The 72,089-nt window shown below is 34.5% G+C and overlaps 1 protein-coding gene and 3 pseudogenes across 3 annotated transcripts; all 4 read left to right on the top strand.

Moving 5' to 3' along the window:
* Positions 1-14,263: 14,263 nt before the first annotated feature.
* LOC130973974 (protein DETOXIFICATION 16-like) lies at positions 14,264-16,036 on the top strand (annotated as a pseudogene).
* Positions 16,037-43,752: 27,716 nt separating this feature from the next.
* LOC130973727 (fluoride export protein 1-like) lies at positions 43,753-51,566 on the top strand. 3 transcript variants are annotated; one of them, XM_057898363.1, is made up of 3 exons: positions 43,753-44,019; positions 50,048-50,293; positions 50,765-51,566. In XM_057898363.1, the coding sequence occupies exons 2-3, from the start codon at positions 50,132-50,134 to the stop codon at positions 50,996-50,998; spliced, it is 396 nt and encodes a 131-aa protein (XP_057754346.1). In that variant the 5' UTR covers positions 43,753-44,019; positions 50,048-50,131; the 3' UTR covers positions 50,999-51,566. The 3 variants fall into 3 exon arrangements, 1 of the variants encoding a protein (XP_057754346.1); XR_009084257.1 differs by lacking the exon at positions 50,048-50,293; XR_009084256.1 differs by lacking the exons at positions 50,048-50,293; positions 50,765-51,566 and adding an exon at positions 44,642-45,550.
* A 557-nt stretch (positions 51,567-52,123) lies between these two features.
* Positions 52,124-57,729, top strand: LOC130973971 (uncharacterized; annotated as a pseudogene).
* Positions 57,730-69,042: 11,313 nt separating this feature from the next.
* LOC130977326 (small nucleolar RNA R71) lies at positions 69,043-69,132 on the top strand (annotated as a pseudogene).
* The last annotated feature ends 2,957 nt before the right edge of the window (positions 69,133-72,089 follow it).

Genomic DNA, 72,089 nt, shown 5'->3' with positions numbered 1-72,089 from the left:
TAAAAATTGCTAATAAATAATTTAAAAATTGTCTTATAATTTTAAAATTGACAATAATACATGACAATTATATTATATTTGTTTATATTAAAAATCATTGTTCTGAGAATCGGACCAAACTGACTGGTTCAACCGGATTAATCGAAAATCGGTCATTTAACCGATCCGATTAGGCTATAAAATCGTTCTGTAAAAAACCGGTAAAAAATGGTCAAACCGATAGTTAATCAGTGAATCGGACCGATTTTTTTATAAGACCGGTTCACTCCTCCAAGTCAAAACCGTGCCGTTTACCAAAAAAAAAAAACCAGCGCATAACATCTCCCACCCCACCCCTTTCTCTCTCTCACCCAGCGCATAACACCTCCCCCCACAATACCCTCACTCAGCAGAAGGTGAGAAAACCCTAATCTTCTCTTGGAATCGAAGAACAGCCACCACCCATAATTCTCTCTTCTCCTTGAAGAATAGCCACTTCCCACCATTCCACTTCAGAGCTAAAACTCATCGCCGAACCCTTCTCTCCCTCCTCTCTCTCTCTCTCTCGCCATCTCTGTCCGAGCTCTCTCTGTCGCTGCTCCTCGCCGTGGGTCGTTTCCGCTTCTCTGCTCCTCACCGTGGGCCGTGGGTCGCCGCTTTTCTGCTCCTCGCCGTGGGTCGTTGCTGCTTCTCCCCTCCTCCCCGTGCGTCGTTTCTGCTTCTCCCCTCCTCTTCGTTTCTGCTTCTCTGCTCCGCACTGTGTATCGCCATCGTTGCTTCTCTTCGCGTGGAGTTTCTAGTCTCTGCTACAACCCTCTCAGGTCTCAAGTCTCTTCTTCTCTGCTTCAAGCCTTCAACCCTCTCAGGTCCCAAGTTTCAGTCTCTAACTCTCCCTGATTCTATCTCCCTGACTCTATAACTTTGAAATTTAAAATTTATTCTGAACATGCATGTGATGTATTATTGATGATTCTGCTGGATTTTTGAGATATTAATGTTTTGAATTTTTATTTGAATTCAGTCCGTTGATCTTGAATTAATTCTACTGAGATTGATTTATAAATTCAATTGTATAATTTATTTATTCTGCTGAGATTGATTTTTAAATCCAATATTTTATATTTGTTTTGCTGAATTGTTGTTTTGCTGTTATTGATTCAAAATCAAAACAGTGCCACAATTCTGCATTGAAATTACTATATGGCTTCCTATGATTTGGTTGAGTATGATTCTTAGGTTGGGTACCTGTTTTGGATGTTCTGAAGAGTGACTTGATTGATTTACAGAAGTTCACATATGGGGGAGTTAATTTTTTTAAAAATTTTATATTTAATTAAACCGGTTGAACTCCGGTTGAACCAATAAACTATTAAACCAGTTACTTAACCGGTTCAATGACCGGTCCGGTTCTCGCAACCTTGGTTTTTATTTGTTGTGCATCTGTTATACTAAGTTACATATTTTTTAAACACATCTATATTTGGATAATCCCTCAACTACCTTTAGTTATTTCATTGTTAGATCACACATAATATGCTCAACAACCTGTATCTATGATAAAATAGTGTTGAAGTTTCTGGTGTTTTCATGATAGGTTGAATGGTTGATCTAAATAGAGCAGGGCACCTTTGCTTGAGATAGTTTTCGAGCCTTATATAAAAACCGGTATTGAAGTAGTAGAGCATGCAACAGAAATACAGAGATTGGTTCGGTATTTGGGAGTGATCAATGGCAATATGTAAGAAGGATCTCTTCGTTTTGATCTCTTTGTTACATTATTATACTCCTTGCAATTGAAATAAATTTTGTGATCTTAGCCATCGTGATTTTTTTTTAAATAAATTGGTTTGGGGGTGCAAAGTGGAGGAGCAACTTGGATCCGTTGATTTCAAAGTATAAACATGATGGTATTCTTCATTTACCATCTAATTAAGTTTTATTTATTTTAAAAGATGACAGTCTATATTTACATAGTCTTTTTATTCAAATTTTATGTTTTCTTAGAGTTTAAGGATAGACATGGGATGCACCCTATACATGTAGTCAACTTATATGTTAACCAAGCATTGAACATCAATTTATATAGTATTAATGATAATAGAGTTGAAGACTTAAATTCAGCCGAGTATGTTTTCTTATTTTAGTTCACTCTTTTTCTTTTAGGAAAACTTTCTCTATACTAACAGTTCGTGGGTGTCTTCAGTATCTAAATCTACTACCAGCAAAAGTACATAATTCAAGGTGTAAATTTCAATTCACTTCTTAATTATTTTACTAATGTCAATCTTAGTACATGTACTATCTAAATATCTTACTAGATATAGCAAATTTCTCTTCTCTATATAAGGATCTAATTAAATAAGAAGCTAATTTATTTTTTTATTTCAATGCAGTCCCCCAAACATATATCACCAACGTAGAAAGTGCAAATGTATGGACCACTCGCAAATTAACTTTTTCATACTAAGCATAATATGTATTTGTGTGGACTTGGCATTTATACATATATTTTTTCCCTCTAATTTTGGTTAACTTAATTATGACTTGATGCCTAAAAGATTGAAAGTCTCAATATTTATCCTTAAGCTTTTGAATATCACAAATTGTATTGCAGGGTCAGCAGGCAGTACACTAAAATTTTGGGATTTAGAATCCTTTGAACTGATTGGATCTACTAAACAAGAGGTTTCTCATTTAGTGTCGTGTGAGTCATGGTGTTAGCAATAGCAATTATCGGTGGGTTTGGATTGTGAAGTTTCTCTCTTTTAAATGTTCTTATTGTGCATTATTTTCTTTTTTCAGGTTCACCCCATGATGTACAAGCACACATATAGTAGAGGTCATGGTTCTCTATGAATTTTGGTAGATATTTTTGCTTAATGTTTCCTTTATGGTTCCTTTTTTATATGTTGATTTTACTAAAATTATTTGAGATCTGATTTCTAACAACCAGAACTTACTAACAATAGAAATGGGCACGTTACCAGACAGCAAAGCTGCAAAGGCTTCTCGATAGTGCAATATGAAGACAAGATCCATGGGTGTGAAGAATTCCACTAAGAAAACTATTAGAAGGAATCACAAATAAGTGGTAATTCGTTTTTCCAATTAATCTACTGATAGTTGTCATTTACTTATGGGGTTTTTCTTAGGCTTTAGTATGAGATTGGGTTCTATTTTGATGTGAAGTATTTCGAGCACATTGCTTGATAGTAAGTTTGATGATGTTGATAAGTTCCTTTCTGCATTCGCAAGAATTGATGAGAATGAACATTAAACCTATATCTACATTAATTTGAATAAACAAGTAAGTTTCCATAAGATTCCTTAGTGGTGTCACTTTGTGTATGTTCTATTATGTTGTCATTAATTATTCATTTTAATTATCCCTGTCTAAATATTTTATATCTAATTTGGTTAGTAACCATGGTACCAAGACTATAAATGTCCTCATGAAGGAACCGTAGATCATTCTAGATTATCAAGGGAAAAAAAAGAAGAAAAATTGCTTTCTTTAGTGTGCATGCAGAAAATCTTTTGATATCTCATTCATACATAAGCAAGATTCTACTTTTTAAAGAGGAAAAGTAAACAGAACGAAGAACAAATAAAACACAGAATTTAACAGTCTTTAGTTTCTTTTTCCTCACTTGAGAGCAGATGCATGAAACAGGACATAGTTGAACTTATCAATAAAATCAACAGATCCTCCATTACCATTCAGTTTATTAATAAGATTTGAAGAATCACCAATGGGGCCACTATTTTATTTGTGGGTGAGTTCGTTCTGGTTTGTTTCCTTTTTAGATTAATGGTATGTATCAATTGCTTCGCAACATTAGTATTTGATATTCTTCTTTCAGTGGTTATGTTTTAGTTCGATGAGGTTGATTTAACTGGCGCAAAGTTTAAATATTTATGGTTTGGAGTAAATATTTATAGTTTGTTGAGATGGTGAATTTGTCTCTTTGTCTTGAAAAATTTATATGTTTGGCAAATATATGCATTTAAACCATTTTTACAATTTTTCTTTCGAAAGTCTGTTCCTATAGAATTAAGATAGTTCTTTCTTAGACTTTTTCATTTATGAGAATCTATTGTTCTACATATTAAGAGTTTAGAGATCAACTATTTTGCATTGCGTGCATTGTGCATCCTGTTTTCTAGAAAAATAACTATTTATATTTCTTAAATGATTTAGGGCCATGAACTTCTCAAAAAACTTGCTTATGTGACTGATAAATTTGATAAGAAATTCCTCGAACAATTACGTGAGTAAGAAGATTCAGTACTTTGTTGTACTTAATGTTCTAGCTCTTTTTTTTCCTTTGTACTTAGTGTTCAATGCTTTTTTCTTTTTCATTTTCTATGATGTGCCTTCTTCTGCTTATTTGCTTTTCAAAGAGTTGGGTACTGATTTGCCTATATATTATGACTTATTTTTTTCTATTTGAGGGATATAATTTTGCTTTTAAAATGTTGGGTTGCCATTGTTTGATTGAGTTGTTTGTTTGTTACAGAGGATTCTGCACCACAATTCCTAATGATTTTAGATTCAGAAAAATTAAGCTCTCTTTTCCATACGTTTTTTTATCCACTTAGTCATTTATCAATTTATTCTATGGTTGAAATCATAATTGTGAATTTCTGACACCTGATAGTGGATTTTGTATACTTTATTCTCCAATTGATTTCCTTTTATATTAATGGTATGTATCAATTGCTTCACAACATTAGTATTTGGTATTCTTCTTTCAGTTGTTAAGTTTTAGTTGGATGAGGTGGATCTGGCTGGTGCAAAGTTTGAATATTTATGGTTTGGAGTGCATATTTTTTTTTTAAAAAAAATCATGAAGCTTTTTATTAATGTATATTCACGCTCAAATTACACAAACTATATCTTTTCCAGCTAATTTTTGTTGAGATCGTGAATTGTCTCTTATCTTAAAAAATTTATGTTTGACAAATATATGCATTTAAACCATTTTTTCAATTTTTCTTTTGAAAGCCTCTATTTCTATAGAATTAAGATAGTTGTTTCTTAGACTCTTCCATTTATGTGACCTATTATTCTACATAATGAAAATTTAAAGATCAACCATTTTGCATTGTGTGCAATGTGCATCCTGTTCTTTTAAAAAATAGCTATTCATATTTCTTAAATGATTGAGTTATGAAGTTTTCAAAAATGATCGAGTTATCAAGTTTTCAAAAAACTTGCTTATGTGATATATAATATTCTGTGCTCTTTTGAATGTCCATAATTGTATTTCTTTTATTATCATTATTATTTTGAATGTTGCTCTGTTAATGTAATTTATAATTATACATGACTTTTGTGGTATTATGTAGTATATGAGGTTGGTCATTGGTAACAGTGCCGTTGCAATGTTAGACGATCTTAATAGTAGGAAATGGCTCTTCCTCTGTGATGTGTGTTATTATTATTATTTATGGGATGATGACTATTAACAAATTTTAGGGTCAAACATATGGGTCTATAATTGTAGACAGCATGTTTTTACATACAGACAACTTTATGTAAAGTAGTCCCTTCCAAAAGTAAAAATCAAAATCAAAATTAAGGGTATTAGTTTAGAATAATTATTCAAGGCAAAAGATACAATCATAAATGTTGTTTGTAGACAAATTTAGTTGATTATGTATAATTTTAAAATTTATTTAATATGTAATTTTAGATATTTATATTTTTCTATAAATTTGTTACTTTTTTGTAGAAATTATTTTTGAATACTTATTCATTTTAGTTTACAATTTTCCTATCATGTATTTATGGTAATTAAACGATAATCTTAATCTTAATTTATATGTTTTTATAATTTTTTAAAAAATAAAATTAGATCATTTTATTCTTACGATCTAATTTAAAATATAACATTTATATTTAATTAGTTATTATAACAATAACTTAATATTAATTTTTGTGGAGAACTCTTTTAGGTAACCAACATTTAATTGCTCAATTTATTATTAATTAGTAATTTTAATTTCTTAAATTATTATTAATTAATAATTATTTATATTTTATTTTTTAAAGATATAAAATTAATAATTATTAATTACAATTATTTATATCTGTCTTAATTGACTAGAAATTATTTATCTATATTTTTTTGTAGATTATTTTTTTATACTATTAAAGATGTGAGATATGAATTAACGATATAATTTAAAAATGATAATGATAAAAAATGGCAAAAATAGCAATTTCTTTTATTTTTCTCTATTACGTATCATGTTTTTATTTATTTTTTATTATAGAGTTTAATTAACATATATTTTTAAAATACTTGTTAAATTTATAAATTAAAATTTTTTATTAAAAATATACAAAATTTAAATTTTTAATATATTTATTTTATAATCATTAAATTAAAGTATTTAAGACATATGTTAGTGTTTTGATGGTTATCTGAAACGTTGATTTGTTTTTAACGTGAAGTTTAGATTCCTTAGTTTAGCAAGGATTTTAAGCAGATTTTTAGTAGAGTAGAACGTAAGTTATACCTGGGTTTCAGTGTATTTATAATAGAGCTGTTAACCACTTTTGTTGGAGTCATTCTATTTTTTCTAATAGATAATTATTTCTTTTATTTTGGAAATCTATTAAGATCTTTCTTCCAGGTGGTGTAGTGAACCTTTTGTCTTGTTGGGAAATGGATCCTCTCCATTTTTTTCATTGGAGACAATAAAGTGTGATCTCTCATCTTTAATTCTATAAGTGAGACCAGAAATAAATAAGAGAGAGAACAATGAACGGTAAGATTAAACACTGGGTACCATCCATTTTTTTCCACTGGAGCGGATCCACTCCCATCTTGTTGAGTCTGATTTTTATTTATTGGACTAAAATATGAACAGTTAGTTAAAGTTAAAAACTTAAAATTCACGTATAATTGTCTTGATATGAAATTGATAATTAAAAATTATTAGATCATAATTTAATTAAATCTATCAAATTATTTAACGATTTTAAACTATCCATTTTATATAAGGATAATTACATATAAGTCTTTGTCATTAGCTAAACTCATTATAAACAATAATCTTCATTTTTTACTAAAAAAATACTTTGCAATATGATTTTAGTACTTACATTAGGTCCACATTTCATAACACTTTCCTTTTTTTTTCAGGAACAATTACTTAACAGAAATAATATAATTATTATTATATAGGTTTTTCATAAAGCCGAAAGAGAAAACATTTTGAAAAAGTTCCCTTTTTTTTCCTTGAAGAGCAAAAGAAAGCAAGCATTGTTTGCCCATTGGAATTTTTTTGCTGCATTTTTCAATATTTTCTTTTAATAATCTCTCACGGTCAAACTCATTGCCTTCAATCGTTTAACTCGTCACCTCCTTCTCTTTTTTTTGTTGTTGTATCACTTGTATGTAGTATTGTGTAATTTATTTATAAATAATCTTTTTGTGTTGTTGACAATTCTCTGTACTTAATTCATCATCTTCTTAATTAAGTATTTATTTGGCTCTGAGATCAAATAAATGTCAATTAAGTGCTTAGATTCACTCTTTTTTGTATGGGTACAAGACATGTCTTGAGATGATTCAAGATACCAGTTTATATCATGTTATAGATTGTATTGAAAATTTGAAATTGTTATATTTTTTGCTTATCTACTGGCCAATTTATTCCTTAGGATCGCTGATTGTGATTCTAACGAAAATTTTACATTTCACATTTTTTTTGAAAAATAAATACACCAGATTAAACATATCTAATCTAATGGCCCTATAAGTCTATGACTCCACTCACTAGCTTATCTCCCCCGGTCCGGCTAACTGTTTTAAACTCTTATTTTTATTTTATGATGACCTCTTTTATGCCTTCAATTGAAATTGAATTAGAAATCGGATATGTAAATCTCATCCTTTTTGCAGGATATAAATTGAAAATGAGTTACGCAAACATATAATAATTAATTTGGTAGATGATTTTTTTTGGGTACATAGCTTTTTTTTCTCTAATTAAAAATATTAAAATAAACTATTAAAATTGTCCTTAATTTTTAAAGAGCTCAACAAAAATAATTAGATCATTATTTAAAAAATACATTAAAAAATTAAACTAAAATTCGATCTCAATAATTTTTCATCTTTCTAAAGTATTTTTTTATTAACAAAAAAATTGTAAAAAAAAATTATTTGGTGTAATCACTGAATTTTAAGTATAAAATATGATTTTTTGAATCATATTTGTAAAAAACATATTAAAATAAATTTTACTTGTATAATTCTTTTTATCGTGGTTAAAATAAATTTTCTTTAATTAATAAATTTTATTAAATTTAATTTTTTATTCTTTTGACCCAATGATATTTGTAGAAAAACCAACAAAAACCATTTACAAACATACGCCATTTTTTCGTTGAATATTGATTTCTGATTTTTCAAGGAACTTCAGGAGATATTTCTGCTTTTTGGTTTCGTGTCGAGTTGAGAGACACTTTTGTTTTGTCTCGTACTAAATTGAAAGATATTTTTGTTTGTCTCTTGATAAACAGAAACAGAGAAAGGAGTAGGGAAGAAGAATTAACACCAGATATATCCTGGTTCAGTCATTAGGTGCAATGTGGCTTACATCCAGTCTCCATCACAACAATGATGTAATTTTATTATGTTATCACAACATTACAAATACCAATTTTTTCTTAGGAACTACCCAAATTCTACACCCAATCTGAATTTGACTAGGACTCAAAACTGCAAAGTGCTAACTCAACTTGCAAGGGAATCTCCACAGGATCATGGCATACAACAGAAAGATGTACAAAGAAATTCGGAGACATCTATAACTTTTTCTCTAATATTGATCACTGTCTTTTTCCTCTCACTGGTTTTTTCTTACAAACTTCACCATGTTTGCCTTTTACCATAAGACTCAGACAGATAATACTAAGAAAAAGAAAATAAAATGAACACCATTGAAGGAGAAGAACTTATAAAGCTTCAGGTAGCTATGAGAATTCTGTGCTTACTCTCCTTGATCTCAACCCTTGGCCGTTCACCCTTATTATAGAAGGGAAAGCTTCCAAGGTTGAAACCGGTTCAATCAAGCAACTTCTTCTCTAACCAAGAACAGCAGCGGTTCGGACAAGGAGAAGAGAGAGAAAAAACCAAAAATCAACATGCATGTATCTCTCTCAACCCTTTTCATCAAGCTCCTTCCATCTGAACCCTTGATCTTGTCTTTGGCTCCAAAAAAGAATTTGGAATCCTTGATGATCTTCTGACCCAGGACAGCTTCTTGCCTTCCATTTTTGCTTCTTCTTATGTGTAGCTCAGCGGCTATCTTCTTTTTTTGATGAACAAAAATAGAACTAAACTTCTTTACCTCAGATTTGCTTCTTCACCGAGGCAGATTGTTTCTTTTCTTGGCATCAAAATCTTGAGGCCATCTTCCAAAATCTTTCCTTCTGAAGTAAAGATCTTCCTTTCTTCTTCATAGCTTTTTTTCTGTAAGCTTTTTCTGATAACTTCTACAATCCTCTTCTCTGATGGATGTGACTGAAAGACAAGAGAGAAGAGAGAGAAGAGAGAAGCTTTCAATGCACAATAAACTCAATTTAATTTTGAGTTTCGATTACCAAGGAGTGCATTTAACCAAATTAAATTTTGAATTCCAATCACAAGGGGAGTAAGTAACTGAGGCTTGCTTTGAGAACCTTTGGGTTCCTTTCCTTGATCCTTCAATATTGGTCTATGGGCTTGTGATATGGGCCACTTTCATTTCAACATAAAGCCACTTATGTTTAAATTAATTTTTGCACAAAGCTTAAATTCAAATAACAAGTTGGGCTTATGTTACTTCTCGACCAATAGGAAATCTGCACAATAACAAATATATCAACCAAACAATTGAAAATAATTTAAGATTACATAAAATTAAAATTGATGAGACTAAAAATTAATGTATTATGTATAAATATATGCTAACATGCTTCTTAATTCATATTTTTGGTAATTATTAGTGTAAAAATAATTGAAATCAAATTAGTAAGAGATAAATTGCCAATAATAGTAATGTTTTATTTTTTTCTATTTATCTTTTTTTTTATTTGTCATAACTCTTTCACTTTATTAGTATTCTTAAAAACTAATTTTCTTTTTTATTATACAATTTCAATCTAAATATTGTGATTTCAATTATATATATATATATATATATATATATATATATATATATATTGGTGTCTAAACATGGAAAGAAACAAAGTAAACACTATCCTATATTCGAGCGGATGATTTGCTGGAGTTCAGCACAAGGCTCAGATCAAATAACATGATTAAAGTTACTCTTGGCACCATATCTAGCCATCCAATCCGCAGCTCTATTTGCTTCTCGGGACACCCACTCAACGTGAACAAGCCAAGGACGAGATAAAAGCTCCTGAATCTTGTGAACCAAATCTGTTACTTCAGATGAATACCCACTTGTAAGCTCATGCATGATGGGCATAATGTCAAGGCAATCCGTTTCACATATAATATCCCTCAAACCGAAATCCTAATCTAAAACCAGCCCCCTCCAAGCAGCAAATCATTCACATCTGATAATAGACCAGGGGGAATGCTTCCAGAGCAGCTCGAGATCCAATCTCCCTTAGAATCTCTAATAATACACCCAAATCCCGCTAAATTTGAATCTAGATACAAGCTTGCATCACAATTAACTTTAAAACTATTGCCTACCGGTGGTTCTCAACACAGGTAATTTCGGAGAGACCTAAAGGCATTGTTTCGATTCTTGTAAACCTGTAAGTCCTTGGCGGTAATTCTGGCCAAGGCAACAACCTTGTGGTCTGTCCAAGGGTTGTCAGTAATGAATATGTCATTGCACCTATGTTTCCATACCCACCAAAGTCCTGCACCAAAAGACGCCTCATTGTTAGCCAAGGCCTTCCGAAACCACCCTTCAAGAGCAGTACCCGCCGTCGAGTCCAGGATACTAGGATCCAACATATGCCAAATTGTCTTTGATCGTTCACAGTCTCTAAGGCAATGCTCCATAGTCTCCTGCGCCTTGTTACATCTCTTACACATATTTGAAGAAGCTAAATGCCGTTTGAATTGAAAGGTCTCAGTTGGTAGAGCATCATGTAAGCCAAGCCATATAGTAAATTTGAACTTCTCCGGAATGTTTGTATTCCACAACCAGTCCAGTTACTATTGGCATTCCAATTTAATGTTTTCTCTAATAACCATCCATAACCCTCCTTTGCACTATACTTTTTTGTTGCTGCAGGCCACCACTCCCACTGTGGCTCTAACTTAGTCGAACTAGGATATCTCAGACCACAAATAAACTGCTTAATCTCATGCGGAATAGGCGTAGTAATACTATCAACCTCTCAAGACACCCCTTTCCACAAGTCAGCCACTATGAAATCTGATTCAGAAATATGTACATAAGGAACAAAGTTGCAAAGCTTACCAAAAGACTATTATTGATATTTATACTTTTATAGGCACTAAAACACATAAAACTCTCGAACTTTAAATTCCGCACAAAAAATTCAACAAAATACTAAATAAAAATATTTCTACAAATATAATTGGGTCAAAAGAATAAAAAATTTTAAATATTATAAAATTCAATAATTACAAAAAATTTCTTATTTAACAATAATAAAAAAACATCCAAGTGAAATTCAAATTTTAAAATACCATATGTATATAAAATTTTGATTTAATTTGATAATATTTGAAAATTTTATTAAATTTTAATGATTATTTTTAATTATGTCAACGAGTAAGATTTTGAAGCCAATGAGCTATAATATTAAAATGGCATAGTCTCTTCGTGCTCATTTAGAGGTCAGTCTCAAATTCTCAATCCTATCATTGGTATAAAAAAAATATATTTTGAAAAAAAAATTATTTCAAATAGGGGATTAACCTAATGTCATCCACTCATCCTTAGCCACCATTTGTTACAACAACTTACAACACACTCTTCATAAGTTCTATCATCTGACACTGACTTGTTCTTCCTTATAAACTTCTTAACTCCACAACTTATGTAAGAATATATAAATTAGTCCTTCGAGGGAGAATACAAGAATAATATCCGTGTCTCTGTTGAGCCTAATGTATCCAAGCAAAATAAGTTAAGATCACTGACTAAAGAAGTAAAAAAGTAAATATGTCTGATAGAACCTTTAATTATGGTGAATATATAAAATTCAATAATTACAGAAAATTTTTTATTTAACAATAATAAAAAAAACATCCAAATGAAATTCAAATTTTAAAACACCATATGTATATATAATTTTATTTTAATTTAATTCGAGTCTCAATCCTATCTTTGATAAAAAAAAAAGAGAGAGAGTAGATTTTGAAAAAAAAACTATTTCAAAAAGGGGATTAATCTAATGTCATCCTTAGCCACCATTTTTTACGCCTCCATAACACTCAACTAAATATAAACCTAATCTACAATGTTACAACACACTCTTCATAAGTTCTATCATCTGAGACTAACTTGTTCTTCCTTATAAACTTCTTCATTCAACAACTTATGTAAGAATAAATAAATTAGTCCATGGAGGGAGAATACAAGAATAATATCGGTGTCTCTATTGAACCTAATGTATCCAAGAAAAATAAGTTAAGATCAGTGGTTAAAGAAGTGAGAAAGCAAATATGTCTGGCAGGACCTTTAATTATGGTGAACCTTCTTAATTTCGCCATTGAGCTTATTTCCGTAATGTTTGTGGGTCATGTCAGCGAGTTGGCTCTCTCCGACGTTTTCATGGCCACCTTCTTTTCTTCTGTCACTGGCATTGGTTTAGTGGTCAGTTCCTTTTATATCTCTTAACATTCTTTTTACGGTTTCACTAATCGGATTTTTCTCCTCTTCTTTTCCTTTATAATTTGAATTTATTAAAAAATATCAAATAAATATAATCCGAACTGAACCATCCCAATATTTTGTTCGGTGTTAGTTATGAAAATATTTCAACACCAAACCCGATTACTCCCCTCCATTGCATGGAAACTAGAAGCGATTACTAATTCATTGCCAACTGTTTCTATTGAATCGACTAACCTTGTGTTCAACTCTTTGTTGGTTTCATATAATGACAGATGGGAATGGCAAGTGGCTTGGATACCTTTTATGGCCAATTGTATGGAGCAGGACAGCATGACATGTTAGGCGTACACGTTCAGAAAGCCATGCTTAATAAAATTTCTTAATGGTGAGGCTAAAATATTTTAATTTTAATACAAAAATTTCTTAATTTTGCTATTGAAATTTTTTAAGATTCTGAATTTGATAACCGTTTTTATACTTAATAGTTGAATTTTTAATTAATAAAATTTAATTAATGCTTTCTTAAAATAATTGAATTGTCATTTATTTCATTTTGGTTTGTTTATTTCTTTGAAAAAAATTATATAAAATTAAAATTGCTGAGACTGAAAATTAATGTATTATGTTTAAATCTATGCTAATGTGCTTCTTAATTCATTTTTTTTGTAATTATCAGTGTAAAAACAATTGAAATCAAATTAGTAAGAGAAAATTTGCCAATAATAGTAATACTTTATTTTTTTATTTATCTTTTTTTTTTTAATTTTATTTGTCACAACTCTTTCACTTTATTAGTATTCTTAAAAACTAATTTTCTCTTTTATTATGCAATTTCAATTTAAATATTGTGATTTCATTTCAATATTATATTTAAAACAGACTATTATTGATATTTATACTTTTATAGGCACTAAAACATATAAAACTCTCGAACTTTAAATTCCATACAAAAAATTCAACAAAATACTAAATAAAAATATTTCTACAAATATAATTGGGTCAAAAGAATAAAATTTTTTAAATATTATAAAATTTAATAATTACAAAATTTTTTTTATTTAACAATAATAAAAAAAATCCAAATGAAATTGAAATTTTAAAACACAATATGTATATATAATTTTAATTTAATTCGAGTCTCAATCCTATCTTTGATAAAAAAAAAAAAGAGTAGATTTTGAAAAAAAATTATTTTAAATAGGGGATTAACCTAATGTCATCTTTAGCCACTATTTTTTATGCCTCCATAAAACTCAACTAAATATAAACATAATCTATTGTGTTACAACACACTCTTCATAAGTTCTATCATGTGAGACTAACTTGTTCTTCCTTATAAACTTAATTCCACAACTTATGCAAAAATAAGTTAAGATCAGTGGTTAAAGAAGTGAGAAAGCAAATATGTCTGGCAAGACCTTTAATTATGGTGAACCTTCTTAATTTCGCTATTGAGCTTATTTTCGTAATGTTTGTGGGTCATGTCAGCGAGTTGGCTCTCTCCGATGTTTCCATGGCCACCTCCTTTTCTTCTGTCACTGGCATTGGTTTAGTGGTCAGTTCCTTTTATATCTCTTAACACTCTTTTTACGGTTTCACTAATCGGATTTTTCTCCTCTTCTTTTCTTTTATAATTTAAATTTATTAAAAAATATCAAATAAATATAATCCGAACTGAACCATCCCAATATTTTGTTCGGTGTTAGTTATAAAAATATTTCAACACCAAACCCAATTACTCCCCTCCATGGCATGGAAACTAGAAGCGATTACTAATTCATTGCCAACTGTTTCTATTGAATCAACTAACCTTGTGTTCAACGCCTTGTTGGTTTCATATGATGACAAATGGGAATGGCAAGTGCCTTGGATACCTTTTGTGACCAATCATATAGACCAGGACAGCATGACATATTAGGCATACACGTTCAGAAAGCCATGCTTGTTCTTATCATCTTATGCGTACCATCTCTATTATTTGAGCAAACACAAAATCCATATTGATTTTATTTGACCAAGATCACGAAATCTCCACAAAAGTAGGAAGATATGCTCAGTTAATCATTCCATACCTTTTTGTCTCTAGTGTTCTTCAGTGTCAGACTAGATTTCTACATACACAGAACATTGGAGTTCCAATGATGCTCAGCTCTGGAGTAGCTACTGCACTGCATGCTGCTTTGTGTTGGGTGTTAATGTTAAAATATGACTTAGGGAGTAGAGGAGCTGCCATATCAAATTGTATATCGTATTGGGTGAATGTGTTGATACTTGCGATATATATTAAGTTTTTTCCAAAATGTTCACAAACTTGGACGTGTTTTCAGTTGAGGCATTCCATGACATTCCTTCTTTTTTGAAACTTGCTATTCCTTCTGCTGTTATGGTTTGGTAAGTTTCTACTAACTGTTGCTTTTCTCACCGTTATACTGTTTGAGATCCTCTACTAATGAGTTTTTGTTTGGTTCCCATTGTGTTGAGCAGCTTGGAACGGTGGCCGTTTGAATTGATGGTTCTCCTATCTGGTCGTCTTCCAAATCCAAAGTTGCAAACATCAGTGCTTTCTATTTGGTTAGTTCCACATTTGATGTAGTTCTCACAATTCTTAGCTACCAGCACTTTACATGTTATTGTGGATATTATTATTTGCACCTATATTAATTAATGTTGGAAATTACAGTGTGAATACAACATTAACTATTTAGATGATCCCGTTTGGATTAAGTGGAGCTATAAGGTAACTTAATTACTGCTACGTGCTTATGAATATTTAGAATTCTGTGACAACAAATGTCGAGATCAAAGTAACAATTGTAATTGCATAATTGTTTGTTTGTGTTACAGTACTCGTGTATCTAACGAACTTGAAGCTGGTAATCCTTGGCCTGCACGTTTAGTAGTGCGTGTAGTGGTAGTAGCAGCCATTATTGAGGGTATCCTGGTTGCAACACTGATGATAATGATACGCAACGTTTGGGGCCATGTTTACAGTAACAACGTACAAGTGGTTCGACAGGTGGGATTTATGCTGCCAATTCTTGCAGCATCCAATTTCTTGGACGGGCTGCAGGGTGTTGTCTCAGGAATTGTCCGAGGAAGCGGTTGGCAAAAAATGGGTGTTTTTATTAACTTAGGGTCATATTATGTAGTTGGAGTTCCGTCAGCTATTGTGTTAGCTTTCGCTTTGCACATTGAATAAATTAGATTTTCATAATTTATTCTAATTTATCACCAAACAGAATACAGAAACATAAAATTTTATGTCTTTGTCCATCAGTGTCTTCTCCTGTCTTATTTTCAGTGTCTTGTCCTATCCTGTTCTCAGAAACAAACGCAGCCTAGAGATTTTCAATGAAGTAGAGAGTATTGATCTCTGGTTGCGTTCGCCTCTTGCTCCATAGAGGTAATACACTACACTATTATATGTCTCTTTTAATTTTCTTTGAGATTAAGATTATAATGACAATCAGTGTAGACTGCACAATGTATAGAGCATTCATTCAAGTCTTGTGTGCTGTGTTTTGATTCTGTATATACACTAATACCATTACTAAACCAAACTCATCTTTTGGAAATTGATTCCTATGATTTAGTTTCTTTTCCTATGATTTAATAGCATGCTTATGGTACCTACTCGAACATAAAATTAATTTCTTTTATTAAAAAAAAACCGTAATCAAACATAACTCAGTTCTACGGTTGCTGAACTAAAACAACACAACTGATAATCATATACATGAAGCGAAGCCAAAAGAAGTAAGCATACATAAAACTCACATGCTTTTTTAGTGGAAAGTAATGAAATTAAATATTAGTGGAAAGTAATGAAATTAAAGCATGCATTGTTAGTTGTTCAATGTGATTATTAATAATTCTTTTTTGTTATAAACTTATAATTGAATTTTTGGTGGACAGAGGCTAGCTTTCTTGCTTACAGGCCATCATGTACTGCCGCAGCAATACTTGTGCTGCTAATGAAATTCCTAATTGGTCTCTTGTTAAGCCTGAGAATGCTGAATCATGGTACCAGGGACTAAGAAAAGTAAGCATGTACTATGCTAAATAATTAATAGATATACATATACAAGTTATCAATATTATAGATATCAGATCAGGTTCCAAAGCTGACAAACTCACAAAAGGTTTTAATAATGATTAGTTAGTTTTCTTCAACAAAAATTCTATTTACAACAAAAATCAGAACAAAGAAGCCGGAAATATGTATAAGATAAGTTAGTTTTCTTCAACTAAATAATGATTTTTCATATGATTGACAAATTAAATAAAACAAAATAAAAGCTCGATCATAGAAAAATAGGAACTGATATGCACTTGAATTGCCAAAGCCAATTACATAACCAGAATTCAAAAACTAAATGTTGTTCATTTGGTTCAACAAAATACAAAAGGTGGAACGGGGCGGCGTCAACATGATAGATTAAATCTGCAAACCCATATCTGGATTCAAGATTATTATCTCCAAACTCAATAGGTTATGATAACAAAACATCAAATTAGATTAAATTAAATATTGCATAAATTACATAACAAAAGATTATGATTATGCATAACCCTCTTTTACTGTTAGAAAAGGTGATTTGATTATTGGTGGAATCATGGTATCAAATTATGATTATACAAAGTGATCCTACAACCCCCTTTAATTGAAATTAGTGGCCAAATTACTATAGTTTAATCGTGCAGAAACACAGCATAATGCAGCAGTCAGAACAACAATTCTCCATTCAATGAAGCAGATAATTAGAACAACAATTCTCCATTCAATTCATACAAATTAATTAAGTCTTAACCAATCAAAAAGTGAACCACAGTGAAGAAGAGACTTACAGCAGGATCCATTGAAATAAAGAGTTCAATACTGAGAGAATTAAAATCTGCACATTTTCAATCCATTAAAATGAAGAAGTCAGAAGTATACTAATGAAGAATCAAAATAGAAAAAAATAACAAAATAGAAAAATCCCAGATAACAAATCTAACTAAGAAATCAGAACCAAGGGCAAGGAGGAGGCTTACCTCAATTGATGAGCTCCGGCAAGCCACCGACGAAAGAAGGAGAAACCGAAAAAGAGAGATACTCAGGCGAATCAAAGTGAAGATAGAATCGCGAATGGGAGGTCGAGGCAGAGAGACAGAGTTGCGAATCAAAGTGAAGACTCGAAGAGATAGAGGTCCGACGAACCACCGGCGAGCTCCAGCGAGAGGCGGAGGAGAAGAACTGTTAACGGCGGAGAACTGGAGAAGAGTGAAGTGGGTTTTTTCGAAGTCTCGAAGAGTGGATTTGAAATTAGGTTTTGATTTAAGTTTTAATTTTAATTTGGTTTTGGTTTTGGTTAACCGGTTAAAAATTGATTTTTTTAATTTGGTTTTGATTAACCAATTTTAAAAAATATAGATATAATTTTTAAAATTATTTTATTAAACTGGTTAACTAAAATGTGGTTATGATTTTTTAATTGGTTAATCACATTTTGGATTTTTTTTTAACATCCCTACTTTCTATTTACTTTGTATTTTTAATGCATATTTGCTTTATAAAATAGATGTCTTTTCTATTTTATTGAAACAATTATGCAGAGAAAGTTAAAAAGAGAATTTGTTTTTCATGGCTCTACTACACAAATGCTTTTGTAGAATCCGATGAAATAGAAATACTTGATAGAGAACAAACATGATTCCTAAAATTACATAAGGATATTCATTACTTACACCTTATGATTAACAAAAAAGGTATCTTGCATAATTTATGATTTAAAATCATCTACTCATTTAATTACATATAACTTATGTGCATTAAATTACTATAAAAACTTTAAAAGTAGATACAATCATAAAAGTTATCTTTTTATGTCATTTTAAGACATGATCTAAACATATTGTGCTAACCTTTGTTATTTTATATTTTTTTATAAATACTAGAAATAGATACTGTAATAGTGATGCATATTGGAGGTTGCCATTACAAAAGTGTGAGATGGAAAGTGATTGTTCTTTCAAACGTTACATGGAAATGCAACTGCTCTGCTCCATGAGAGCTAATACTCATTATCTGCCTCTCTTAATTTATGCTTTATGTATTTTGTCTCAATTTAATCTTATCCAAATACATATAGTGTATAAATTATGTGCTAATGTTACAAATATAACTATTTTAGCTGTTAGTTTAATATTAATGATTTTAGCATGTAAAATATAAAGTTGGAACATACTATTTTAATAATTGAATATTTTATCTCATGATTAACTAAAATTTTAAGTGTAATGTGTATTTGTTACTTAAATTTTGAACATTAAAGAGTATATAATTATCTCCATTAATTGCATACATAACTCATATTTTTTTAATAAATCAAACTAAATAATAAAATGGTAGATAAATATCAACATATCATAGATATACAAGTTTATGGAGTATGATATGTAAGGAATATTATTTTAAAAATGAAGCTAACTTTTTATTATATGGCCAAAATTAAAACTTATATCAAGAACAACAACAATTCACATTGAAGTTATTATAGATATTTTTTATACAATTACATTCATTTTAGTTTGTTATATAATATTTTAAATATTTCTTTTTATATTAAATTAATTTTGATACTACAATTTTAAGGCTTTTAAATAAATAAATACAAATTTTTTAATAAAATAATATAATATTTTTCTTTAAATAAAATTTGAAGCCATAACAATTTTTTAAGCAACATCTATATGTATGCAGGTCTATTTAAAAAAAATTATTTAGTTCTTGATCTTAAGAGAAATATATGCAAAAATGTAACGTTGTATCACATTATTACAAGTTGTTAGAGAAAATAATTTTATGATAGTGATCTTATTTTTGGAGAATAAGAGACTTTTTATTTTAATTTTTAAGTATAAATTGAATTGAAATTTAGTTCTTTAAAAATATTTTTTTTTATGTTGGTATTTGTATTTAGGTGCAGACTCTGGTGGCTTATTTTTTTCATGGCTAAGGTGACTAAGTGGGTCAAACCAAAAGAATGTTGGCATGTGGCTTATAGTGAGTAGAGACTGAAAGGTTTGTTTGACTTTGCTGACCCCAATAACTTAGGTAATCATTCAAGGTAAAAAGTTGGATGATTAATTAGGACCATCATCTCTAAGAGTTAATCAGATTAAGAAGAAGGGCCAATTAGAAATTTTAAAAAGTTACCCAAAAAACCTAAATAACCAAAAAATTCTCCACACTTGAGTTTGAAAGGTTTGCCGTGGATGGCGACCATGACCTGGGGTTCATGTTGGAGTCAACTTGAACCATTGTTGAGAGTGAGTTCTTAACCGTTGGTTTCATGAGTAAGCCTCCCGTGTTGTTTCAGGGGAGGATTTTGGGTTTTGGATGACGATTGTATTGTGGTTTGAGCGCATTCGGTACATAGAGTAGCAGATTCAGCCACTACTGTTCCGTTCCAGGTCCGCAACCAAGTGCCGTGGCGAGGGTGGTTGACGACATCGAAGTCTCCTCCGATCTGCGGCTGTGTATCTCCTTGTTATTTGGGTGCAATCTGTACAACAACATATGCAGGATTTAAAAAAAAAAAAGTTGATTTTTTTATAAATCAATATTGAAAAAAAAAGTTGATAATAAAAAATTAATTACTCTTAAATTAAGATAATAAAATATATATTTTATAAAAATTATAAAATTAATAATAATTAATTTTTTATTTTATTATTTTACTAATTTTTTTATTTTAAAATATTCAAATTTTCTTATATATAAAAAATTTCATTATTTCCAAAAAGAAATTACAAGGAAAGATGAAGTAGTATTTTTTGTAATTGAATCTAATTTTACTTATAATTAATATAAGAAAATTTTGTATTAACACGGATTTTTTAGGTTTTTCAATTCAAATCTTAAAGAACTATTTTCGTTTTTTTAATTTCACCATTAAAGAAATTTATCCATCTCATCCTAAAATAATAAAAAAGAAAAACCTTTCTTTATTTTTTTTCCTCTACATTGCCCTCTTCACCTTAATTTTAGTGTTTTTGTCCACTCACACTTTAGTCAGCCCATGTCATAGTCATTTTTTTTTAAGTCAAAATTACTCCACTGTCCCTACAGTAAACCTCACAAAGTTAGGCGCTCAACACTAAGAGATCCTTTTGACACACAGTTAGTGCACTCATACATAAGATTCACCACTTGTCACATGTTAACATGTCATTGGCCAGTCAAACATTAGCCACACTTAGCCACCTAAAATCATGCTACCAGAGAACCCACCTTGTATTTATTATAATGTATCATGCTCTAATTATTCTGCAGCGAGAACAGTAACCTTATGCAACAACTTATATAGGGAATACTGTTTAAAGTGACATAACCTGAAAGTTAAAAACAACACTAATTCATCGTATATAAAAATACTTATAGACAAAGAGTATTGGTATAAATGTGATTTTATAAAATTAATTATAATTAAAAATTATATTTATGTCATATAATTTATGTTGGAATATTTTTTATTAGACATTAAAAAATAAATATTTTTAAATAATATTAGTTAAAATTACGTTGAAATTTAATTTATTAATAGGATATAATTTATATATTTTTCATATTATTTTTTCAATTGTTTTTACAATGTTAGTGCCTAATTCATTTTAAAATAATCAATAAAATGAATTTTAGCATACACATTATTTTTTTGTAAATTGATGTTAATATAGGCAAGAAAAATAAGAATATTATTTAGCTTCAATAAATATAGGGTGCAATAGTCTTATATATCGGATAATAAGTTATTATAGACGAACACTTTTTAAATTAAAGGTAACAATTTTTTTTTTTTACCAAAGATAGGAGATTCAAATCCGCAACCTCTTAATTGAGTATGGAGAGACTATGCCATTTGAGCTATTACTCATTGGCAATTAAAGGTAACAATTAAGAGGTTGCGAGTTCGAGTCTCCTATCTTTTCAAAATTTTTTTTTTTAATTAAAGGTAACAATTATTACTCTATTAATATCAATTAATATCAATTGACATGCAAAAACAAATTTTAAAGTGGATCAATACGTGCGGGTTTTAAACTAGTATGATGAATAGGATAGGTGGTTTTGTTAGTTGTTGTACTGAGTGTACACGTTGATTAGTGTAGGTTGATTGAATACATGGTGACAGATTATGGACAAATAAGAGCCTATGTTCTAAGAGACGCTCATGCAGAGAAAAAATCCTCTCCCCCAGAGAGAACGACAATGCAATGGTGTTTAGTTTTGGCCATAAGTTCTATACTACTATTATTTTTGTTGTGGGCTTAGATAAGTTGCATGCAAACAGTACTGTATATAAAGGGCCTTGCATTTCACTCAACACAACACTGGGATCTCTTGGATCTATAAATATTGGGCTTCCATTTTTTATCTTTTCACCCTCGGCTCCTCACCGAGACATTCACTCCTTCCTTAAAAATTAAAATTAGAGTAAAGATTTAATTCTGTTCTTGTCCATTTTTACGAAAGACAATACAATTTTTGTAAAGAAAATAGATATTTCAGTCTTTAATATTAAATATTTTTAAATTTTTTATTACAATCATTTTTATTGTCGATCTCAATTATAAAAAAATATATAATATATATTAATTAAAATTAACCAATAAAATTATTAGAACATCAATATTTTAAAAACTTTCCTATACAATATACATCATACATACCCTTCTACTCTATTTGCATGATTTAGCTGGTATCTTTATCAGTGTATGTTATATGATACATACGCTTCTGCGTCTACTTCTACTCTATAATAAATATAAGGTAATTTCGGTGATGGCATAAAAAACAGTGACTAAAGATAGTATTGGGTTGACCTACTATGGTGATACTTGGCTTAAGAATTATCAAAAGAGACTTTGTTAAGTAGAAAAGAAGATTGATGTAGTAACAAACTGTGAGGGTATCTTGTTCTAGAGGATATTAACCACTGCTTTAGGATTTGCCAAAAAATTCGTCAGATTTGGATTAGCTTAAATTTGGAAATGACCGCTGAGGACTATAGTTTGGATTTTATGTCTTGGATTCGTTCTAATCTCAACAAAAATGAATTTCTCTTTGCAGCGGCCTTTTGGTGGATTTGGAGGGATAGAAACAATGACATCTTCCACCAAGATGATCCATGGAGTAAAGAGAAAATTGTTCACTTAGTTAAACATGCTGCTCGAGATTTCTCTAATGTTGTTATCAACCAAAAACATAATATTTCTTCTTCTTTGAAATATAACTGGGAACCACCTCCAATGAATGTCTGTAAAGTGAACTGCGATGCAAGCGTTTTTTAAAATGAGCAATTAGCTGGCTTTGGATGTATTATTAGAGACAGCATGGGAATTTGGATAAAAGGTTGTTCTGACAGTATACCTCTTTCTAGTGTTCTCTGTTGTGAGTTTCATGCTATTTGGAGAGGGCTTGTTATGGCTTGGGATTGCGAGTGCAAAGAGGTCATTTGTGAAACTGATAATCTTGATGCGTTTCTTCTTGTTTCGCAAGGCACAACCAGCATGATTAGGAATGACTCTGATCTGCTTGACAAAATCAAAGAGATGCTCCAGCGCAATTGGACAGCTACTTTAGTGCTTATCCAGCTAACAGCAAACAGAGCGACTGATTTAATGGCTAAGACTGCTGTTTTAAACAAGCAGGTGTATTTAGAGTGGTTACTGCCTCCTAATAATTTAGACATTATTATTAGAGAGGGGTACTACTTTTTTCTTAGGTCTTTTTTCTTTGTGTTATGTTCAGCCACAAAAAAAACTGTGAGGGTATACCGAAAAAATGAACAGAAAATAATTTTAAATCTTTTCAAATTAAGTAAAAATTATATATAAATATTAGATTTTAAAATTTGAATTTCACTTGTATAATTCTTTTTATCGCGGTTTAAATTTAAAGTTTTATTCTTTTGACCCAATAATATTGGTAAAAAATTCAACATCATCATTCACAAAGATCGCATGAAATTATACATTTTTATTCTTTATGTAAAAAATAGTAATGAATTTTTTTAATGGTGATGCAAAAATTTTTTAATTTTGACACATAAATTTTTTAATTTTAATACTAAATTTTTTTAAAATATTGAATTTGATGATCATTTTTATATTTAACAGTTAAATTTTTAATTAATAAAATTCAATTAATGCTTTCTTAAAATAATTGAATTGTCATTTATTTCATTTTGGTTTGTTTATTTCTTTGAAAAAAATACATAAAATTAAAATTGCTGAGATTGAAAATTAATGTATTTTGTATAAATATATGCTAAGGTCCTTCTTAATTCACTTTTTTTTTTGGTAATTATCGGTGTAAAAATAATTGAAATCAAATTAGTAAGAAATCATAAATTGCTAATAATAGTAATGCTCTATTTTTTTTTATCTTTTTTTATTTTATTTGTCACGACTCTTTCACTTTTATTGGTATTCGTAAAAACTAATTTTCTTTTTTATTATGCAATTTCAATTTAAATATTGTGATTTCAATTCAATATTATATTTAAAATAGACTGTTATTGATATTCATAAACACTAAACCACATAAAACTTCTGAACTTTAAATTTTGCACAAAAAATTCAACAAAGTACTAAATAAAAATATTTCTACAAATATAATTGAGTCAAAAGAATAAAAATTTTTAAATTTTATAAAATTCAATAATTATAAAAAATTTCTTATGTAACAATGATTAAAAAAACATACAAGTGAAATTCAAATTTTAAAATCCAATATTTAATTATTTATATATAATTTTAATTTAATTTAATAATATTTGAAATGAACATGCATACTTTTTATTAAATTTTAGTGATTATTTTTATTCAACGAGTGGATTTTGAAAAATTTTTATTTCAAACGTTTTCTTAACAAAATATTTTTATTTTTATTTTCTTCCTTTCTCTCATTAATTTTTTTTTCATTTTTTTTCCTTCTGTATTGTAAATTTAGTTATGCATTTCCAATTATTAAATTTGGTTATTTTTTATTATTGGGTAAAAAAAATATAACACAAGATTATTGCTTCTTGATTATTTTTATTTTTTTTATATATTAGTGTTGTCTTTTCAAAGCTTAGCAGCTTTTTTGGTATTTAATTTTCCAGTGTATTCTCCCTATTAGTTATTTAGTTATCTCACCATTTTTTTGTGTGCGCTACAAAGTCTCCTCTAATAATTCTTATGCTGCTATAATTCTAATAGTAGGTCAATCTAATTAATCATTATTTTTTATGCTACCACAAAACTCACCCAAATATAAATATAATTTATTGTATTATTAACTTCTATAGCGATTTTGTAGAACAGAGAAAAAGAAACAACTCAAGATATCAGCTGCCTGATTCCTATAGCAATAACAACTCTTACTTACTTAGTCTTTTAAATTTAATTAGTTGTTGCACACAAAAACAAACACAACAGTTGATAAAATCTGATTATTCTAATGAAATCAAGAATTTAAGATTGAGTTATTGGTAGCTTTCAAGCAGTAGTGGACTTTAGCAGTTTAATTATACAGTAATATTATCATTTTAAACTAGCAATTGATTAGCAATAATTTTTTGGAGCAATTTCTCTGTCTCACTTTTAAAATCTTCAAATGAAATTCGCTATCCTCAAGTGGTTTTTATAGTCACACCATCTTTAAAGAAACCATTATAGGGTGCCATTTCAATGTAAACTGCGATACGATAGGGTGTAGCAATTTACATGCAAATCCTAATCCGTAGAATGTCATAATTTACATATAAATAAGAAAAGTACAATTGCTTCTGGTGTTTAAAAAATTGTATTCTGAAAATGTTTTTCTCCAAAAATTTTAATTACGTGAATTATTTTTTGGTGACTTAGGTGAATTGTTTGTGTATATAGTTTTTCTTTTCTATTAAAAATATTAGAATAAACTACTAAAATTGTCCTTAATTTTTAAAGAGTTCAACAAAAATAATTAGATAACTATTAAAAAGTACATTAAAAAAATCGAACAAAAATTTGATGTCAATAATTTTTTTATTTTTTAAATATTTTTTTTATTAACAAAAAAAAATGGTAAAATAAAAAATGTATTTGGTGTAATCACTAAATTTTAAGCATAAAAATGTGTGATTTTTTTGGATCATATTTGTAAAGAAATATCAAAATTAAGTATTTTTTATAATATATATTTAATATTATTAAAAGAGTATTTTTAAAAATTGAAAACAATGTTAATAGTTTATCATAAAAGTTTATTAGTTAATAACTTTAATGTGTTCTAAAAATACATGTTAACAAAACTAACTAAAATATAATATATCTAACATTCAAATTACTTTGTCCTACACCCTTTTATTACCAACTATGACTAATTTCGCATGAGGGAAGATGTTGGATTTTTTTTCCATTTATTTTCTCATGTTGCATAATATGGGTAGTTGAGAATGTGTTAAAAAATATTACATGATATGATCTTACCCGCACTAGAACAGCACATTAATATACAAATTATTTTGATCTTATAGGTGCAAATTGTAAAAATATTTTGCACTACGAGAAAATGCGAAATGTGCTTAACTTTTGTGAGTAACTCATAAAAGTAGGGTTGAGCACACGTAGCGGGTACCCAATTACTCATTTTGAGTCTGAACCGAATCAATTAAATTGGTTTTAAAATCAATGGGTAATCGGGTTCAATCCAAACCAAACTAATGATCTTTGTTAGTGATTGGTTCGGATATCGGTTATGGGGATGCGGAACCCGAACCAACCCCACGAACCCGATCATATATTAATTAAATAAAAAAAATAAAAAATATATGACTTTTTTATTAGACAAAAATTATCACTATTAATATGTTTGGATTTTAATGAATTTAATTTTTAATGTATTTGGTATTTAACATGTTTGAATTATTTCTATTGATGTTACATGTTTATTGTACTTGTTAAATTTTTAAGATAAAAATTTGGTTTTTTTTTATGAATTTCAAAGTCATCGGGTACCCAATTACCCGAACCGAACCAATCCGTTCTTAATCGGTTTGGTTTGGTTCGGGTACATGTACAAAAAAATACAAATCCGAACCAAACCAAACCAACTACATTTTGATCGGTTCGGTTCTAATTTTACCATAAACCCAAACCAAACCGATCCGTACTCACCCCTGCATAAAAGGTGATTTTCGATTAATAAGCTTAATTGATATATATTTAATCACTCTACATATTTTCATAATTTTATCAAATTTTAAATTAGACGTTTAAAATAATAGAATATTCTGTTAAAAAAATAGATACAAGTCTATTATACATACTAGCTTTTTTGGCATACAAATTCATATAAATTAGCCCAAACCCAACAAAAACAACCTTTAATTTAGATTGCGTATAAACATGCGTTTCCCTAACTTTTTGAATAGCGCAAACAGTTCTTCTCCCTCAATCAAAACCACAACGTTTCAAATTCAAATAATGATAAAAATCTCTCAAAATCGTCGCAAAAAGTGAAGGAAGTTTCAAAACTGAATTCGAAAAGAATTATGAGAAAATGAAATAAGAAGATGAAGAAGAAGAAGTAGCAGAAGATGAGGAGGAGGAAGAGGAAGAGTTTTGAATTATGTAGAACTTATCAGTACAAATATAACGAAAGTTTTTAAACAATACACATAAATGTCTTAGTTTTACACCCAAATTTGCTGCAACTACACAAAAATGTTTCCTTTAATGCTTCATTTTTTCTTCTTTTTTTCTTATTTTTTTATTTCTTTTAGTTGAATGAATGTAAGTTCATCCTCTTCTAAATAATTTTACAGCATTATGTATTTCTTCTTCTTTTTTGTTTGATTTTTTTAAATTCTTCTTAAGAGAGTAAATTAAGAAGAAACTTGAGAAAGTAAAATAAGAAGCAAAAGATGAAAAAGAAAAAAAAGAAGAAGAAGATAGTGATGATGATGAAAAAAAAGAAGAAAAAATAGCAGAAGATGAGGGAGGAGGAAGAGGAAGAGTTTTGAATTATGCAGAACTTATCAATATAAATACACCGAAACTTCTTAAACAATACACATAAATGTCTTAGTTTTACACCGAAATTTACTGTAAATATACAAAAATATTTTCTCTAATGCTGCATTTTTTCTTCTTTTTTTTACCTTATTTTTTTTCTTTCTTTTAATTGAATGAATGGAAGTTTATCTTTTTTCAAGTAATTTTACAGCATTATGTGTTTTTTCTTTTTCCTTATTTGATTTTTTTTGTTTTTATTCTTCTTAAAAGAGTAAAACAAAAAAAATTGAGAAAATAAAACAAGAAGAAAAAGATGAATAAAAAAAAAGTAGAAGAAGATGGTGATGGTGATGATGAAAAAAAGAAGCAGCAGCAGAAAATGAAGATGAAAAGGAGGAAGAGTAAGAGTTTTGAATTATGCAGAACTTATAAGTACAAATACACCGAAAATTCTTAAACAATACACATAAATATCTTAGTTTTATACCAAAATTTGCTACAAATACACAAAAATATTTTTTTTAATGCTGTATTTTTTTCTTCTTTTTTTCTTTATTTTTTTCTTTCTTTTAGTGAATGAATGTAGGTTCATCATTTTCCAAGTAAGTTTGTAGCATTATGTATTTTTCCAAGATCTTTCCAAGTCCACGACCTCGTGCTCAGGAAAACAGAACAAGCCAGGAAACCCACAGCACATGGCAAACTGGCAGCTAATTGGGAGGGCCCTTACAGAATCACAGAAGTCATCAGCAATGGAGCATATCACCTACAAACATTAGAGGGTAAAGATCTCCCTAACACTTGGAATGTATCATCCTTAAAGTTATATTACAGCTAATACCAGGGACAGGTAAGTACTCTTTTTCCTACTACCAAGATTTTTCCCACACGGGTTTTGCTTGGAGAGGTTTTAACGAGGCTAGCCTACCTGGGCCTTTAAATTCAAAGGTCTTAGATTAATAAATTACTTTATTCAGTCAACGTTACTTGCATCCTATACTTTTTAATTTGACAAAAGTCAGAAAGTGATTTTAACCGCATCCAGATAAAATCATCAAAAACAGACTTACGTCCGACCCACTTCGGACTCCTACCATGTAATCAGACAAAATCCGATCTAACTCGGAATCAGATCATTTCATCAGATAATAATCTGATCTAACTCGGATTCTGACCATGTCATCAGACAAAATCCGATCTAACTCGGAATCAGATCACTTCATCAGATAACAATCCGATCTAACTCGGATTCCGACCATGTACTCAGACAAAATCCGATCTAACTCGGTTTCAGATCATTTCATCAGACAAGATCCGATACAACTCGGATTCAAATCACTTAATCAGACAAAACCCGATTTAACTCGGAATCAAATCAGTTCATCAGATAACAATCCGATCTAATTCGGATCCCGACCATTTCATCAGACAAAAAACCGATTTAATTCGGAATCAGATCAAGCAATCAAATTGCAATCCGATCAAAATCGGACTCCGATCATTGAATCCGACAAGATCCGAATATTACTCAGAACCCATTAAATCAAGAAAGCATGAAGAACCTATCTCAGAAGCCAATTATGCTTAACTTAACCAAATCAAAAACCCGATATCAGTCAAACTAACCTACCAAACAATCATTGCTAAATAACCATGACAGTTATTACCATCAGCATACCAACTTACCATCCAGCAATAGCATTATATTATCATAAAAGTTTCTCTCTACAAAAGTAGCAACATATAGGCTACAATAACAAAAAACAAACTACAAATGTCCACAATTTGACATATCAAAAGCTCAACTCAGGAGCAAAACAACTCTACAGACAGACAACCAGAATTACACATTCTCATCTCCCTGCTCTGCAGCACCATCATCCTCAATCATAACACCATCCTGTACTATCTTGCCCGGATCCATAGACGATAAATCAACCTCGGGAGCCAAAAACCTCGCCTGAAGAACAGCCCTCTCAAAACCTTCAAGGAAAGAATCCAGAATCTCTCCTTGCTTATTCTTCTCCAACTCCTTCATCTGCGCAGTGACCTCAATCATGCGGGCACTCAAAGAAGATAAGTCAGCTTCTTTCTTCTTTAAATCTTCAACATCCTTAGCATAGCTCTCCTTCACCTCCTTCAACTGTTTCTCAACCTCAACCAACTTCATCTCAAGTTCAGTAACCTTAGCAACTTTTACAGCCAATTCCTCCTTCAAGCTCGGATCCTCCTTCTTTTCAACCACCTTGCGATGAATCTTCTCACGACTGCGCCCCAAACTCGCAAGTCGCAAACCCACCACCTGAAAGAGTAACAGATTAATCCCCCAAAACAAACACCCAAAAAAACACTTTCACCTCAAAAAACAAAAATTACCTGCATATACTGATCAATCGCCACATCCCCTACCTCTTCCGCCAAACTAACATCAGATGGGGTCTGGCATACCGCATCCACGGTAATCATGAAAGGATGATCTCTTCCCCAAAGCGATGACCCCTCACTCCGCTCAACAAAACCATGCAACTTTTCCTGGTTCTCACAAAACCTTTGAATATCTTCCATTGGAACATCGTCCTTCTCATCACCAGAAACATCGGACAAATCCACCACATCACCCTTCCTCTTCTTAACAATAACTTTCCTCCTCCCACGTTTTGGTTGCTCAACCTCGCCAACACCAACTTTCTCTGCTTTGGACGAAGATACCTCTTTATCCAAACCCTTGCTCTTCACACGAGACCTTAAACTCGCCGCAAATACACCTGGATACTTGCCACCTGAAAAGCACAAAACAGAAAAACTAATCAGAAACATCAGACATAATACAACATCCACAGTCCAAGATCTTACCCAAATATTCCACAACAGCAGCCTTATTCTCCTCCCATTGCAGCAGATCATAAACAGAAATCAAATCTCGCCGATCAATAAACTCGGTCAAAAACTCAATAATGCACTCATCCTTCGGACTTATAGATTCAGGACCCAAAATGTTCTGAGGCTCGGAACACCACTAGAGAGGAAATCTCTCCCCCAAATGCTCGTCAACATAAAACGGAAAGTCATCTTCAGAACTACTTACCTTAAGGTACATTTCCTTAAAATTCTTAAAAGATGATTTGTATAGCTTGAACACAGCGAAACCAGGAGAGCTATTCAAATTTACCCAACCATCTTTCCAAACTCCCTTTGCCTGGAACAGTGAAAAAAACAATTCAACTGACGGATTTTCCTCCAAGAATTCCATCAGAATTTCAAACGCCCGAAGAAAAGCCCAACCATTAGGATGAAGTTGTGAAGGCGCACAGTTTAACTGCCTCAGCACCTTACACTCAAACTCACTGAAAGGGATTCTCACCCTCAATTCTTCCAAAACGGAACTATACATAAAGAAACGCTCAAAACCCTCCCCTCTATGAAAAACCCTATCATCCATAGTACAGGGTAACAGTTCCAATCGAACCCCAGAGTTAGCCCTAACAACCCTCCGCTTATCTATCTGACTCACAGCACCAACATCCAGAAACAAAGAAACACGATCTTTCACATCACCATTTACCCAATCATAAGACCAATCTATCTCCCCTCTTGTTTCTTTCTCATAACCCATTGAAAAATCAAAAGCAGAAAAGAAGAAGAAGAGGCAAACGGTTACACAGAAAAAGCAGATAAGAAGAAGAAAAGACAAACGGTTACACAGAAAAAGCAGAAAAGAAGAAGAACAGACACACGGTTACACAGAAAAAGCAAAAATAGTCACAAGTAACTCACCTCGCTTACTCATTGTTTGGATGATAACACTTGAGGAAAATAAAGCAGCAAGCATGCAACCTTTTAGTTTTTCCACAACTTTAAATTAACCCACTTTAAACCAAATACTTTCCCTTCCCATCAAATCCAGCGTCTCGGACCCTAAAAACCAACCTTGGAAACAAGCAAACTCATTAATACCTCATTTAATTGTTTCTCTTTCCTAATCACGCATGCTTAGCCTCAGTAACTGTTCAATAAAGCATCTTGAACTGGGGGCTACCAGGTTAAACCACAAACCGAAAACAAAGTTAAACCACATGCCGAACTGATCAGCAACCGATTCACATGTCATTAAAAGCTCAACCTGCTTCATTAAACACTCTCCCAGGCTAAGCTTGGGGGCTGTGGTCCGGCCATAATAAACTCAATATCATAAATCGGCTTTACTATTCATAACTCGGCATTTATCACATCATCAGCGTTACAGTTCGGCATTACAGTTATAACTCGGCATTGCAGGCATTGCTTAATAATCAATATCATTTATTGAAATCTGACGTTACAGATCAGCTCAACGGACTACTTTGCAAATGTAAAACGTCCAACCTGACATTTACTCTTATTATTACTCTTTATTACAGACAATAAATACAGGAGCGTAACCGATCTATACGCTGTCACCTATAAAAAGGTATGATCTTCTATTTTAAAGGACACATTGAATTCTCAATACTAACTTAAGCTTCAGAGTGCCTTTGCAGGTACACTCCCCCCTGTTTCTTGCTAAAAGCTCTACGCAATTGGACACCCTCTTGGAGAAAAGCTCGGGTTATCATAAGGCTTGAAGGTCGGCCCCGAAAGCAATAGCTCGGCGTCGACTCCCAGAGACTGAGCTCTCCCTCCAGGTATCCATACAAGAACAATTGGCGCCCACCGTGGGGCCGAGAATATAAATCTCTCTCTATATATTATCGGCCTCGAGGTTCCCGTCTTGAAGTCATGGCTGAACAACCTCCACCCTCGCCATCCGAATTGCTCCGGATGGTGACCGAGTTGCGACAAGTCGTGGCTGAGGAGAACCAAAGAATGGCAAATCAAATCGCCAACTTGAATAACACACGGACCAAAAACAATGACCGACAAGAACGGACAGAAGAAGCCAAGCAGCAGTCAGGGCCAACACATGTCTCAGACACTGCTCGACAGGAAGGGGAGCGGCCCGAACATAATGAGGATACTCAGAAAAATATCGAGAATGACGATCAGGAAAGCTCCCCTGGACCATTCACGGCGGAAGTGATGAACTTCGTGCTGCCCCGAAGGTTTACTCTGCCGACCACCCTAACTCCATATGATGGGTTAGGTGATCCGAAGAAATACATCAAAAAGTTCACCTTCATAATGATAGTAAACGGTGCATCTGATAAAGTTTTGTGTCGTTGTTTTCCATCTTATTTAGACGGTCCTGCACTTGATTGGTTTTGTTCTTTGCCTGCAGGTTCCATTTCTCGATTCCGAGACATATCAAAACCTTTTGAGGAGCACTTTGCTGGATCCGCCATCTACCTCCACGACTCCGATTACCTAAACACGGTCAAGCAGGGCCAGCACGAAAGCCTCAAGGACTACATGACGCGCTTCACAAAGATAGCCATAGGCATACCCGACCTCCACCCCGAAGTAGAACTACACGCCATAAAAAGTGGATTAAGACCAGGAAAGTTCTAGGAAACTATTGCTGTGGCCAAACCAAAAACTATGGCCGAATTCCGTGAAAAAGCTAAAGGACAGATTGACATCGAAGAACTCCGACAAGCTCGGAAAATAGAAAAACCTCATTATAAAGACGACAACAAGCCACGGGACAGCAAGAAGAATTTCAAACCTATCCCACGATATGAGACCTACACCAAATTCAACACCAAACGTGATGACATCATCAAGGAGATCTTGAATTCGAAGTTAATCAAGCCACCACGAAAAGCTGGTAATTACCCAGATTCAAAAGGCACTGACCGATCAAAATACTGCTCTTTCCACCAGAAGCACGGACACAATACCGATGACTGCGTCATCGCTAAAGACCTGCTAGAGCGATTAGCTCGGCAAGGTCATCTGGACAAATTCATCAGCGGCCAAATGCATCAGCGAGCACCCGCTCCGGGGGACCAGAGCTCGGCTACACAACATAACCGAGACAGAGACCGACCGAACAATAGCCACCCCGAACTACCAACACATACAATTAACTGTATTTCCGGAGGTTTCGCAGGTGGAGGAGCCACAAGTGCGGCAAGAAAAAGATCTTACCGAGCTATCCTTTCCATCAACGCCGACCAAAATCAACAACAGTCGCCACCTACATCTCCACAGATAACATTCCAGACGGCCGATCATAACAACACCATAACAAATCTGGATGACCCAGTCGTAATCTCCCTACAGCTCGGAGATCTCCTCATTAAAAAGGTGTTGCTCGACCCAGGCAGCAGCGCCGACGTTCTCTTTTACTCGACTTTTCAGAAAATGAAACTGAGCGATAACATCATCCGACCTTCCACTGGTGACTTGGTAGGATTCTCAGGTGAGCGAGTCCCGGTTATGGGCTCTGTGTGGTTACAAACCACACTCGGTAAGTTCCCTTTATCGAAAACTTCAGACATTCAATACTTAGTTGTCGATTGCTTCAGTCCCTATAATATTATACTTGGCCGACCTTTCTTAAATAAGTTCGGCACTATAGTATCTACAATTCATCTTTGCGTTAAGTTCCCTTTGCAGGACAACACAATTGCAACCATTCATAGTGATGCCCAAGAGGCCAGGGAGTGCTACAACAATAGCCTCAGAAGACCTCACCGTAACACTAAAGTCCAGGTCCACAATATCGGCAACACAAACAACCAACACATGCTGGCCGACCTTGATCCTAAAGCAGGAACACTAGAAAGGCCGACTCCAACAGAAGACCTAGATAAAATCTATTTCACAGAAAGCATGGATAAGTTCACATACGTCGGATCAACGTTATCTTCAGAGGAAAAATCTTCGTTCCGAACATTCTTACAACAAAATGCCGATCTGTTTGCATGGACCCCAACTGATATGCCAGGCATCGATCCATCCATCATATCACACAAGCTAGCATTAGATCCATCTATCCGACCCGTAGCACAGAAAAAGAGAAATCTCGGGCACGATCGAAAGCAAGCTTCCCTAGACGAAACCAAGAAGCTCATCAGCGCGGGCTTCATCCGAGAAATCAGATTCACAACATGGCTGGCAAACGTCGTCATGGTTAAAAAACATAACGGTAAATGGCGCATGTGTGTTGATTTCACCGATCTCAACAAAGCATGTCCCAAAGATTCATACCCTTTACCCTCTATTGATTGTTTAGTTGATAACGCCTCTGGTTTTGAAAAACTCAGCCTTATGGATGCATATTCTGGTTACAACCAGATCCAAATGCATCCATCCGATAAAAACAAGACAACCTTTATTACTGAATATGGAAATTATTGTTATAAAGTCATGCCATTTGGCCTTAAGAATGCAGGTGCAACATATCAACGTCTAATGGACAAAGTCTTTGCCAAACAAATCGGCAAGAACATTGAGGTCTACGTTGACGATATGGTCGCCAAGACAAAGACCGGCAATAATCACCTTGAGGACCTCACAGAAATCTTCGGACAGCTAAGAAAATATAACATGCGCCTAAACTCTGAAAAGTGTGCATTCGGGGTTCAGAGCGGTAAATTCCTCGGCTTCATGCTCACTAGCCGAGGTATTGAGGCAAACCCTGAAAAATGTCGAGCTATTTTGGACATGACAAGCCCACGAACCGTCAAAGAAGTCCAGCGATTAACAGGGAGACTTGCTGCACTTTCTAGATTCTTACCCTGCCTAGCTTCTAAATCCTCATATTTTTTTTCAATCTTTAAAAACAAAAAAAGCTTTCCAATGGACTGATGAATGTGAACAAGCATTTACAACTTTAAAAGACACTCTTTCAAAACCACCAATTTTACACACACCCCTACAAGGGGAGCCATTATTCTTATATTTGTCTGTCACTAACTGGGCTATAAGCTCCGCCCTTGTTGCAGAAAGGGAAAAGAAACAGTTCCCAATCTATTTCACAAGCAAGACCTTACAAAACGCCGAGCTTCGATACCCGAGCATTGAGAAACTGGCACTATCCCTTGTCTTCTCAGCCAGAAGACTCCGGCCATACTTTCAGAGCCATGAGATCCATGTTAGAACAGATCAACCTTTGTGACAAGTGCTGCAGAAGCCTGAGCTGGCTGGCCGACTAGTAAAATGGTCAGTGGAGCTCTCAGAATTCGATATCAAATACGAGGGCCGAGCATCCATCAAATCACAATTTTTTGCCGACTTTATCGCCGAGTTCTCAATACCCAATATAACTGAAGATTACATCGAATGGTCTTTATACGTCGACGGATCATCCAACCCACACGGGTGTGGGGCAGGTATTATACTTGATGATGGCAACGGCAATGTCATCGAACATTCCCTCAACTTCTCATTTAAAGCAAGCAACAATCAAAGTGAGTATGAAGCATTAATTGCCGGCCTTAGACTCGCAGCCGACCTTAACATCACCAAACTTAAGGTATATTGCGACTCCTTACTTGTCGTCCAACAGATAAACAACCTATACCAAGTAAAAGACCCTTTGCTCTCTAAATACCTGGATGTCGTACATAATTTACTTTCAAAATTTACCAAATATGAAATACAGTACATACCAAGGGAGAGCAATGGCCGAGCTGACATTTTGTCTAAACTCGCCAGTACTCAACCAAATAGGTCATCACTTTATCAATCCACACTACTTAAACCAAGCATTGAACTAACACACGTCTTAAGTATGACACAGGAAGCAGATTGGAGATCTCCATACATACAATATCTCCAAACAGGGCTAATACCAGGCGATGTCGTAAATACTTGACAATTCCGCCGACAAGCCTCCTTTTTTACAATTTATAATAATTACCTATATAGACGAGGATTCTCTCGTCCACTACTTAAATGTCTTTGCAGAACAGAGGCAGAGCTTGCGCTTACTGAAGCACATGAAGGGATATGTGGAACACACCTCGGAGCCCGAAGCCTGTATTCAAAAATCCTCAGAGCCAGATTATATTGGCCGACGATCAGACAAGATTGTCACACGAAAGTTAAAGGTTGTAACAATTGCCAAAAACACAGTCCGATTACACACCTCCCTGCCGAACTCCTTCACTGTTCTGAGGTTAGCTGGCCGTTCAACCAATGGGGAATTGATATCCTCGGACCTTTCCCCACAGCCCCAGGACAGGTAAAATTCCTAGTAGTGGCAATTGATTATTTTTCCAAATGGATAGAGGCACAACCTCTAGCCAAGATTACATCACAACAAATGCTTTCCTTTGTTTGGAAATACATTATCTGTCGATTCGGCATTCCTCGGCACATTATCACTGATAATGGTCGCCAGTTTGCCGATCAAAAATTCACATCCTTTTTGCAGAACTTAAAGATCAAACAGCACTTCTCATCAGTAGAACACCCACAAACAAATGGGTTAGCTGAAGTCGCAAATAAAGTAATATTACATGCTCTAAGGAAGAAACTGGACGATGCAAAAGGTCTATGGGCAGAGCTTATCCCAGAGATCATCTGGGGGTACAATACAACAACTCATTCAACTACAAAGGAGACACCTTTCCGCTTGGTCTACGGCTCAGACGCAATGATCCCTGTGGAGATCTCCCAATCCTCACTACGCACAGAATTGGCCGACCTAACCACCCAAGACCTAGCTCGGCAAACAGAACTTGATCTCATTGAAGAAATCCGATCATCTGCAGCAATAAAGCATTTAGCAATGCAACAACACATTGCCCGTAGATATAACCAAAAACTTCAACCAAGATCTTTCCAAGTCCACGACCTCGTGCTCAGGAAAACAGAACAAGCCAGGAAACCCACAGCACATGGCAAACTGGCAGCTAATTGGGAGGGCCCTTACAGAATCACAGAAGTCATCGGCAATGGAGCATATCGCCTACAAACATTAGAGGGTAAAGATCTCCCTAACACTTGGAATGTATCTTCCTTAAAGTTATATTACAGCTAATACCAGGGACAGGCAAGTACTCTTTTTCCTACTACCAAGATTTTTCCCACACGGGTTTTGCTTGGAGAGGTTTTAACGAGGCTAGCCTACCTGGGCCTTTAAATTCAAAGGTCTTAGATTAATAAATTACTTTATTCAGTCAACGTTCCTTGCATCCTATACTTTTTAATTTGACAAAAGTCAGAAAGCGATTTTAACCGCATCCAGATAAAATCATCAAAAACAGACTTACGTCCGACCCACTTCGAACTCCTACCATGTAATCAGACAAAATCCGATCTAACTTGGAATCAGATCATTTCATCAGATAATAATCCGATCTAACTCGGATTCCGACCATGTCATCAGACAAAATCCGATCTAACTCGGAATCAGATCACTTCATCAGATAACAATCCGATCTAACTCGGATTCTGACCATGTACTCAGACAAAATCCGATCTAACTCGGTTTCAGATCATTTCATCAGACAAGATCCGATACAACTCGGATTCAAATCACTTAATCAGACAAAACCCGATTTAACTCGGAATCAAATCAGTTCATCAGATAACAATCCGATCTAATTCGGATCCCGACCATTTTATCAGACAAAAAACCGATTTAATTCGGAATCAGATCAAGCAATCAAATTGCAATCCGATCAAAATCGGACTCCGATCATTGAATCCGACAAGATCCGAATATTACTCAGAACCCATTAAATCAAGAAAGCATGAAGAACCTATCTCAGAAGCCAATTATGCTTAACTTAACCAAATCAAAAACCCGATATCAGTCAAACTAACCTACCAAACAATCATTGCTAAATAACCATGACAGTTATTACCATCAGCATACCAACTTACCATCCAGCAATAGCATTATATTATCATAAAAGTTTCTCTCTACAAAAGTAGCAACATATAGGCTACAATAACAAAAAACAAACTACAAATGTCCACAATTTGACATATCAAAAGCTCAACTCAGGAGCAAAACAACTCTACAGACAGACAACCAGAATTACACATTCTCATCTCCCTGCTCTACAGCACCATCATCCTCAATCATAACACCATCCTGTACTATCTTGCCCGGATCCATAGACGATAAATCAACCTCGGGAGCCAAAAACCTCGCCTGAAGAACAGCCCTCTCAAAACCTTCAAGGAAAGAATCCAGAATCTCTCCTTGCTTATTCTTCTCCAACTCCTTCATCTGCGCAGTGACCTCAATCATGCGGGCACTCAAAGAAGATAAGTCAGCTTCTTTCTTCTTTAAATCTTCAACATCCTTAGCATAGCTCTCCTTCACCTCCTTCAACTGTTTCTCAACCTCAACCAACTTCATCTCAAGTTCAGTAACCTTAGCAACTTTTACAGCCAATTCCTCCTTCAAGCTCGGATCCTCCTTCTTTTCAACCACCTTGCGATGAATCTTCTCACGACTGCGCCCCAAACTCGCAAGTCGCAAACCCACCACCTGAAAGAGTAACAGATTAATCCCCCAAAACAAACACCCAAAAAAACACTTTCACCTCAAAAAACAAAAATTACCTGCATATACTGATCAATCGCCACATCCCCTACCTCTTCCGCCAAACTAACATCAGATGGGGTCTGGCATACCTCATCCACGGTAATCATGAAAGGATGATCTCTTCCCCAAAGCGATGACCCCTCACTCCGCTCAACAAAACCATGCAACTTTTCCTGGTTCTCACAAAACCTTTGAATATCTTCCATTGGAACATCGTCCTTCTCATCACCAGAAACATCGGACAAATCCACCACATCACCCTTCCTCTTCTTAACAATAACTTTCCTCCTCCCACGTTTTGGTTGCTCAACCTCGCCAACACCAACTTTCTCTGCTTTGGACGAAGATACCTCTTTATCCAAACCCTTGCTCTTCACACGAGACCTTAAACTCGCCGCAAATACACCTGGATACTTGCCACCTGAAAAGCACAAAACAGAAAAACTAATCAGAAACATCAGACATAATACAACATCCACAGTCCAAGATCTTACCCAAATATTCCACAACAGCAGCCTTATTCTCCTCCCATTGCAGCAGATCATAAACAGAAATCAAATCTCGCCGATCAATAAACTCGGTCAAAAACTCAATAATGCACTCATCCTTCGGACTTATAGATTCAGGACCCAAAATGTTCTAAGGCTTGGAACACCACCAGAGAGGAAATCTCTCCCCCAAATGCTCGTCAACATAAAATGGAAAGTCATCTTCACAACTACTTACCTTAAGGTACATTTCCTTAAAATTCTTAAAAGATGATTTGTATAGCTTGAACACAGCAAAACCAGGAGAGCTATTCAAATTTACCCAACCACCTTTCCAAACTCCCTTTGCCTGGAACAGTGAAAAAAACAATTCAACTGACGGATTTTCCTCCAAGAATTCCATCAGAATTTCAAACGCCCGAAGAAAAGCCCAACCATTAGGATGAAGTTGTGAAGGCACACAGTTTAACTGCCTCAGCACCTTACACTCAAACTCACTGAAAGGGATTCTCACCCTCAATTCTTCCAAAACGGAACTATACATAAAGAAATGCTCAAAACCCTCCCCTCTATGAAAAACCCTATCATCCACAGTACAGGATAACAGTTCCAATCGAACCCCAGAGTTAGCCCTAACAACCCTCCGCTTATCTATCTGACTCACAGCACCAACATCCAGAAACAAAGAAACACGATCTTTCACATCACCATTTACCCAATCATAAGACCAATCTATCTCCCCTCTTGTTTCTTTCTCATAACCCATTGAAAAATCAAAAGTAGAAAAGAAGAAGAAGAGGCAAACGGTTACACAGAAAAAGCAGATAAGAAGAAGAAGAGACAAATGGTTACACAGAAAAAGCAGAAAAGAAGAAGAACAGACACACGGTTACATAGAAAAAGCAAAAATAGTCACAAGTAACTCACCTCTCTTACTCATTGTTTGGATGATAACACTTGAGGAAAATAAAGCAGCAAGCATGCAACCTTTTAGTTTTCCCAAACCTTTAAATTAACCCACTTTAAACCAAATACTTTCCCTTCCCATCAAATCCAGCGTCTCGGACCCTAAAAACCAACCTTGGAAACAAGCAAACTCATTAATACCTCATTTAATTGTTTCTCTTTCCTAATCACGCATGCTTAGCCTCAGTAACTGTTCAATAAAGCATCTTGAACTGGGGGCTACCAGGTTAAACCACAAACCGAAAACAAAGTTAAACCACATGCCGAACTGATCAGCAACCGATTCACACGTCATTAAAAGCTCAACCTGCTTCATTAAACACTCTCCCAGGCTAAGCTTGGGGGCTGTGGTCCGGCCATAATAAACTCAATATCATAAATCGGCTTTACTATTCATAACTCGGCATTTATCACATCATCAGCGTTACAGTTCGGCATTACAGTTATAACTCGACACTGCAGGCACTGCTTAATAATCAATATCATTTATTGAAATCTGACGTTACAGATCAGCTCAACGCACTACTTTGCAAATGTAAAACGTCCAACCTGACATTTACTCTTATTATTACTCTTTATTACAGACAATAAATACAGGAGCGTAACCGATCTATACGCTGTCACCTATAAAAAGGTATGATCTTCTATTTTAAAGGACACATTGAATTCTCAATACTAACTTAAGCTTCGGAGTGCCTTTGCAGGTACACTCCCCCCTGTTTCTTGCTAAAAGCTCTACGCAATTGGACACCCTTTTGGAGAAAAGCTCGGGTTATCATAAGGCTTGAAGGTCGGCCCCGAAAGCAATAGCTCGGCGTCGACTCCCAGAGACTGAGCTCTCCCTCCAGGTATCCATACAAGAACACAATATACATTATACACATCCTTCTACTCTATTTGCATGATTTAGCTGGTATCTTTATCTTTATATGTTACATGATACATATGCTTCTACTTCTATTCTATAATAAATATAAGATGATTTCTGTCGTGGCATAAAAAATAGTGACTAAGGATAGCATTAGGTTGATTTACAAGTAGAATTATGGTGACACTTGGCTTAAGAATTATCAAAAGAGATTTTGTTAAGTAGAAAAGAAGATTGATGTAGTAACAAATTGTGATGGTATACCGAAAAAATGAACACAAAAAAATTTCAAATCTTTTCAAATTAAGAAAAAATTATATATAAATATTAGATTTTGAAATTTGAATTTCACTTGTATAATTCTTTTTATCGCGGTTAAAAGAATTTTTTTAATTATTAAATTTAAAGTTTTATTCTTTTGACCCAATAATATTGGTAAAAAATCCAACAAAAATCATTCACAAGCATCACATGAAATCATACATTTTTATTCTTTATGTAAAAAATAATAATGAATTTTTTTAATCGTGATGCAAAAATTTCTTAATTTTGACAGAAATTTTTTAATTTTGATATTGAAATTTTTTAAGATTTTGAATTTGATGACTGTTTTTATACTTAACAGTTGAATTTTTAATTAATAAAATTTAATTAATACTTTCTTAAAATTATTGAATTGTCATTTATTTCATTTTGGTTTGTTTATTTGTTTGAAAAAAAATACATAAAATTAAAATTACTGAGACTGAAAATTAATATATTTTGTATAAATATATGCTAAGGTGCTTTTTAAATTACTTTTTTTTTTGGTAATTATCAGTGTAAAAATAATTAAAATCAAATTAGTAAGAAATCATAAATTACTAATAATAGTAATGCTTTATTTTTTTATCTTTCTTTTTATTTCATTTGTCACAACTCTTTTACTTTTATTAGTATTCATAAAATCTAATTTTCTTTTTTATGCAATTTCAATTTAAATATTGTGATTTTTAATTCAATATTATATTTAAAATAGATTGTTATTGATATTCATAAACTCTAAAACACATAAAACTTCCAAACTTTAAATTTTGCACAAAAAATTCAACAAAATACTAAATAAAAATATTTCTACAAATATAATTAGGTCAAAAGAATAAAAATTTCTTATTTAAAAATGATTAAAAAAACATACAAGTGAATTTCAAATTTTAAAATCTAATATTTATATATATTTTAATTTAATTTAATAATATTTGAAATGAACATGCATACTTTTTATTAAATTTTAGTGATTATTTTTATTCAACGAGTGGATTTTGAAAAAAATTTATTTCAAACGTTTTCTTAACAAAATATTTTTATTTTTATTTTCTCCCGTTTTCTCATTAATTTTTTTTCATTTTTTTCCTCCTGCATTGTAAATTTGGTTATTTATTTTCAATTATTAAATTTGGTTATTTTTTATCATTGGGTGAAAAAATATTAAAAAAATAACACAAGATTGTTACTTTTTGATTATTTTTATTTTTTTTTATATATTAGTGTTGCATTTTCCAAAACTTAGCAGCTTTTTTGGTATTTAATTTTCCATTATATTCTCCCTGTTAGTTATCTCACCATTTTTGTCTGTGCTAACAAAATCTCCTTTAATAATTCTTATGCTACTATAATTCTAATAGTAGGTCAACTTAATGCTGCCATTCTTAGTCATCATTTTTTATGGGTGTTTGTTACGGTACGATCATAAATTTATACGTATAGATACGTTTAAAATATGGACAAATAATAATAAATCATGTGAAATTTATTTTCTACATCAACATCTATTTTTTTTAAAAAATATATATTATATCACTAATTTTACTAAAATATCCTTATAATTTAATAAAAAAAATATTTTTTATTTAATTTTTTAAAAGACTTAAATATCTTTTTTAAAATAATTATTTTTTAAATTAATTAAATTGAATTAAATTGTTTAATTTTACAGTTTTAAATTTTAATTAATTTAAAAAATAAAAACAAAAACACATTTAATTATTTATCTATACTAAAAAAATTATTTTAATCTTATTAACATCTTTCATAAACCTTAATCATTCATTCACACAAAAGAAATAAACAAATTTAAAAAATACAAAAAAAATATCACTTTGTTCTTTTTTCTTTCTGGGTTTCTCACCGAACCTTCGTATCTCTTCTCTGTCTCCCTCTCTTCTCTTCACACTCTCTTCTCTCCAGTAAAGAAGACGAAGAAGCTTCCTCCACGGCACCCTGTCACCGCAGCATTCGTCGGGCGCCTCACCCAGCCGAGGAGAATGTTGTCGTGTCAGAGGGCGTCGCCGTCTTCCTGGTTCCAGAGAGCGTCGCCGTCTTCCTAATTCATTATCACCGTCGTCAGCCTCTCTCTTCCGGTAACATCCTATCTGTAAGAAAGACTTTGAATTCAGATTTGTGGCATGCTTGTGTTGGCCCTCTTGTCTCTTTACAAATAATTTTGTATCGTTTGAGCTAAAAAAGACAAATACAATGCATAGTATTATGAACTAAAGTGTGTGATTGCATTATTATTATTCTTGTTTCTGAACAATCTAATTGACAAGGATGTATTTGGATATAAAGATTGAATCTTAAGACACTGATGCCTAATTGGTGGTTAAAAACATGGAAGATGTTTTGTTTATTCTTTAAATTTGTTAGTATGGCAACATCAATCAATTTCAAATAATCAAATATTGTTGACGATTTTATGATGTATGTGTAACAAGTTTCAGGTTCTAGTTCATGTGATTTTCCATGTTTATAAAGTCTTTTAAACACTTCAATTTCTCTCGTTGTTGGATTAAGCAGAAAAGAAAAGAAAAAGCATTCCCAAATTTGATGTGTTCTTGTTGCCTTTGAAGAAGGGGGTGGTGTAACTAGAAATTGAAACCATTACATTATGGATTTGGATACCTATAGACAAACTTACTATGATGGTCTTGGCTTTGGTTAGATCTCTGATTCATTCTTTTTATTTATTTGTTGAGTGTGTAGAGGCTGAAAAGGGAAAAACTTTAAACCCTGTCTATGCCAAACTTAACTACTCAAGGATGGCAGATAAGAAGAGCTCAGTTACTATTTTTGACTTTCAATTATTATAGGCCGCAACAAACAGCTTTAGCAAAAATTAAATGGCTTTGTTGTATAAATCCAACACGAAGTTTAGGTCTTGTGAGGGATTCTACATAAGTTGTGGTGGGTTTGGTTATTTGGATAGTGGTTTTGCCACTTTCTGTATCTATAATCTAATATTACTGCAGCCATATGCAAGACTTGCTAGCTCACCTTTGCAATTGTGTATTCACAGAGCCTCTTAAGTCCTTCTAATAGATATTGATCAGCTGTTTGGAGAAGGTCTTGAGCTATATCCAGAGTGATTTTCAGTCGATCCAGTGTATATAAATCTGGACATCGATCAAATAAAAAGAATATTAGTTGCTCAAAAACTACTAGAAAGTTTCTATAAAAGATATGGCTGCAGAATTTATTAGACTTCATCATCAGCTCAAAAATTAACCATCTAATATTTGGAATCTCAATATCCTTTGCATCCTTCTCTTGACATGAATAGAACATTTGTATATTAGTGCCAGAAATCTAATAATCTATCTCACTTACTGCTTGAAATTGCAATACAAGTTTTACCAATTATATAAATTCTACAACAACAACAAAGCCTTGTCCCACTAAGTGGGGTCGGCTACATGAATCAAACAACGCCATTGTACTCTGTCATGTATCATGTCTACAGAGAGACCGTTTACATGTAGATCTCGTTTGACCACCTCATGGATAGTCTTCTTAAGTCTTCTTCTGTCTTTCGCCCCTTGTCCATCTTCCATCTCATCTACCATCCTGACTGGATGTTCTATCGGTCTTCTTCTCACATGTCCAAACCACTTGAGACGCGATTCAACCATCTTTTCCACAATGGGTGCTACTCCAACTCTCTCCCTTATATCTTCGTTCCTTATTTTATCCAATCGCGTATGACCACTCATCCATCTCAACATCTTCATTTCTGCCACACTCAACTTATGTTCGTGCTCCCCTTTAGCCGCCCAACACTCCGTACCATAAAGCATAGCCGGTCTTATAGCGGTGCGATAGAATTTACTTTTAAGTTTTAAAGGCACTTTTTTTGTCGCATATAAAACCATATGCACTCCGCCGTTTTGACCAACCTGCTTGAATCCTATGATTTACATCCTGTTCAATCTCTTCATTATCCTGTATGATGCACCCAAGATACTTAAAACTTTTAACTTTTCGTAGGCTATTTTCTCCAATCTTCACCTCTATATTAGAGTTTTCCCTTCTCAAACTGAACTTACATTCCATATATTCCGTCTTGCTACGGTTTATGCGCAGACCATACACTTCTAGAGCTTCTCTCCATAAATCCAACTTCTTATTTAGGTCTTCCCTTGACTCTCCCATAAGGACGATATCATTGGCAAAAAGCATGCACCATGGCACAGGCTCTTGGATGTGCTCTGTGAGTACTTCCAAGACTAATGTGAAAAGGTATGGACTTAATGATGATCCCTGGTGTAATCCTATACCAATAGAAAATTCCTCTGTCACACCACCTTGAGTCTTCATACTAGTTGTGACCCCATCATACATGTCTTTAATTGCACGAATATATGCGATTTTTACTCTCCTCTTTTCTAAAACCTTCCATAAGACCTCCCTTGGTACTCTATCATACGCTTTTTCCAAATCAATAAACACCATATGTAGACCCCTTTTATTACTACGATACCTCTCCATCATCCTTCTTAAAAGGTATATCACTTCAGTGGTAGATCTGCCTGGCATAAATTCAAATTGGTTCTCTGTTACTTTTGTCTCTTTTCTCAACCTCCGTTCTATCACCCTTTCTCATAACTTCATGGTATGACTCATAAGCTTGATCCCTCTATAGTTTCCGCAACTTTGTATATCCCCTTATTCTTGTAGATAGATACCAAGGTGCTCTTTCTCCACTCATCAGACATCTTCTTTGACTTTAAAATCTCATTAAAAAGCTTGGTTAACCAGTTTATGCCTTTTTCTCCAAGACCCTTCCAAACCTCGATCAGGATATTATCAGGTCCTACTGCCCTGCCATTTTTTATCTGCTTTAGAGCTTCTTTTATCTCGAAATCTCGGATCCTCCGATAGTAGTAAAAGTTTTGCTCTTCTTTCCTTGTGCATAACCAACCAAGACTCGAAAGAGTCTTCTGTCCCTCCTTAAATAACTCGTAGAAGTAGCTCTTCCACTGACGTGGGGACAGAAGTCGGCTAATTAAGAAATCAAAATATGGAATACGTTGTGAGTATAATTCTTAATCAGCTAAGATCCACCTCATCAATTTAAAAAAGTTGTCACAAAGTTTAGAATAAAATACTGGGAGTATGAGTCCCAGGTCGTCTCCCAACGAGTTGCGAAAAAGGGTGCTAATTTATTAATCAGGAGTTTTAAAGAAAGTTTGAGTTGGATAATGAGCAATTAAAATAATTGTAAATTAAAGTAATAAAAACTAAGGATTATTATTAATATAAAAAGCCTTGACTGAGAGAATGATTAATTGGAAGTTCTGTCCTTGTTGGAATCTTCTCAAGTGTAGTATAAAGAGGTTGTTGTTTTCACTTAGTTAACCCTTACTAAATAAAGGAAAGTCAAGTGATTGAGCTAACTCTTATCCGCAAATCCTAATCCTCTCCCTTGGGAAGGTCTAGCGTTAGTAGATATGGAATTAGCCAACAACTTTCAATTTAACTAAGCACTTGAGCATTCCAACTCAAGTGTCTCCTCTTAATCACCCCCATGTCAAGTAGAAAATCTACTCCATTGACATGGATATAACGCTCGTAAAAATATAAGAATAAGACATAATAAATCAAATAAAATAGAGATTGAAAATTAATTAAAAATTAAAATAATCCTTTCCATTAACTATCCATGAAAATAATCCAATTGTAACTCTGAACATGGAAGAGTAAGTAACAAGCCAAATAAGATAAATTAAAAGAGTAAAGAAATAGGAAACAAACTAGAATAGTATCTTCAACGGAGGTGATGACTCTTCAATATCCAAATTCAAAGTAAAAGCATAAAACTATGAATGTAAAGCGAATCTAAAGGAAGAGTAGGTTCTCTTTAGATTCAGATCTAAAACCTAAAAACTATTCTAATGAGAATGTTTGAATGTATGTTGAGTCTCTGCATGTTCCCTGGCTATAATCTGTATTTTTGGGCCGAAAACTGGGTCAAAATGCGATCCGAAATCGCTCCCAGCGTTTTCTGTTAATTCTGCAGATCGCGCATGTCACGCGTACGTGTCGGTCACACGTCCGCGTCGCTGGTCTTTTTGGCGTGTCACGCGTTCGCGTCAAGCACGCGCTCGCGTCGCTTTGCAGAACTCCAATCCACGCGTACGCGTCAGGCACGCGCATGCGTCACTGCAATTTTCTTCATTTCGCGCGCATGCGTGAGCCATGCGTGCGCGTCGATGCTCGCTGGTCATCTCCTTAGTTTCTTGTGTTTGTTTCATTTTTGCAAGCTTCCTCTCCATTCTCTAAGCCATTCATGCCCTATGAAGCCTGAAACACTTAACACACGGATCTCGGCATCGAATGGTATAAAGGAGAATTAAAATATACAATTTAAAGACTTCTAGGAAGCAAGTTTTCAACCATAGAACTAAACTAGGAAGGAATTGTAAAATCATGCAAATCATATGAATAAGTGGGTAAGGACTTGATAAAAACCACTCAATTAAACACAATATAAACTATAAAATAATGGTTTATCATCCACCTTTCATTAATCTTATCCTCTTGAGCCAACACCTCTTCATCCTTATCCTTTATGCACTTAACCTGATCTAAATCTCTCGTTCTTCTTTCACGGCTCTTTGCGATTTTATATATACCTTTTTCTCCTTTTTTCGTGCCCAAAGACTGGTAGAGACCCTCATATGCTCTTGTTCTTACTTCACTTACAGCCACTTTTGTCTCTTTCTTAGCCGCCTTATATTTTTTTCCAGTTATCTGCGTTGCGGCATAGAGACCACTCTTTAAAGCACTCTCTTTTTATCTTTATCTTATCTTGTACACTCGCATTCCACCACCAGGACTCCCTGTCTCTTGGTCCTATTCCTTTAGATTCACCAAAACTTTCTTTTGCTGTTCTTCTAATAACTTCTGTCATCTCCCTCCACATCTCTTCCGCGCTTCTATTCCCATCCCACTTTGCCTCTTCTCCTACCCGTCTTAGGAAGCTTCTTTGTTCCTCACCTTTCATCCACCACCACCTCGTCCTTGGGTTCTTCGTATGATGTCTTTTCTTCAACTTTTGCCCAACGCGAAAATCCATGATGAACACCCTATGTTGTGTTGTCAAACTCTCTCCCGGGATAATTTTACAATTAATGCAAAATTTCCGGTCGACTCTCCTCAACAAGAAGAAGTCAATTTGAGATCTTGTCATGCCACTCTTATAGGTTATAAGACGTTCGTCTCTCTTTTTAAAACATGTATTTGCGATGAGAAGATCAAAAGTTGAGGAAAAGTCCAAAATAGTTTTACCCTCGGCATTGATCACCACGAAACCATGACCTCCGTGAATATTCCCATATCCAGTTACTTCTCTCCCAACATGGCCATTTAAATCTCCTCCTAAGAAAATCTTATCTCCCAAAGGTATGTCTTGAACCAAACTCTCTGATGGCGCTAATCACATGGAAAGCACATCCCTCCACCACAAGTTTGATAGAGATGATCCGATCTCCCACCCTCTTAACATCCACTACGTCCTTCTTCCACTGCTTATCCACAATTATTACAACCCCATTCCTATTCTTCACCTTTCCTGTATACCAAAGTTTGAAACCAGAAGTATCCAACTCCCTAGCCTTCGCACCAACCCATTTTGTTTCTTGTAGGCACATAATGTTAATCTTCCTCCTTGTCATGGTATCCACCACCTCCATGGACTTTCCTGTTAGGGTGCCTATGTTCCATGTCCCAAATCTCAACCTTCTGTCGCTCCGACCTTTACCTTTTACTTTGTGAACTAGCTTATTTATCCTCGTTCGTTCACGAAAATGCGAGAACCCTTGCTCATTTAACACCACATCTGGGCACCGATGCAGCGGCTCTTGCTTTGACACTGTACTCGAGCCATACAGCGCGTTGCTTCCAGACAACGACTTAGCTTTAGCGCAATAATGGCTTTAATTCATGTCATGGGGGTTCGACTATATTTTTATGTTGGTTGTCGAAGACCTAACACAACCCTCCTCCTTTATCCGGGTTTGGGACCGGCTATGTACCGCAAGTGTAACATATATTGCAGTACAGGTTATTAGAAGATTGAAAGAATATAACAGCCGATATTGGTGATTTTAGGAATATTATGGGGGTGTGAGTGGTGCACTGGTGAAGGCTAAGTTCAAGAATGGTGGAAGTTGTGCCGAGTTATGGTTCGCTTGCATGGTTGGACCTGTAGGCATGTGGATTCGATGGTTCTTAGCTCGGTTCAACGATCGTGGATTAGGAAGGGCAGGGTTGTTTAAATGGATGCCATTTGGAACTCTTATTGCCAATGTATCAGCTGCTTGTGTAATGGCTGCACTTTCCACCGTAAAGGAAGCAGTAAGTTTCTTTTGTGCTCCTCTGTCTCCCAGTGCTCCAATATTTGCTGCATTTGCTAATCTCTAACCTAATAATAGTAATAGGATTACAATTAAATTAGATACCATTGAGAAATTGTTACAATTGTGTCTAGATACATTAATTTATGAATGTACAAAAAAAGGTTAGTACAACCATCAAAAGTACTGTGTTAAACATACAAGAAATAGAAAATTAGAATCATTTGTACATCAATATATTCCTGATGTAAAGATTTTATTGTTACAAATCCAAATCTTCAACAACCGCTAAAGGTGGATTCATATGAGTCATTCACAAAAAAAGTTGTAGTGTGATTGATGTGATATCCGATGGCTGATACGAAGTCTATAAAGGGTTTGTGATATAAAGTTTAGCTTTAGATAAAGAGAAACCAATTTCACATTGCAAAAATAAAAGAAAAACTCATTTTTCTCCTTACAAATTTTGTAGGTCAATACCAAAGATTGTGACACTATTGTAATCGGAACACAGTTAGGTCTCTTGGGGTGTTTGAGTACTGTCTCAACTTTTGTAGCTGAGTTCAATGCAATGAAAGAAAGCAATCATCTTTGGAGAGCCTATGTGTATGCCATTATCACAATGTGTGCCTCATTTGTCCTTGGAATCTTGATCTACTATGTACCTGTTTGGGCAACGGGATATGAGTATGACACTAGCACATAACAATTGGGGCATAGCAGAAGTCAATATCTACTTTTGACCTTTGGACAGTGTGTTTGTTGGTGGAAAAGTCCAAGTTTGACCACAAGATCCTTCTTAATTTTAGAAGCAATGAACTTTTTCTACAAGGAAGGACTCGAGTATGGAGAAGTTGAGTGATGCAATTTACCACTTTTCTTTTAGGCTCAATAATTTCTAGAGAACTGTATGCTGATAGGACTTTGATTAATGTTTGATCAGCTCTCAAATTTTTAATTAATTTAGATGAGCCATATCATAAGGAGAAAAAAGATGACAAGGATACATATATCATTTCTGCAAAGGAAACTATGGTCTATGGCTAAATGAGTCTCAAAGGTCTAACACAGTTGCTGCCAGAGATGATAAATTTATCATTCGAAAGAAAATATGCTATTGGAAAATAGGAAAAGGGTGACAAGAAATTGAAGCATATATTGACAAACTTGCCAATTAGTGATGCTCTTAGAGCTAGAGTTACAAAACCTTGGCCTTGCTTATCTTCATAAGTGTACTTCTAATTAAAGTAATAGACAGTAATAAAAGCAACAGTCCTTTTCTACCATTGATTGCTTTCTAAATCAAATGTATGGATTTGTATATGAAGACTTCTTTTTGTTTTATTTCAACTCTCTCTCGCCTCTCTTTTACAAAATTATCTCATCTCTAAATTTATTTTATTTAATTAGAAAAGTAAAAATAAATGTTTAAAATTGACCGGGGGATAGGTGTATACTATACTTGAGCAGAGGATCTTTGACATGTAAAGCTATCTTGTTTGTTTATTTTATTCACGACGCCTAGAAGATATAAATTATTGAATGGAGACACTGGGCAACACGTTCGCCTACGGAAGCAACATTAATGTATGTGTTAGCTGGCTGAACCCAAATTTGAGCAACTCAAGGACAAAAATTTTTGTTAGTACGTGTGTTTTGATAAACATTTATGAACAAATATTAAGATGTTAATATGAATGTATTTTACATAATTAATTAATTCAGATGAGAAAGCAATGATGAAAGCACAAACAGTCAATTATATTATAGTTCAAAGAGTAAAAAAAAAAACCCTAGCAGAGAAAGAGTACGTACTCCATACTCAAGGAGAATGAGAGAAGGAGAGAGCGTGGGCGAGCGGTTGAGGGTGAAACACAGTGAGAAAGATGGCCATGCCATCGGAAGAGATAAGGGGGAGAGCGTGGGTGGGTGTGTATCCGGTGTTAAGGAGGGTTCTTCTCGAGAGGGGTTAGGAAAGCCATCCAAGGTCTCTTTTAGAGATAAAGTCATTGGTGCAGAAAAGTCTAAGGCATTTGCATTAGTAGGGTCTTTATCTGGGGATGGTATCGCGACGGTGACAGGTAAGCAGGGTGATTCTCGTCCACCAAGTGTCAGTTTTACCAAGGAGGCAAAGAGCTATTTAGCTGAACCTTATAAGGAAGCCATCGTGATCAAGTTGCTAGATAAGCATTATGGCTACACGGCTCTCATGCATAAGCTTCGGATAGTATGGCGCATCAAAGGAGGATTTGATTTGTTGGATGTGGGGTTTGGATATTTTTTGGTTAAATTTGATATTGCTGCGGATCGTGAGAAAGTCATTTTTGGTGGCCCGTGGTTGATAGACGGTCACTATGTTGCAGTAAAGCCATGGGATGTGGATTTTAGGCCATGTGAAAAATCCTTTGGATCAACGCTGGTATGGATTCGAGTCTCGGGACTTCCAATTTGGTGCTACCAGGAACAAGCAATGCTACGAATTGTTTCTGCAATAGGAATTCCGGTGAAAGTAGATTTGGCTACTAAGTTTGCACAAAGAGAAAAATATGCCCGAGCTTGTATTCAAATTAATCTTGAGTTTCCTGTAATCAAACATATTATAGTGGAGGATGTGACTTATGAAGTGGAGTACGAGAGTTTACAGTTGATTTGTGCTACTTGTGCACGGTATGGGCATGATAAATCGTTGTGCATGGAGAAGGAGTCCTTGGAAGGAAACATAAATTCCTTTGGTGATGGAAAAAATAATGAAGCCCCGACACTAGTGCCACACAACAATCATGAGATTCAAAAAGAGGCTGAATCAGAAGCTCGTGATTTGTGTGAGAATCCTCGTAATTTGGGTGAGAAATTAGGAGTTGTTAAAGGGAAGGATGTGGTTACGGAATCATTGGCTCCTCACGTGCCTGATGGTCATGTTAATGAGGCATGCATGGATGATGGAGAGGGCTAGCAACAAGTGCTGCGTAAAGAGAAAATTCACAATGGGCCATTCATCAGGTTTGAAGGACCAAGATGGAAAATAGCACAAGTTTGGTTCGAGAAGGGTTCCAAGGCCCAATTTGCATGGTGATGGAGGCAAATCAATTGGCATTAGGATAGAGAAGCGAGAAAAACATGAAATTGCGCAATCTCCATCGTGCAGAACTCCTGCACGTCGTGGAATTTCTCTACGAAAGCGTCATCGGCCTTCCTCCTTGCAGAACTCGCCAGTTGATAAAAATGGTGGCACAACGGAGGAAACCTTAGTAGATGGAAGCATGGCAGGTGCAGTGTCAGGGGGTCCTAAAGTGGCAATTATTGAGGATCAGAGTGTGCCAGTACCGCAGGACAAACCACCTATTGAGGTTGGTGATTCTGTTTAGAGTTTATGTTCTTATTTATTCTGTTCCTATTATTTATGGATAGTTTAAATATGATTGTTTGGAATATTAGGGGTGCTTCTAATAAGTTAGCCTGGGTGCATTGTAAGGAACTTGTTAGGAAATTTAGACTTGTTTTCTTTATTGTGGTTGAAACTCACTCCCCTTTTCAGCATTTAAAATTATTTTGGAAAAGGTTGGGGTATCACTCTGTTGGTATAGTAGAAGCAGAGGGGCATAAGGGAGGTATTTGGTTTTTATCCTCTATGAAGGGTGTTTGTTGTAAGTTTATTGATGCTTTTGATCAGGGTGTTACTGTTGAGGTTCACTTTGATAATTTAATTTGGAGGTGTAGTGGTATTTATGACAGTCCTCAATTTAATAAAAGGGTTCTCCTTTGGGATTATCTTGTTGCACAATCCATGATTTTTCAAGGACATTGGATTGTTCTTGGTGATTTTAATGAAGTCAAATTTTCTCATGAATCTAAGGGCTGTCAATTTTCTCATCAAAGAGCAGACATGTTTTCTACTTCATTAGGGGATAGTGGTTTGTTTGATCTGAAGACTATTGGGAGGCAGTTTTTTTGGTACAGGAGGGTGAAAAATTATGTTGACGTGGCAAAAAAGCTTGATCGAGTCTATATAAATAGTAGTTGGTTATCTATCTTTCCAGAGGCTTATGCAGAAGTTTTAAATAGGCTTCAGTCTGATCATTGCCCTATTCTGGTGCGTTGTAAAGGTCGTCCTCAGCTTAAAGGGAATCGACCTTTTCGATTTGTTGCTACTTGGGCTACTCATCCTGGGTATAGGAATATTGTGAACCAGTCATGGTGGTCTGGTAATAGAGGAATTCATGGCAAGCTTTCGGAAGTACAGAAGAATTCACTAGAGTTTAACTCGAAGGTATTTGGTAACATTTTTGTTAAGAAATGTGAATTAGAGCAGCAGATTAATTATTTACAAAAGCGTTTGGAAGTGGTGGATAGTATTTATTTGCGTCAGAAAGAGCGACAGTTGCTTGATGATTATAATAATACTCTAGTGCAAGAAGAGCTCCTATAGTTCCAAAAGTCCAGAGAGCAGTGGGTAAGGTTCGGGGATAGGAATACAAGATTCTTTCATATTCAAACTCTTGCGCGAAGGAAGCATAATAAGATTCATGGCCTTTTTCTCAAAGATGGAGTGTAGGAAACTGATCCAGAGGTTCTGAGTCAAGAAGCAGAGTCTTTCTATAAAAGCTTATTCTGTCATTTGGATGATGTTGATTTGGGTTGCCTTGGTGATGTGCCTCTTCCTTCTCTGAATTAGGAAGCTTGCAATAATCTTACGACACCAGTTACTATGAAGAAAGTCAAAACAACTGTTTTTCACATGAACTCTTTTAAAGCTTCGGGTCCTGATGGGTTTCAAGCTTTCTTCTTCAAAGAATATTGGGAGATAATTGGTCTTGATGTTTGGAAGATGGTTAAGCAGGCATTCTCCGGTGTTACTCTTGATCCGAGAATATCGGAGACTTTACTGGTTCTCATTCCAAAGGTTGAATCACCGGTATCTATGAAAGATTTCAGGCCGATTAGTCTCTGCAATGTAGTTTACAAGATCATCATGAAGGTCCTTGTTAATAGGCTTCGTCCTCATCTTGCGGAGATTGTTGGCCCGCTCCAAGGAGGATTTATTCCGGGACGAGGAACTCCTGACAACATCATTATTGCTCAAGAAGTCCTCCACTTTATGAAGAAGACTAAATCAAAGAAAGGCACACTGGCCTTTAAGATTGATCTGGAGAAAGCTTATGACAGAGTTGACTGGAAGTTTTTAGCTCATACCCTTAAGAGCTTTGGTTTTCCTATTCCTACACTTAATTTGATTATGAATTGTGTCACTGTTTCTTCTTTATCTATTCTTTGGAATGGGAGTCGTCTAAATGGCTTTACTCCTAGCCGAGGTCTTAGACAAGGAGACCCTATGTCACCCTATCTTTTTGTGTTGTGTATGGAGCAATTGGCATGCTTTATTAGTCATCAGGTTGATTTGGGCTTGTGGGAGCCAGTTGCTATTTCTAGAGGGGGACCAAGAATATCCCACTTAATGTTTGCGGATGACTTGCTTCTATTCTATAAAGCTACAAAGAGACAAGTGCAAAATGTGATGTTGGTTTTAGAGATTTTTTGCAAAGCATCTGGGATGAATATTAATGTGGAGAAGTCTAAAGCGCTTTGCTCCAAGAATGTCTCTGCAACAAGGAAAGAGGTTTTCACTGGGGTATCCTCTATTAGATTTGTCCAGGACTTGGGAAAGTATCTTGGAGTTACCCTTAGCCATTCTAGGGTGACTCGTTCAGCTTTCAATTGTGTCTTGGATAAGATTCGGAGTAGGCTAGCAAGCTGAAAAGGGAGTTTACTCAATCGGGCTGGTAGACTCTGCTTGGTTAATTTTGTTGCCGCTGCTATTCCCACGTACCATATGCAGGTCTCTATTTTTCCCAAAGGAATCATTAGTAAATTGGAGTCTATGATGAGAAATTTTCTTTGGAAAGGACAAGTTGATGGAAGAGGATTGAATCTTGTTAGTTGGAAGGTACTGGTTACTCCAAAAAAATATGGAGGTTTGGGGATTAGAGATCCTTATTGTGTAAATATTGCTCTTCTTGAGAAGCTAGTTTGGACTTTTTTCCAGCAGCCAAACAAGCTATGGGTCCAATTGTTGGATGCCAAATACCGATCATTTCTATATGACTGTTTTAATTATCCTAAGAACAAGGACTCTCCCATTTGGAGGTGTCTTTGCAAGGCTTGAAAAGTGTTGAAGGATGGGTTTGCTTGGTGTATTGGAGATTTGAACCAGAATTTTTGGTTTTCTAGCTGGAGGAGAGAAGAACGGTTATCTAATGAGATGGATTTTGTTCACATTTCTGATTCGAATCTCCAGATACAGGATATTTGGTCGATTGGTAGGTGGCATTTGGATACTCTTTATTCTCCTTTATCTTAAAATCTGAAAGATAATATTCTCTCTTACAATCCAGATGAACAAGCAGGTCCGGAAGTGGGTTGGTATTGGAGTGGGTCTGCTGCCAAAGTCTATGACTCACGCAATGGTTACTTGTGGTTGTGTAAGCAGTTGTTTGGTTGGGAGGAGCAGGAGAATCGGTTTTGGCTTTGGCGCAGCTTGTTCCGGAAAAACATAAGTTTTTGGCTTGGTTGTGTCTTAAGGAGGCTCTTCCTACTGCAAGTTTTCGCTTTAGAAGAGGGATGTCGTCATCGGATAGGTGTCCAAGATGTCTTTCTAGCCAGGAATCGGTTTTACATTGTATTCGGGATTGTCCCAAAAGCTCAGCTTATCTGGCATAGGTTGGATATTTCTTGTCATCCTTTGGATTTGAAGAACTGGTTCTTGTATCATAGCAGAGTGCATCTGTTCAAGTTCTTTTCGGGACTTTTGTGGATATGGCGAGCAAGGAATAATGACATCTTTAATCCCATGAAACTTGGCCTCCGGAAAAAGTGATTTTTCTGGCATTAACTTCAGAAAAGGAGCTTAGGAATATTTTTGAATTACAACGTATGTCCCTTCCCTCTACTCTAAATGGTTTTTGGAATCCCCAATCCATTGGTACTTTTAAGATTAATTGTGATGCTAGGTATTTTGGTTCGGGTGATAATGTTGGTTTTGCTTGTATTATTAGAGATTGTAATGGGAGCTGGCAAAGGAGGTGCTTAGGAATGATTGAGAGTAATAGTATTCTTCAAGGAGAATTATTTGCTATTTGGAGAAGATATCTCTTAGCTTGGGATGTGGGTCAACGAGATGTTATTTGTGAGACGGATTGTGTGAAAGCATTTAATCTTGTTACTCAAGATGGTTTTGGGTTTATTGATCCATTGGTGCTCAAAATAAGAGATATCATGCATTGGAATTGGCGTGTTAACTTTCGTTTGATTATGAAAGATGCAAACACGTTGGCAGATACTATGGCAAAGATGGCGATGAAGTTACAACTTTCGCATGTGGAGCTTCTTTCACCTTGGGAGGAGTTTAAGAGTAGTCTTAAACGGGACTGTCCCTCTATTTAAGCAGTTCCTTGTTTTGTTTGTTTTATTTTTCTTTGTTTAATTTATTTCAGTCACAAAAAAAAAACAGTCAATTATATTAAAAAAAATCACGGATAAATCAAATAAGAAAATTTTAAAATGTATCGATATACTAATGTTTCAATGATTTTTAACCATTAATCTTAATTATAAAAAATATATATCATTATATAATTAAGATGCTGGCTTTTCATTGTATTTTCTCTGTTTTTCTTTATGCAGAGTGTAAAGTAAAAAAAGGACCTTGTTAATTATGTGGTTATAGTTCAATTCCTTTGTTATTTTATTAAATAGAAAAGAAAAATTGGTTCCAGAAGACATGAACGTGGCTAGGGGTGGCAAAGCGGGCTGGCCCGCCCCGCCCCGCCAAAGCCCGCCCAAATATGGGGCGGGCTGGCCCGCCCCGCCAAACTAATATGGGCTCAACTTGCTAGCCCGCCCCGCCAAAGGGCGGATTAGCGGGTTGGCGGGCCGGCCCGCCTTTTTTTTTTTACCAACAATTGATAAGAGAATTTAAAAATTTTAAACATTACTTACACCAACAATTGCGAGTCGCTTCTTGATTGCACTTTCAGGGGTATGGGCCATGGATGAAGATTGAATACTAGGTCCTTGTGCTTGAACAATTGGAAGAGAATTCTTGTCATATTTTTCAAAAAGTTTGTATAATTTTTTTTTCACATGTTCCACCTTTCCTTTTGCAGTTTCAGCATCAATCTCTTCATACATAAGCTCTAAAGTAGAAATCTTAAGTCTAGGATCAAGAATAGCACCAAATGCAAGAATGACACTATACTTTTCCCAATACTTCTTAAATTTGTTCATCATCTTTTCTCCCATGCTCCTTAGAAGCTCATCTTCACTTCTCAAACTTTCCATCAAAACACATTGAATATGATAGACTTGTAGAAAATACAAATTCGAAGTAGGGTAAGATGTGCCAGAAATCAAATTAGTAGTTTCATAAAAAGGGTATAAAAATTCACATATCTTTTCAGCTCTCCCCCATTCATCAACTGAAGGACAATACTTATAAGCATGATCGGTTGCCTTCAAATACTCAAAGGCCTTCCGATACTTGATAGCACTTTCGAGCATAATGTACGTAGAATTCCATCGAGTAGTAACATCTAGATGCAACCCACTTGTAAAATTCAAACCTTGAATCGCTGAAACACATTCTTTAAACCTTATCATTCTACTTTCCGATCCCCTTACATATTTCACACTTTCCCTAATCTTATCCAATGCATCATGAGCAATTTTTAATCCATCTTGCACAATAAGATTCAAGATATGAGCAGAATAACGAATATGAAAGAACTCTCCATCACACAACAACCAATCATGCATATTTAATGTACTTTTCAAATGATCTTGGCATGTATCATTAGCAGATGCGTTATCTAGTGTAAGAGTCATAATCTTCTTTTCAATTCCCCATTCATTTAAAAGCTCAAAAATCTTGGAAGACAATTCAAATCCCGTGTGAGGAGGAGGCATATGACAAAAACTCAAAATTTTACTTTGCAATTTCCAATTCAGATCAACAAAGTGAGCAGTTAGGCATAAATAACCCTCTGTAGTGATGGATGTCCACAAATCAGAAGTCAAACAAACTCTATTAGGAATGGCTAATAAAGTACTTTTAAGTTTTTCTTTTTCCCTTGAGTAAATTTTCAACACATCCTCCTTAAGAGTATTTCTAGTAATTAGGCCTAGAGTTGGACTGATGTATTTGACCCAATTTCTAAATTTCTTATTATCAACAATAGAAAAGGGAACATCACAATCAATCACAAAGGCAGCAAACATCTCACGCGACACATGATTATCTATCTTGAGAGCCCCCATTTTATTTTGCATTTCTATCAAAGTTTGACCAATATCCTCAAAATCTATTTTTACGCACCTGTCCAAATGACGCTTAAGTGACGATGTCCCATATTGTTTACCACCAGCCTTAAACTTCTGTTTGCATCCATCACACTGAGCACGATCTATTCCATCATCACCAGGTCCAAGCTTTGTGAAATATCTCCACACATCAGATGTTACAGCCTTTGTCTTTTTCTTTTTAATATCTTCTTCCATTTCAGATCTTTCCATATTTTCAGGATTTTGTGTTATGTTCCCACCATCAACTTCCATAGAGATAGAATCATCCATTGCAGAAACAACAACTCAACCTAAATAACACAAATACATAACAATATCTAAATGAGCAATAAATCAATAATGTTGCATCAGAAGTCAGAACACATACACCAAACAAACTAGCAAAGCATCACAGAAAGCAACAAAGTAAAAGTTCAAACTAAAGTTACATACTTAAAATGATACTAATACAGTAAATCAGTAATACTCTAATAGAAGCCACAAAAAGATAAGCAAGAAATAAGATGAATAGCAGAATAGCACTATAATTTCTGGTGTAATTGATGTAATTCTTTTCTTTTTTTTCTGGACTATTTCAGTAGATCATAAGCTTTGCACCATAAATTAATGAACATAGGCCTTCAGTTCAGATTAGTACTATGCTTACATTTTCAATTCATAGGTGAATTTCAAGGGAGGCAAAACAATGAAATGATAGCAGAATTATGTTATATATATACGGCCATCTAAATACAAATAATGCTTCTATAACAAATTCATAAATTCATAAACAAATCCACAGTAATTTATAAATTCATCAATGCTTCCTGCCTGCATAACAAGTACCAGTAAAACAAACTTCAAAATCCTTCCTGCCTACTCTCAAAATTCATAAAACAAATTTCATAAACAAATACCAGTAAAACAAATTTCATAAACAAATCCACAGTAATTTATAAATTCATCAATGCTTCCTGCCTGCATAACAAGTGCCAGTAAAACAAACTTCAAAATCCTTACTGCCTACTCTCAAAATTCATAAACAAATTTCATAAACAAATACCAGTAAAACAAATTTCATAAACAAATTCACAGTAATTTATAAATTCATCAATGCTTCCTGCCTGCATAACAAGTACCAGTAAAACAAACTTCAAAATCCTTCCTGCCTACTCTCAAAATTCATAAACAAATTTTAAAAACAAATACCAATAAACCAAATTTCATAAACAAATCCACATTAATTTTCAACAGCATCAAAGAAGCTGTCCAGTGTCCACAACAAAAATCACAGATTCACAGTTCCTTATTAAAAAAAATTAAAAATATTTACTTACTGGCTCAGAGCCGTCGAGAGGCAGGGGAGGAGAGAGCAGCGCCGCCGGAATCTGCCGGAACTGGAGCGCGCCGCCACGAACCGCGAACCGGCGAGATGAAACAGCAACCGACGAACCACGAACCGCCACGAATTGGAGCGTGCCGCCACGAATCGCGAACCGGCGAGATGAAACAGCAACCGGCGAACCACGAACCGCCACGAACTGGAGCGTGCCGCCACGAACTGCGAAGCCGAGGAGTGAGGACAGACGAGGGAGCTGAGTTGTTGAAGGATGAAGATTGAAAGAAGGGTCAGGGTCCGTCGGTCTGAGGGTCCGTCGGTCTGAGGTCTCAGCGTCTTAGGGAGTCAGGGTCAGGGAAGGGAGAGTAAGGGATGAAGATTGAAGGAAGGGTTAGGCGCCGTTAGGGAAGAGTCGAAGAGAGCTAGCAGGCAGCAGTTAGGGCCGGCTGTTTGTGCTGGGAAGGAGGGGAAGGAAACCTCATTTTTCTATTTATATATCAGTGGCAAAATTACAAAATTACCCTTTAAAAAATAATATGTCAGCCCGCCCCGCCCCGCCTTGGCCCGCGGTTTTGGCGGTGCAGTTTTGGCGGGTTTTTAAAATTTGGCGGGTTCAAAATCTCGTCCCGACCCGCCGTTTTTGGCGGGTTTGGCGGTTTGACCCGGCGGATTCGGCCCATTTTGCCACCCCTAAACGTGGCATATGGTATTAGGCTAGCAGAACTTTTCGACACTCTAGTAGGTTTTGTTGGACTTAGTTGACCGGCAGAATCTTCTATGAAAGCCAAGTTTTCAGGCTCTGATTGCCTAGATGGAGATAATACTTTTGAGAGGACTCTTGAACTTGATTTCTGTGGACTTTCTCTGATAACAGTAGTCCTTAGCTTTGAGAGATGAGATCCTCTGCGGCCAAGCTTGTGTTTCGCTGTGTTCCTAGATCGCCCTTTTGAATTGGCTTATTGCCAGCCCTCATCTGATGATGTCTCCTCCTGGTGAATAGATTCACTTGACACTGGTGGACTATACATAGGGACATTATTGCCATTTTCGTTCATAACTTCATAATCCACCATGCCAGATCTTTCTTTTGTTTTGTTTTCTGCCGTACCAGTAGCATATTCCAAGCCATTATAGACAACACCCACATTGCTTGGTGCATCTTCACGTTGAAGGTTTTGTTCACTTATTGGTAGAAGTATCTAAAAGATTAGAGATATAATCGACAACTTGCATAATGAGGCAACACAATAGAAAATTTTACAAAACAAAGGTAGCAGCAGTTTATAACAATAAAGCAATTAATGTCAAATATACAAGGTAACACCATGTAAAAATTTGGCAGAGAACCTTCCCACGCTGCTGTTTTCTCTGAGCTTGTTCATTTCCATTAGAATCAAGCTCGGGACTTATAAAATCCAGAAGATCTGACACACTGCATTAAAAGAGTCACAGTTTTTTGGTGCCCTGAATACAACAATCAACAGAAATTCTTCATGGCATAGGCATCTAAACCATTTTGAAGAGGAGAGTCATTGTAACCTACTTCAAAGCAAGCTCGTATTGTTGCATACGATAGTAAAAGACAGAAAGGTTCCCATAGCTTTTTATTGTGTCAGGATGATCAAGCCCAAGCTCCCTCTCATTTATATCAACCGCCTTTTGCTGATATATTGTGGCCTAAATAAGCAAAACTCGAACAAGTTCATTAGCAACAATAATGATGGATACACTCTACTTTCTACAGTACATGAGAAGCAAATATAACAGAATCTTCACATGATTACCATAACTTGCTTGGTAAAGAACCACATCTAAAAGATTATACGCACTTGCAGTAATTCGATGATAGGTACATCAAACAGCCATCATCTTCACCAATGCCTGCAATTAAATACACAAGTGTGTATAAAAAATAACAGATCATGCTTAAGGCAGATAACAAACAAGATGATAATAGTCAAACCACAAGATGATAACCCAAAATAATGCTTTAAACTGCAAGTTCCAACATTATTTTGAGACGACTTAAAGCATAGCTAGTGCAAGAGAGGTAAATTTATTAAGCATAAGATGATGATAGTCAAACCATATTATTAGGTCATGATTAATAAAATTTATACAAGGCATAAATAGGTGGGAAGATAATTCATGGCAGCAACAATGCCAGGAATATTTTTCTGAACACAAATAAAAAAAAGAAGCAAAAAACATATATAGGAATGGCATTAAGCAAAAGAAGAACTCACGGCAAGATGGAGTGTTGGGAACAAACTGTGCCATTCCTCCAAACTCAAACTACACATACAAGTTTTAAACCAAGGATCAGATTGGCACCTTTTCCTACTTTCCATCAACTGCATTTCACAAAGCTGCTGGAGGATTTGGAGGACTCAATATCTATCACAGATCTGTCATCCCAATCCCTTATCCAAACCCTGCTGGTGATTTCAGTTTGCTCATTGGTGATTGGTTCAAGACCAACCACAAGGTAATTAACCAACCAGGATTATTACACTTTGCTCCATTCTTGATGAATCATAAAGAAATTGAATGTTAGCCTTCTTAATTGCAGACATTAAGGCAGACTTTGGATTAAAGCAAGAATTGACAAAATTAACAACAACGAATATAAAATCACAGAAATTAAAGTAAATCACATTAATTACAGAAATCACTACAGTGCTATAATAATTAAAAGAAATCACAGAGGGGGAGTTACCGGAAGGGAGAGGCTGACGACGGTGACGAAGAACGAGAAAGACGGCGACGCTCTCTGACGCGACGACGTTCTCCTCGGCTGGGTGAGGCGCGCGACGAATGCTGCGGTGACCTTGGCAGGGCGCCGTGGACGAAAAGAAGGAAGAGGATGGAGAAGGGAGCTGTCGAAGAAAATCGGGAGCCGAGTGTGAAGGAGAAGAGACAAAGAAGAGACTATGGCAGTGAGTCTGAGATTTGAAGGTTGGGTGAGAAACCCAGGAACATTTTGATATTTTTTTAGTACGGTTTAAATTTGTTTTTTTTTTTTTTTTGGTATGAATGATTAACTAGGATTCATGAAAAATGTCAATAAAATTGAAATAATTTCTTTTAGTATAGATAAATAATTAAATGTATTTTTGTTTTTATTTTTAAATTATTTAACTTTTGACACAATAAGATTAAATTATTTGATTAATTTAAAAGTGTAATTTGTTGTCTAACATAAAAAAAGGTATTTAAGTCTTTTAAAAAATTAAATAAAAAATATTTTTTTATTTTTATTAAATTATAAGAGTGTTTTAGTAAAATTAGTGATATAATATATATTTTTTTTAAAAAACTTAGATGTTGATGTAGAAAATAAATTTCACATGACTTATTGTTATTTGTCCATATTTTAAACATATCGCTACATATGAATTTATGATCGTACTATAGCAAACACCTTTTTTATACTACCACAAAACTTACCCAAATATAAACCTAATTTATTATGTTACAACACTCTTCTCATAAACTTTATCATTCGAGACTGACTTGTCTTTTTTATAAACTTTTTAACTTTACAACTTACTTATGTATTAAATAGTTCTATAACAAAATATGTTTTTAATTTTTTTTAATTATGGTTAAATAATTTTTATTTAATTTTAATTATAAATTAATTTTTTTATATATTATTTAATTATAAAATTTATTTTTTATTTTATAAATTATTATTTTATCATTCATTTATTATGTTTATTAATAATTAAAAACAAATACAAAAACGAATTAGATCTTTTATTAATCATAATAAATATTTTGGCAATCCTAATCAATTTAAATTTTATTCTCTGTAAACGCTGATAAAATTGTATTTTTTGGTAATTCAATCGATTAGACATAAAATATAATCGATTAAAATTAATACACAATCAATTAAATTTTAAAAAGTATGTAAATTTTTTGTTATTATTGTTAGTGTTACTCAATCAATTAAAATCTTTAACGTAATATGAAAGTCTTGGGTAACACAAAGTTTGGCGGTTGATTTGAAGGAGAAGATGAATTCGATGGTTCGATCGGCCAATTTTCCGAGATCACTTCGTACATATCCTGATCATCTTCTCCGGCGATTTCTTGCACGCGCGTTGGGTGCTGATATGGAAACTTAAATGAAGAAGACATCTCTGCCGTGTATTCTCTCACTCCTTATACGGATGTAACCAATCAAGAATAAAATTATGATTTTTTTATTTAAACTTGTAATTTTTAAGTGAGTATAAAAAGATTATATTATTTGAATTATAATTCATTGGTAAAATATTTATTATGATTAATGAAAGATTTAATTTATTTTTGTATTTATTTTTTATTATTAATAAACATAATAAATGAATGATAAAATAATAATTTATAAAATAAAAAATAAATTTTATAATTAAATAATATATAAAAAATTAATTTATAATTAAAATTAAATAAAAACTATTTAGCAATTATTAAAAAATTAAAAAAATTTTTATTATGAGACTATTTAATGGTCCATAGAAGGAGAATACAAGAATAACACCAGTGCCTTATTGAGCCTCATGTATCCAAGCAAAATAAGTTAAGATTACTGATTAAAGAAGTGACAAAGCAAATTAAATATGTTTCGCAGGATCTTTAATTATGGTGAATCTTTTTAATTTTGTCATTGAACTTATCTCCATAATGTTTGTGAGACATGTCAGCGAGTTGGCTCTCTCAGGCGTGCGTTTTTATGGTCACTTCCTTTTCTTCTGGCATTGGTTTCATCTCTTAACACTTTTTTTACGGTTTCAACAATCAGATTTTTCTCATCTTTTTTTCGTTTATAATTTGAATTTGTTAAAGAATATCAAATAAATATAATCCGAACTGAACTATCCCAATATTATGTTCGGGGTTAGTTATGAAATATTTCAACACCAAACTCGGTTGCATCTTTCCATGGCATGAAAACTAGAAGCGATTACTAATTCATTGTCAACTGTGTTTCTATTGAATCGACTAGCCTTGTGTTCAACTCCTTGTTGGTTTCATATAATGACATATGGGAATGGTAAGTGGTGCGGAATTTATAACTCACAAACTAACTGGCAAGTGCACCGGGTCGTACTAAGTAATAGCTCAGGTGAGTGAGGGTCGATCCCACGAGAATTGATGGATAAAGCAACAATGGTTGATTGATTCACTTAGTCAGACAAGCAGAAAATGGTATTTGGGTTTCAATTTGCATTAAACAGTAAATTCAGAGAATTAATAAAGCAGGTAGTAAATTGGTGTGAAGAATATATGAGTAAAACAGTTAAGGTTTTAGAGATGTTTATCTTCCGAATTAACTTTTCTTACTAACTATTTTAATCATGCAAGATTCAATTCATGGCAAACTGTATGTGACTAAACCCTAATTCCTTAGACCTTTTTAGTCTCCTCTAATCTTCATCAACTGCCAATTCTTTGGACACTTAATTCTAATTAGAGGGCTAAGTTTAAAACTAGTTTATGTGCCACAGAAACCCTAATTATCCAAATATAAGAGGTTTATATGTCACGTATCCCGTTAAACCCAGAAAATTAGTTATTTAGGAGAAATTATTTTCAAGCTGTTGTTCAAGTGAGACTCTCTAGAGAACCACAATTGATCCTGTTGTTCAAGTGAGACGATCCTCTAGAGATAACTCTCCCGAAATTCACAAGAACTCAAATAGAATAAGGGTCATACTTCCGTTTCATCCAGATTCATAAAATGAAGAACGAAAATAAATTCTTGAAATTAAAATCAATACATGAATTAAAATAGAAAAATAATAGTATCAATCCATACAATAAACAGAGCTCCTAACCTTAACAGTGGAGGTTTAGTTGCTCATGGTTCAGAAAGAAAATAAAGATTCTGAAAAGCTGTAAATTGCGAAATGAGGTAAGAGAGAAGAGAAGAGGCTGAAGGGCTGATTCTTTTTCCTTTTATATCTAATTCTAATTAATGCAAAAATATATTTTCTAAAACTAAATAATATATTTTCCTATTCATAATTAAAATAAACGTTTAATCAAATTTAATTACCTCTTCGTGCATGCCTTAAGGAACCGTGGGGACCATTGCTTTTCATTAGGCTTGGCGCGTAACTTCACAATTGTGAAGTTAGACTTGGAGTGGGCAGCGAGCAATTGAGCGTTCCTGTAGTCTTGGCGCCTAACTTGGAGATTCCCAAGTTAGGCGCCACCAATACAGCACCTAGTTCACGCATAATCCTTCTTCTGGCACCTAACTTGGGAAAAGCCAAGTTAGGCGCCCTTATGGCCGAGCTTGCTGGAAAAGAAGTGTATACTATTATACATCGTTGAAAAGTTCTGGATATCAGCTTTCTAACGCAACTAGAAGCACCTCAATTAGACCTCTGTGGCTCAAGTTATGCTCCTTTGAAGAGGACAAGGTCAGGCTGCCAGGGTCGCTGGCGTTATTGATGGCATTAATAGTGTTGTCAACGCTGGGTCTGGCATTAGTGGCATTTAAATCTTGATTAAACTTACAGATTCGAATGCAAATTCACTAGGAAAAGATAGGAAAGATGCTCACGCATCACAACACCAAACTTGAATTGTTGCTTGTCCTCAAGCAACCAAAACTACTATAGGCTTAGGATGTGAATTTGCATGAGAATTGAGTGTTCAATTAAGCTCCTGTCTCTACTTAAAGTGGAGTTTATACACTGCAATTCTGAATAATTTTGGCATCTCACTATCCTTTGAATCAGAGGGATGTCACTGTCATTTGGTTTAATCCTTGAACACAGCAAAATTTCTTTCATTCTCTTTTCTTTGGTGCTTTGCACCTTGAGCCTAGCCATGATTTTAAATACTTTGTCTCAAGCTTTACTTGATACAAAAATACCACAAGCACTTAATTGGGGAACTCTCTTTTAGTTCAGATTTTTCTTTCAGTTACTCCCAGACAGTGGTGCTCAAAGCCTTTGGCATACTCTGTTAATTGCACTTGATCTCGACTCTTAGTGCTCTGTCTCAAAGATTACTTGACACATTTACATCACAAGCATATGACTAGAAAAATAACTCTTTGAGATTTTAATCATATTTGACCTTCCTAGTCATTGATGCCTAGAGCCTTGGACCTTGCTTTTATTTTTCTTTTGCTGTTTCTTTTACTTCAAGGATTTCCCTTTTGTTTAATTAAGAGAACTCATAATAGTTTTCTAAATTCCTGTTCCTCATTCACATTTTTTTATTCTACTTTGAGTTTGTGTATTTTTATGCAATTTCAGGTATTTTCTGACTGAAATTGAGGAGTTGGAGCAAAAGTCTGTTTCAGAGGCAGAGAAAGTGCTGCAGATGCTGTCTGGATCTGACCTCCTTGCACTCGGAAAGAGCTTTTCTAGAGCTACAGACATCCAAATGGATCGTTCTCAATGAATATGGAAAGCTAACATCCAGAGCTTTCTAGAAATATATAATAGTCCATACTTTGTTTCAGAATTGAAGGCCCAAAACTGGCGTTCAACGCCAGCCTCCTACCCTATTCTAGCGTCCAACGTCCAAAGGAGAAGAGACCAGCGTTCAACGCCCAAGAAGGACCCCCTAGCCAGCGTTCAACTCCCTAGAGGCCTCCTAGCACGTGGATTTCAATCAAGCTCAGCCCAAACACTCACCAAGTGGGCTCGGAAGTGGATTTTAGCACTAAAAGACTGTTTTACCCTTCCTATATAATTCTTAGTCATTAGAATAGTATTTAAAGGAGAAGATCACCCTTGTTTAGGATCTTCGACCAGTCTTCCAGCCTATTTTTGAATTACACATTGTATTTTCTATCAGTATGAGTTTCTAAACCTCCTAGGTTGAGGGGAGGAGCTCTGTTGAGTTTTATGGATTAATAAATTACTACTATTCTATCTTAATACGTGTTTGATTCTCTATTCTAAGATGTATATCCGTTCTTCATCATTATGAATGCGTCAGTAGTTTCTTCAGGCATCTTTTTCATGTGCAATGAACCACCTACAGAGTTGTCTAAACACATTTTGGCCATTTTACAGAGGCCCTCATAAAAGATCTCCAGTTGGGTCCATTTAGAAAACATGTCAGGGGGCATTGCCTGGTCAACAGCTTGTACCTCTCCCAGGCTTCATAGAGGGTCTCACCATCTTTCTGCCTGAAGGTCTGAACATCCACCCTTAGCTTAGTCAGCTTCTGTGGTGGGAAGAATTTGGACAAAAATATATCGACTACCTTATCCCAAGTGTCCAGGCTCTCCTTAGGCTGAGAATCTAGCCACAGCTTTGCCCTATCCCTCACAGCAAATGGAAAGAGCATGAGCTTGTAAACCTCAGGATTCACTCTATTTGTTTTCACAGTGTCATAAATCTGCAGAAAGTTAGAGATAAATTGGTTTGGATCTTCCTGCAGGAGTCCATGATACTGACAATTTTGCTGCACTAGAGTGACTAACTGAGGCTTCAGTTCAAAATTATTTGCAGCTATAGGAGGCACCACAATACTGTTCCCATAGAGATCTGGATTGGGGGCAGTGTATGAGCCAAGCACTCTTCTAGGTTGTTCATTCTCATTCAGATTTACCACATTGGCATTAACAGTACGATTAGGATCCATAGTGGACTCTGCAGCCTCCTTTTCAAAGGTCTCACTTAGATTTTCACTAGCCTTGTAAAGTCTAGCTTGTTACAAGCGCCGCCTCAAAGTCCTTTCAGATTCAAGATCAAAATCTATAAGAGGTTCCTTGTCCCTATTCCTACTCATAAACAAACAGAAAACAAGAAAAATGGGAGTCTCTATGTCAAAGTGCAGAGAATTCCCAGCGAGGTAACCTATGTAAAGAAATAAAATAGAAAAACTAAATAATTGAAGTAGAAAAATTTGAAAATTGTAAATAAAATTAAAACAAAAATTTTGAAATTAAGAAAAAAAATTGAACAGGAAAATTAAATTAAAAATAACTAGGTAACACCAAACTTAATTTCAGAAATTAAGGAAAAATACTAGTTATAGTTTTCAAAAATTAAGGAGCAACAATTAAATAAAATTAAAGCTAAAACGCCTAATCTAAGCAATCAAACAACTAATAGTTGTCAATCATAGTCAATCCCCGACAACGGCGCCAAAAACTTGGTGCAGAATTTATAACCCACAAACTAACCGGCAAGTACACCGGGTCGTACCAAGTAATACCCCAGGTGAATGAGGGTCGATCCCACGAGGATTGATGGATCAAGTAACAATGGTTGATTGATTCACTTAGTCAGACAAGCCGAAAATGGTATTTGGGTTTCAATTTGCATTAAACAGTAAATTCAGAGAATTAATAAAGCAAGCAGTAAATTGGTGTGAAGAATATATGAGTAAAACTGTTAAGGTTTCAAAGATATTTATCTTCCGGATTAACTTTTCTTACCAACTATTTTAATTATGCAATATTCAATTCATGGCAAATTGTATGTGACTAAACCCTAATTCCTTAGACCTTTTTAGTCTCCTCTAACTTTCATCAACCGCCAATTCCTTGGTCACTTGATTCCAATTAGAGGGTTAAGTTCAAAACTAGTTTATGTGCCACAGCAACCCTAATTATCCAAATATAAGAGGATTATATGTCACATATCCCGTTAAGTCCAAATAATTAGTGATTTAGGAGAAATTGTTTTCAAGCTGTTGTTCAAGTGAGACTCTCTAGAGAACCACAATCGAGCCTGTTGTTCAAGCGAGACGATCCTCTAGAGATAACTCTCCCGAGATTCACAAGAACTTAAATAGAATAAGGGTCATACTTCCGTTCCACCCAGATTCATAAGATGAAGAACGAAAACAAATTCTTGAAATTGAAATCAATACATGAATTAAAATAGAAAAGTGATAGTATCAATCCATACAATAAACAGATCTCCTAACGTTAACAGTGGAGGTTTAGTTGCTCATGGCTCAGAAAGAAAATAAGGATTCTAAAAAACTGTAAATTGCAGAATGAGGTAAGAGAGAAGAGAAGAGCCCGAAGAGCTGATTCTTTTCCCTTTTATATATAATACTAATTAATGCAAAATATATTTTCTAAAACTAAATAATATCTTTTCCTATTCATAATTAAAATAAACGTTTAATCAAAATTTAATAGCCTCTTCGTGCATGCCTTAAGGAACCGTGGGAACCATTGCTTGTCATTAGGCTTGGCGCCTTGTGAAGTTAGACTTGGAGTGGGCAGCGAGCAATTGGGTGTTCCTGTGGTCTTGGCGCCTAACTTGGAGATTCCCAAGTTAGGCGCCACCAATACAGCACCTAGTTCATGCAGAGTCCTTCTTCTGACCAAGTTAGGCGCCACTATGGCCGAGTCTTCTTGAGAAGAAGTGTATACTATTATACATCGTTGGAAAGCTCTGGATGTCAGATTTCTAATGCAACAGAAAGCACCTCAATTGGACCTCTGTGGCTCAAGTTATGCTCCTTTGAAGAGGACAAGGTCAGGCTGCTAGGATCGCTGGCGTTATTGATGGTGTTGTCAACGCTGGGGTCTGGCGTTAACAACGCCAGATTCTGGAGCTCAAACTTAATGTGCACCTCATACTATTATATATTTTTGGAAAGCTCTAGAAGTTAGCTTTCTAATGCCGCTAAAATCATGTCAATTGGACCTCTAAAGCTCAAGTAATTTTTGTTGGAATGCAAGGAGGTCAGGGTTGACAGCATTGTTCACTTTCTTCTCTTCTATAAAAACTCCATCAAATCCATCCGAATGCTACCTGAAATAAACAGAATTGCACACAACTTAAAGTAGCATTCATAGTGGCTAAAAGGCATTTAAATCTTGATTAAATTTACAGATTCGGATGCAAATTCACTAGGAAAAGATAGGAAAGATGCTCACGCATCAGCAAGTGCCTTGGATACCTTTTGTGGCCAATCATATGGAACAGGACAACATCGCATGTTAGGTGTACACACTCAGAGAGCCATGCTTGTTCTTATCATCTTATGTGTCCTCATCTCTATTATTTGGGCAAACACAAAATCCATTTTGATTTTATTTGGCCAAGATCACGAAATCTCCACAGAAGCAGGAAGATATGCTCAGTTAATCATTCCATACCTTTTTGCCCCTAGTGTTCTTCAGTGTAGTGTC

The sequence above is a fragment of the Arachis stenosperma genome, chromosome 4 (genome assembly GCF_014773155.1).
Source record: "Arachis stenosperma cultivar V10309 chromosome 4, arast.V10309.gnm1.PFL2, whole genome shotgun sequence".
In the NCBI taxonomy this organism is placed as follows: domain Eukaryota; kingdom Viridiplantae; phylum Streptophyta; class Magnoliopsida; order Fabales; family Fabaceae; genus Arachis; species Arachis stenosperma.
This window is presented reverse-complemented; position numbering and strand designations above follow the sequence as displayed.

What these genes read in the sequence shown, in the direction of transcription:
- LOC130973727 (XM_057898363.1), top strand. Translation starts at nt 50,132, where the DNA reads ATGGTTGGACCTGTAGGCATGTGGATTCGATGGTTCTTAGCTCGGTTC. An exon ending in TTTCCACCGTAAAGGAAGCA is followed by an intron (nt 50,294 to 50,764) that starts GTAAGTTTCTTT and finishes CAAATTTTGTAG; the next exon opens with GTCAATACCAAAGATTGTGA.